General features: G+C 39.9%; 8 protein-coding genes across 20 annotated transcripts in view; 2 read left to right on the forward strand and 6 right to left on the reverse strand.

The window, feature by feature from the left end:
- The window catches only part of ube2h (ubiquitin-conjugating enzyme E2H (UBC8 homolog, yeast)), a 26,185-nt gene extending 25,469 nt beyond the window's left edge, over positions 1-716 (reverse strand). The window contains exon 1 of the mRNA XM_031313315.2: positions 434-716. Within this exon, the coding sequence (XP_031169175.1) occupies positions 434-486 (53 nt within the window). The 5' untranslated portion in view covers positions 487-716. The remainder of the gene's footprint in view (positions 1-433) is intronic.
- A 1,089-nt stretch (positions 717-1,805) lies between these two features.
- On the reverse strand, positions 1,806-7,130 carry zc3hc1 (zinc finger, C3HC-type containing 1). The gene is made up of 10 exons (XM_031313590.2): positions 6,886-7,130; positions 5,990-6,092; positions 5,592-5,742; positions 5,381-5,464; positions 5,128-5,255; positions 4,765-4,904; positions 4,234-4,504; positions 3,880-4,083; positions 3,050-3,262; positions 1,806-2,749 (listed from the first exon to the last, which is right to left on the reverse strand). Exons 1-10 carry the CDS (start codon positions 7,017-7,019, stop codon positions 2,675-2,677), a joined length of 1,503 nt encoding a protein of 500 aa, XP_031169450.1. The 5' UTR covers positions 7,020-7,130; the 3' UTR covers positions 1,806-2,674.
- A 2,341-nt stretch (positions 7,131-9,471) lies between these two features.
- Positions 9,472-15,134, forward strand: klhdc10 (kelch domain containing 10). The gene is made up of 9 exons (XM_031313581.2): positions 9,472-9,738; positions 10,721-10,942; positions 11,049-11,203; positions 11,338-11,486; positions 11,590-11,674; positions 11,833-11,899; positions 11,981-12,028; positions 12,224-12,363; positions 12,844-15,134. The coding sequence occupies exons 1-9, from the start codon at positions 9,648-9,650 to the stop codon at positions 13,051-13,053; spliced, it is 1,167 nt and encodes a 388-aa protein (XP_031169441.1). The 5' UTR covers positions 9,472-9,647; the 3' UTR covers positions 13,054-15,134.
- Positions 15,135-15,505: 371 nt separating this feature from the next.
- On the reverse strand, positions 15,506-24,334 carry cax1 (cation/H+ exchanger protein 1). Of its 4 annotated transcripts, none has more exons than XM_031313694.2 (20): positions 24,126-24,334; positions 22,916-23,092; positions 22,584-22,711; positions 22,303-22,411; positions 22,068-22,184; positions 21,923-21,984; positions 21,652-21,816; positions 21,274-21,459; positions 20,536-20,638; positions 20,002-20,143; positions 19,466-19,649; positions 19,253-19,352; positions 19,035-19,153; positions 18,730-18,767; positions 18,355-18,608; positions 17,821-17,957; positions 17,481-17,575; positions 16,314-16,392; positions 16,124-16,232; positions 15,506-15,901 (listed from the first exon to the last, which is right to left on the reverse strand). In XM_031313694.2, the coding sequence occupies exons 1-20, from the start codon at positions 24,196-24,198 to the stop codon at positions 15,828-15,830; spliced, it is 2,451 nt and encodes an 816-aa protein (XP_031169554.1). In that variant the 5' UTR covers positions 24,199-24,334; the 3' UTR covers positions 15,506-15,827. The 4 variants fall into 4 exon arrangements, with proteins under 4 accessions (XP_031169554.1, XP_035852204.1, XP_031169559.1 ...); XM_035996311.1 differs by having other exon boundaries at positions 18,478-18,608; positions 20,536-20,635; positions 24,126-24,332; XM_031313699.2 differs by having other exon boundaries at positions 17,821-17,954; positions 18,478-18,608; positions 24,126-24,332.
- A 666-nt stretch (positions 24,335-25,000) lies between these two features.
- Positions 25,001-34,489, reverse strand: smo (smoothened, frizzled class receptor). The gene is made up of 12 exons (XM_031313563.2): positions 33,594-34,489; positions 32,415-32,614; positions 32,035-32,244; positions 31,756-31,928; positions 31,434-31,653; positions 31,187-31,310; positions 30,957-31,049; positions 30,500-30,608; positions 29,939-30,124; positions 29,139-29,287; positions 27,976-28,110; positions 25,001-27,856 (listed from the first exon to the last, which is right to left on the reverse strand). The coding sequence occupies exons 1-12, from the start codon at positions 33,853-33,855 to the stop codon at positions 27,258-27,260; spliced, it is 2,460 nt and encodes an 819-aa protein (XP_031169423.1). The 5' UTR covers positions 33,856-34,489; the 3' UTR covers positions 25,001-27,257.
- A 2,806-nt stretch (positions 34,490-37,295) lies between these two features.
- On the reverse strand, positions 37,296-43,503 carry tspan33a (tetraspanin 33a). Its single transcript, XM_031313307.2, has 8 exons — positions 43,133-43,503; positions 40,925-40,982; positions 40,507-40,634; positions 40,068-40,142; positions 39,346-39,441; positions 39,069-39,197; positions 38,811-38,972; positions 37,296-38,684 (listed from the first exon to the last, which is right to left on the reverse strand). The coding sequence occupies exons 1-8, from the start codon at positions 43,232-43,234 to the stop codon at positions 38,583-38,585; spliced, it is 852 nt and encodes a 283-aa protein (XP_031169167.1). The 5' UTR covers positions 43,235-43,503; the 3' UTR covers positions 37,296-38,582.
- Positions 43,504-45,382: 1,879 nt separating this feature from the next.
- Positions 45,383-48,922, forward strand: LOC116059996 (zinc finger protein 2 homolog). Of its 2 annotated transcripts, none has more exons than XM_031313306.2 (8): positions 45,383-45,515; positions 45,734-45,936; positions 46,081-46,191; positions 46,376-46,471; positions 46,646-46,756; positions 46,897-47,017; positions 47,262-47,465; positions 47,556-48,922. In XM_031313306.2, the coding sequence occupies exons 1-8, from the start codon at positions 45,497-45,499 to the stop codon at positions 48,581-48,583; spliced, it is 1,893 nt and encodes a 630-aa protein (XP_031169166.1). In that variant the 5' UTR covers positions 45,383-45,496; the 3' UTR covers positions 48,584-48,922. The 2 variants fall into 2 exon arrangements, with proteins under 2 accessions (XP_031169166.1, XP_031169165.1); XM_031313305.2 differs by having other exon boundaries at positions 45,497-45,521.
- Positions 48,923-49,174: 252 nt separating this feature from the next.
- cacna1c (calcium channel, voltage-dependent, L type, alpha 1C subunit) overlaps positions 49,175-69,436 on the reverse strand; it is a 231,715-nt gene continuing 211,453 nt past the window's right edge. For 6 of the 9 annotated variants that reach the window (XM_035996126.1, XM_035996128.1, XM_035996124.1 and 3 more), the window contains 15 exons: positions 69,410-69,436; positions 68,830-68,932; positions 68,120-68,221; positions 67,778-67,905; positions 67,333-67,473; positions 65,999-66,363; positions 65,678-65,704; positions 63,646-63,774; positions 63,422-63,549; positions 63,204-63,301; positions 62,948-63,044; positions 61,960-62,068; positions 61,675-61,837; positions 56,141-60,745; positions 49,175-55,710 (listed from right to left, as the gene is read on the reverse strand). The exon at positions 69,410-69,436 is cut by the window's right edge and continues 70 nt beyond it. In XM_035996126.1, the coding sequence (XP_035852019.1) occupies positions 60,266-60,745; positions 61,675-61,837; positions 61,960-62,068; positions 62,948-63,044; positions 63,204-63,301; positions 63,422-63,549; positions 63,646-63,774; positions 65,678-65,704; positions 65,999-66,363; positions 67,333-67,473; positions 67,778-67,905; positions 68,120-68,221; positions 68,830-68,932; positions 69,410-69,436 (2,097 nt within the window). In that variant the 3' untranslated portion in view covers positions 49,175-55,710; positions 56,141-60,265. The remainder of the gene's footprint in view (positions 55,711-56,140; positions 60,746-61,674; positions 61,838-61,959; positions 62,069-62,947; positions 63,045-63,203; positions 63,302-63,421; positions 63,550-63,645; positions 63,775-65,677; positions 65,705-65,998; positions 66,364-67,332; positions 67,474-67,777; positions 67,906-68,119; positions 68,222-68,829; positions 68,933-69,409) is intronic. The other 3 variants (XM_035996127.1, XM_035996125.1, XM_035996121.1) reach the window with 2 other exon arrangements.

Genomic DNA, 69,436 nt, shown 5'->3' on the forward strand with positions numbered 1-69,436 from the left:
GTCAGGTCTATTGGTGGTGCAACAAGATGACAGACCTTCCTGGAAAATGAGAAGGACGTTAGTTAGTCTGTTCGGCTGTTGCAGTAATTTTCAAATATAGACAGCAAGCTAGACAGCTAACGTTACAAATATACAGAGTTGGAAAAATGCTAAAAAGGACATGGGAATTATGTGATTATCTAACACAGCTGTCCCGATAAGCAACTGAAGGTTCGCATGACATAAATAGCTAACACTTGGCTTTGCTAGCAAAATGTTGTTTACACAAAAACACCAGTCATTCACAATGAAAGCTCTTTCTGCTTTGGGTTACCAAGACAAACAAACACCAACAAAATAGGGTCTGCTAATGTCACATTTCCACATAACTACATCAGGAAATAGCTGACTAGACAGCGAATGAGCGACTGTTGTTTATGTTCAGAAAGGATACAGTTTCACCACGTCGGTATCCATTCGCCTTTTACCCGGACTTGGAGACGACATTTTTCCTATTTCCACCGCAGAACACCAGTAAGTAAACTGAAAGCTAGCCCCCGAAACGCTAGACAGTCCAGCCAACGGTACTATCCGAAAGTTAACATTTGCTTTCAGAAATGTTCACAGCAAACGTCTTCTCAGTTCTATGTCTCTGTCCTAATGAGTAGCCGAGGCTGAGCTAACGTTAGACTTCTGCTGTTCACTGGCTCTCAGCGTTCTGACTATGGTTCTGACAAGATAGGATCCCTCCGCGGCTACGTCATATATCTGCGACCAAACGTCAACATAAATGGCTCATCTTTGTAGTTTATTTAGAACACCTTTGGTTTTGGTTTTATATCTTAAATTGCATGCTAAAGTACATTTTGATACCAATTACATTGTTATTTTCTATTTGGGGATTTAGAAACGATAGAAAAATATCAAGACATAGAAGAAATCTAACTATAAAGACATTCTTCAGGGTTTTACAAATAAATAAGTCATTGCTGTGGCACTGGTTCTGCCTTGGTTTTGCCTGTCTTCCACTTCTTCACAAGATGTTAAGGGACACACCCAGGTGCTGAATAGCAAGATACATAACTCAAAATGTCTGGCCACAGCTAACAATCCTTGGAAGAAAACCTTTTTCCAACGAAACAAACAGTGGGGGAAAGGTTGCTGCACATAGATCTTTGAATCTTTTTAGGGAAACAAAACTTAAATCAGCTCATTTCTGTTTTTTTCTGTTAAATGGCCAAATTGAGGTTGAAATATAAATCATTACAGGATATACATGAAACCCAATAAAGAGACTGGTTTTAATAGCACAACCATGGCTAAAAATATACCATTGCTCTAAAGACAGCCTCATCAAAGCCAATGTTTTTTCTTGGGTCCCCACAACTGCAGTGAAAAGACTGCCATAGAAATTGTCATTTGCATAAAACTGAGAATTCTAAGGAACATAGTCTTTGTATAACTTTCATCCTAAAATGTTTTCAGGCAACAAAATGGCTGCCAGTGATTGCTGAAAGGTAACATATAGCAGCAACTGGAATAGATTAGCTAATCCCAAATCACAACTATGTGAAATCACAGAAACATTTTTTCAGAAGTCAGTTTAGATTAGCTAATCCCAAATCACAACTATGTGAAATCACAGAGTTTTTTTTTCAGAAGTCTGTCCCTGTGCAAGCTGCAACAATGGGTACTAAAATATTTGCAAAAGGCATATCTGAATGTACTTAATGTATTTTCCTTGTATTAACAATATCATTTCTAATCTTATCTAATCTTTTCTTTGGTTGAAATGTCAGAGGTTCAACATGCAAAGTAAAACAAACTTTCAGAAGAGCATTTTATTAAACCCTTTTAGGAAACTACGAAGATAAAAGCACATGCAAGAAAAAGCGGACTGCATTAGCAATGAGATGTCACGGGAAGGCAAAAATGCAGTACAGGTATCCTGAATTTGAATCAAAACAGGTTTGAAATTCATGGCACATGGTTCTTCCTGCCTGCAGTAATCAGGATTGACGAAATTAAAACAAAAAAAAACAAACATTTCACTACTCCAAAAAGGATTGTTCTTTTCAAAAGAGAATTCATATTCGTATACATGTTAGCTTCAAGCACAACAGTACACACACAAAAATGACTTCCTCACAGTTTTTTTTGCTAATCTAAGGTTAAAAATTGACCATTCCCGAAATGACTCACCATACATTGAAGGTAAACATTGCCTTTCCAGTGTCAAGCCATTTGGCCCTTTCTCACGATAATGGATTTCTTGTCTCGTGTCCCACAGAAATCCAGACTACCACAATGTCATGAAGGACTATCCAAGCAATCCTCATGTGATGTAAATAGTAATAGTAAGCCTTGTTTGTGGCCAATTAACAACACTGAGATGTGTTCTATTACTCGATGACTACTTATGCCCCAATATCTGCACATCCCAATTTTGATGAAAATGAATTCAAAGGTTTTAAAACCACACAGGCATCCTTCACATATTTCACTGTTCACAGAGAAGATACTTATTTGCCTATAGACACAATCAACTTCCTTTCCCTCCAGAAACAGTGACTGTAAACACAATGGCAAACATTGATATGATATTACACTCCTGTCATTGGTACTACGGACTCCGTACCACAAAAAAAGAGGGCAGGTCTGTTCATCAATTCAGTGTTGTTTGGATGGAAACAGTCTACTGAGACGGAGAGGAGGATACCTGCCACTGACGGAATATAGCAAAAACCCTTTTAGACTTGTCCCTAGGGCCCTGGGAGGAAAGAGAGAATAGACAAATGTCACATATTGTTTAAATTAACACTACAAAGCCAAGTGGTAACAGTAATAACAAAAAAACTGAAATTAGCATGTCCATGCATGTATTGCTATGCATCTTTTTCCAGAGGATGTGATGTGGTCATTTCTGTTTTAAAATGCAACGTTTCTTTGCCCTTAACTCTTTTTACTTGACTCAAAAGAGCCTGCACAATAATTCCTATGTGCCTGGACTGTTTGGTGTATGCACAAATGGCAAATAAAAATCCTGAATCTTTCATAAGTCTTGACTTGCCTGTCCTGGACTGCCTCCTGCTGTACTGGAGTTCTTCTTCATGGGCATGAGGAGGTCAAGAGCAGCCTTCCAGCCCTGCTGATTAAGCTCCGAGACTCCATCCAAAAAGGGGTTTGCCCCTGGATCCACATTCTCCTTTCCCGCAGAGATCCAGGGACACCAGTCTCTGTGCTGAGCGAGGGGGTCAAATGCATTCTTGTGCAGAAGCCCATCCTGAAATACCATTAGGATATTAGTTATACAGCCTTGCCTTGAATTAGGTGTGTCAAATACTAGATAAAGTGAGAATTCAGATTTTTTTTTTTCACTCAAACTTGAGTTTAGAAATGCTTCTCTCATGATTCTTGGGGAAACTATGTCTGGATCAAGATATAGCATCTGTGATCTCTGTAGGCCTTTGAGAGCTTGTCAGGTATGTTGATATTATTATTTTATGACATTTCAGGTGTTTGCACAAATGTATAGTGCTAACCTCTTGTGCTATGATTATGACAAAACACTGCTTGCAAACTAGGTGCTTTCATCATCATCATCATCATTTGCTGACGCTACTTATAAAGAAACTAGGAGCACTGACTTTGATGAACCAATCTCTTTGCTAATGTAAATGTGGCAAAATTTGTCATGCAAGAATGAGATTGCATAGAGATAAGAATCAAAATGTGATGAGTGCAGCCCTAGCTTGACTACAAGTGTTACAATCATTGATATTACTCTCAAAACATTGACTTAATGACCATGCAGCACTGTATTAAAAGTTATGGAGCCCTGTGCCATAATAAAACTGTAAAAAAACAAGGTGTGAAATCAGCAGTAATGTTAGTTCTTACTGGATCACCAACTGATGACAGGCACAGGCGTTTAGGAGGGTGCTGCAGGCTCACAGCACCATCAGCCCCAGAGGTGTCCCCCTGTCCTCTACTGCGAGTTGCAGACCTTTTTCCCCTGGGCAAAAGACTTGGCAGCTCTTCACTGGGGCTTGGTGAGTCTCTGCTTCGCGCACGCAAAGACACAGGGGAAGAGGTTCCCTCACTCTGTAACACACACCAGAGCAAGGTTAAAAAAAAGCAACCCGGTACACTTGCCATTGTTATACATAGAGTAAAGTAATTCTGCTTAATATTAACATATGCATATAAGCCTAGCTTATTTAGCTGGTCACCCTTCATTTGCTTAAAGCTTGCCTGGTCAGAGCGGGTGGAGTCCTGGCTCCTCAGCTTCATGCGACATGGAGTTGTAGCAGAGGAGGCTGAGGCAGAAGCAGACTGGTCCCCTTGGGCCTCATGCATAGCTGCAGGGGCAGGACCTGTTGCTTGAGCAGAGGGGCCTTCAGTATTTGGTGAGGCATCTCCATCGCCTCCATTTCCCTCCATCTGGTGGAAGTTCCACAAACCCACCTTGCGCATACAGTACGAGCAGGTGAGGATGGGCAGGTTCATGGCATGCAGAGCTGGGCTAAGATAGAGAAATCCATGGCTCAGACATCTTAATCAGGTGGAGGAGTGTTAAAAATGTTTCTCTCAGTTTCCTAAATTACTTCCCCTGTACTTTACAGCTAGTACATCATTGACAATTTATTCAACATTGGAAATTATCTTCTGTGTTTGCTTACTCTAGTTTATGGCAATATCAAGTTGTGTGTACTAGAAAATGTACTGAGCAAGTGTAAAGTGTATTGAAGAGTCAAGCACAGCAAAAGGGTAGTTTCATCTCACCTTGCAGCCCAGCCACAGAGAGAAACAATGCATGCAGCCACCTGGACAGCCAAAGGTTCAGAACATGGAGAACGTCCCGTTCTCTTTTGTTCGTCCTCGATCAGCTGCAGTATAACACTGATTACATCCTCAGTCAAAGACTGCAATGAAACAGTGGACATTAGTAACATGTGAACAACTGAAAATGCTATGTTTTCTAATTGTTGAATACATCCACACATAAAGTTCAATGTTTTCTAGAATGAATCTGACTGTCCTTAACATGATCTCCTGGAAGCATTCTTCAAAGGCCTTTCTGTAATATGAAAAATTTTCATAATGCTTCAGAGTGCATTTTTGTCAGTATCCAAGACTCGGCCTCACCATAGACTTTAGCTGCTCCGGCTTCATGGCAGGCAGCTGCTGTGCAATGAGACAAGTGCTCTGGAAGCGCTCTAAGAAGGCAGTGAGAAGTGCCGATGGTTCACAGGCTGGAACCTGCCAGAAACGCTCTGAAATGACAACGTTTATCTTAACCATCAAGTGGATCCTCAGGGTTAATTCAGCTGAAATGACATGGTCATGGTATAGATCATTTTGTTGGTGTATGCATGCAATACAAAATGCTTGCTTCTACCTGGGCATGGAAAGTCAGGCCAGGGGCAAAACTTCTCATGCTGCGTCTGAAGCTGCCTCGATATCTCTGCAATGCGGGATCCATCTATTAAAGAAACAAGGTGAGTTGTTTGACCTTTCATTTTTGGCAGACTGGCATCATCTGCCCTACCTTGCCAAAATAAAAAATAAAGTGTGCCCTTGTATTTTTCTGTTACTTAAGTTTTGCTCACATTTTTCAAAGTCTAAAGTTGGTTGTAGTGATGCACAAAGGAAAGCCTGGCAGCTGGAGCACTTGAGCATATCACAGCCAACGTTGATCCAGCCATATCTGGCGCACATCAGAGGGGACAGTGTGCGGGGTTTGCCTGCCCATTTCAAACAGTGCTATGCTAAGGAAAATTTCACTCAGACACAAAACAAGTAGCCTATCGTCACATTTATTATTACTCTAAATGAGAGAGAGAGTAGATATCTATACATTTCCCACATGGATCATCTAAGTCTCTTCATATGTGAAATATCAACAAAAAAAAATATCAAAATTATAGATCAACAAGTGCTGTCTTTATAATGTAAAAACCTGGATGTCTTTAACTGGGTCAAAAGGTCAAAATAAGTGAAAGGATATTGAATAGGATTCCACTCTTGAGAAAAAGGCTTCTTTGTTTGTTGCCTCGCAGGGTGCTTGAGTGTTGCTTTTTACTTCCAGAACTTTCACATTTCCTTGTCCACTGAAATCCACATAAAGGAAAAAAAACATCTTCAGTTTCCACACACTTACTTATTATTTGAATGGTAAAAAAAAAAAAAACACATTAATTAGCAATTGATTAACTTATGTGTGTGTACTGTAAATTTCTCCTAACTCACTCAACACTTGCACCACTATACAGGAATGCTTGCTGTAGACCTACCAATTTCAATTAAACAAGTAGTAAGGGGTTAGTAAGGGGTTAGTTAGTTAGTTAGTTAGTTAGTTAACTGGTGGTAATAAGAATTAAAAAGAAATTGCAGTAACATGCAGTTAAACATTTCACCTGAATGGAACTTGTGAATCGAGATAAAACAATGAATAGCAGCTCCATTCTTCCAGATCTGTCTGCTAAATTAATGCATGGTAAGAAGTCAAACCAAATGTATTGGCTTTGATGGCTGGGCAGCAAGTGGACAATACTCCGGAAATTAATAGCAGACTACTAGAGTACACCGCGTTATATTAAAACGTTGGTCCCCAACCCCCCTTATCTTTAACGACAGTGCACGGGAGCGATAGCATAATGACTACCATACCAACATGTCCGTTAGATAGACTAATAACAAGCCAGAATAGCAAAGGTGTGCAAACTCCCGTTCCTGGCCTACAAGCTCCCAAATCTGTAGACTCGTCCCTCTTGAAATAACGCTGAGTGAAGGCGGCTCAACTAGCAGAGCTTCCAGGCTAAGTGGCTAACCAAATTAGCTAATGTCAACATGTTCTTTGGCCACTTTAAATCAAAATAGCGTGCGATTGTTAAAAAATTGCACCTGTTGGATCCGATATCTGTTGATGACACTCCTGCATTAAGAAGTTCACGAACTTTCTCTGGAGATGCAAAAGAAGACTTTTGTTGATTAGTGTTGCCGAGACGATCCCCACGACTGCCGCCGAGAGTCGCCATGATCGGCTCTGTGGTCCCCCGGAAAATAAAACCTGAAACCAATCGTTCCGCTTTACCCCAACCACAGCACCCTACTGAGCTCACCGAGGATGCTTGACTTCTTCACTGTCAACACATTTTGTAGACGTTTCTATCATCAGAATGTTATTAATCAAGTAGGAATTATCAACGAGAGATATGAAAATATCCCAAAATGCAATTTGATGTTTGTTTTTTTCATTTTACAGAATTAACGTTACCTTATTTAAAGCAGGATTCAATGTAACCGTTTTTTTCCTTTTACACTGAAAAAGCTACCTTATTTGAATGCACATTTAGTAGTATTTTGTTAGATACTTCCTAGCAGGGAGATGAAATGCGTCACTTTTTTAAAGATGTTTTATTGCAGCAAAATAGCCATTTTTCCATAAATAGCCTACACAAGAAAAAAATCAAAGAACCCCCTACCACCCACAGCCCAGGAATGGTAAACATTTCTCCCTCGTTCACAATTTAAAAAATTAAAGAAAAAACTATCAGTCAAGTAAGGCAGAGGTTCTAATTACAACATTATGTAGACAAGAGCACAATTAGTCCACTACCTCACTGGCCAAAGAGAGTCCCATATATATATTTTTTTTCATACGTTGCTGGTTTCCTCCTCACACTAAATAAATAATTTCAGATGTACTATAGGATGTTAATTAATTTCACCTTGTCTCTGTGAAGGAGGAAGTTGAAATACCTCACTTTAAATGACTTTTATTACACTGCAGTACAATGGAGGAAATATTTGTATACTTTAGGCAAAAGTAGCACTATGTAAATACTCCATCACAAGTAGCCTAAAAGTGCTGCATTCAAAGTCTTTAAAAGAAGAACAGAAGTATTGTCATCACATCCTCATTGTCAGCGTGTTGATAACCAGCTCATGGACCATGCAGTCTCACTTCATTCTCCCCTCTCCCCTGCATGCCTCTAATGGAAGCACAGAAAAAGAAAAAAATGATCTGCAAAAAAACTGCAATTAGATATCAGTTAGGGCCTACTTGTCAGCCACAGTCTGTCTTCACACACACAATAACTTTGCAAATAATGCTTTTTAACACATTATTGAATCGTTTCTTCTTCTTTTTTAAGACTGTATTAGTTTTTTTTTTTTTTTAACTAAGTTCACAGTTTAGGACAGAGAAAAAAAAACAGTCTTCAAGATTAAAATTAATTACACAAATCAGCATAAGAAACAAAACAAAAACCGATGAAAATATTCCAATCTAATACATTCCCATGTAAATAAAGTGTTGAGCATGGAAATAATACATCAAAAATACATTTTATTTCTATGGTTCAAAGTTATTCAGTCAGTCAAAAAAGAGCCTCCTTGAGTATATGTCCCTTGGATCAAAGATCCAGTAGGCCAAGGAAGGCTCAGGTCTTTGTCCAAAAGTTTTTTCTCTTTCAAAGTTCAGTGAGCACCTGCTTGACGAACGTATCGCTGTCAACTGACTGTTTGAAGATCATGGCACGTCTGATCTATCACAGTTTTACACATACAACATTTTCCAAGTCCCTGGACTACGGTACTGGGCCGCACTTTGACAGATACAAAAACTGTTGTTGTTTGAAGACGCGCAGTCCCGGGTAAATCCTAAATCGCATCTGCTAGAATGGTCGACGTCTATTGGCGCGTTCATGCCACCTCGGAATAACAGGGACTGCCCCCGTGATTACGTTGTTTTTCAGACTACCAGTGTTCACATGGTTAGGATGGTCTGGATGCGTGTTCTTCTTCTTCTGTTGTATTGGCGTTTGGCATAACAACTTGTTGCATGACTGCCACCAAATGTTGGGCGTAGCCTTGAGCATCAGGTGTGTGAAAACCTGGTGAAAACATGGAGGCTACAATAATTTGCTGCTGTTTTCTTATGCGAGCATACAAACAGCACATCGTCAGGTGTTTGTGTTATCTGCAGGACAACGAACAGGAAAGGACACGGATAATGTGTTGTTGTTTTTTTATACATAGGCCTATTTATGAATAATTTGAAACATGTTATGTCTGTGTATGTTTCTCAGCAGAGGCATTTGTCCACAACAGTTTATTGTCATTGAAATATGTTCAGTGAACCAAAATCACCTACATCAAACGTCAGTTGTCAACAACGCGTCACCAACTGGGAAACTCGGTTAGCAAAATCTGGCCCGAGTTTCCCACCTCTGATTCCGACAGGAAGGGACGTGAATGATGACGTTTTCACTCGGAAAAACGTTTTTCCGATGTCCATGAACGCACGGTATGTCTAGGTTAGGTATAGGCATGGGGAGTGGGGATTGGTTAGGGTTAGGGTGATAATTCCAGGGTAAGCCAATCAGAGACAGAATAAGGCAGGCCACAAGGCACGTCCTTTGACGTCGACACGTCTAGCGGATCCGATCTAGCATCTACCGCAGTCCCGCCTATCTCTAATGACGCCACGTCCTAATAACAAGCCCTCTGATTGGTCAAGTGTCTCACGGCCGGGGGGGTAAAATTTGTGAATGGCTTCATACTGAGATATGAAATTATTTATAATGTTTTATCAGCACTTTAGCAGATGTTGTTTTTATTTGATGTGACGTTCTTCAGGACTGGATTGTAAAGGGGAAACGATGTCGGACGCTGAAGGTGCTCGCAGTCCAGACCAGCTGAATAGATTCGAGAAACTGACACACAGGCCGCCGCACCGTGAGACATTAGCAGGTCGGTCAACAACATTAGCAAGACATGCTAACTACAGGTTATAACTTGACGTTGGCACATGTGGCCAGGCTAATAAACACTGTGTGTCTGAGATCCGCTGCGACCGAATACAATGTCACTTTTGCATAATAAGAATTTAACTGTTGCCCCTACTGGTGTCATTGCTAACCAAAACGTCCAAGCTAGTAACATCCAGCTATTCAGCCTGTTTATCTTTTATTAGCTTGTTAGCCCCCATATCCAAGATATACGTGTTACAAAATGAGTAACGTTATAAGCTGGTTATGGTAAATGGTTATCATAGTGTTTCACTTTTTGTAAAACCCTGTCTTTAAACTGCACATAAAACTTACTAATTATATGGCATGACACAGTCATTGATTGTTAGGTTTTACAGACCTGCAAACACCCTAATGCCAATTATTTTTAGGAGATTCAGGGCCGTTTACTGGGTACCAAGTATTGATAATCGTTATCTCCAGAACATGGTACTCAATGGACATACATTATTTAGATAATCCATCATGTGTGAAAAAAGCCAGGAAGGATTGACTCCTCTTTGATCCCTAAAATTTTCATGTGGCTGTTTATTAGATTTCAATGTTGTGGTATATCTTCAGTACATATCCTGGTCCTGGTCTGTTTTCGTTTTTTTGTGTCACAGATACAGTCTTACATTTGTCAAGGCCAGTCACACATGGGGCCCAGCAAAGTATGCTTTCTGTCAAGGCATGCTGGGATATCCTTCAGCATTCTAAAGTGGATGATGAATGTGCCTATTTTCTTCAGGTTCAGTCAGATTTTGTAGTAAATACAACCAGTGATATTTACTTTACTTCACCTGACTTATTCTTGTATATTGACTTAACTTGTAGTGGACATCTGTAGCTTCTTGTGTGGATGTTGATCTTATCTGTCTAGTATCTCTGTTAGCATGCTCCCCCTCTCCTCATCCTGTGAAACTTTGTTCCTCCCTCTCCAGGTCATCGTACTCCCCCTGCCCGCAGTGGGCATCGCTGCGTTGCTGACAACACTAACCTGTATGTGTTTGGAGGGTACAACCCTGACTATGATGAGTCCGGAGGCTCAGAGAACGAAGACTATCCACTGTTCAGGGAGCTCTGGAGGTACCACTTTGCCACCGGCTGCTGGCAGCAGATTCAAACAGAGGGCTACATGCCCACAGAGCTGGCGTCTATGTCAGGTGAAACATTGTATATCTAATAGTTTTGAACATTTTGATACTTAATGTTAGTATTTTATACCAAAAATGTGTATGGAAATTGAGTTTGGTGTTGCTGTCTCTTCAGCTGTTTTGCATGGCAACAACCTCCTGGTGTTTGGCGGCACCGGGATCCCCTTTGGTGAAAATAACGGCAATGACGTACATGTTTGTAATGTGAAGTACAAGCGATGGTCACTGCTCAACTGTCGGGGGAAGAAGCCCAACAGAATCTATGGACAGGTAACCTCATAAATTACCCTGTCATGTGATTGCTCTCTTGAAGGATTTTAAAATATTGTAGAGACTAATTTTGAGTTTTTTAAATCCAGTTGATATACAAACTTTTAAACTTGCTGTTATCTTTCGTCCTTCAGGCAATGGTCATTATAAACGGCTTCTTGTACGTGTTTGGAGGGACAACGGGTTACATCTACAGCACAGACCTGCACAGGCTGGACCTGACCACCAGGGAGTGGATCCACCTCAAGCCCAACAACCCTCCTGACGACCTGCCTGAGGAACGGTATGCCTTTATGACACCTGAATGTGCTACACAGGATCAAAACAAGTGTTGAATATTTTCAGTGTAGTAAAACTCATGGCGGGCTATTGTGTGTGTGTCACAGGTACAGGCATGAAATAGCACATGACGGACAGAGGATCTACATCCTGGGAGGAGGAACTTCCTGGACATCTTACCCTCTGGACAAGGTACCAGTTATCAATAAGGGTATACTCACCAAATGCGTCACTGTGTGTCAGCCAGAATTTCAAATTTCAAAATGTTTATTACAGTTTGTTGTTTTGTACACAAGCCAAATCTATCTTAATCACTGCACGAAACACTAAATATTGTATTTTTTTAATAGATACATGCTTACAATCTGGAGACCAATTCCTGGGAGGAACTTACAACTAAACCTCATGACAAAATAGGTCTGTTTGTTGCACCTCATTATTAACTAAGCCTGTTTTGTTCTCTTTCATACCATTCTAAAATGTATGTGCTTCTGACAGGGTATCCTGCTCCTAGGAGATGCCATAGCTGTGTACAAATAAGAAATGGTGAGAACTTTTCAATAACGCCGTGCAGCTAATATCAACTGATGAACATAATCTGCTTCAAAGATAAACAGGCACTACTGTCAATTGATATCCCATCCTCCATATGTTAAACTGATTTGAGAGTAACTCCATGCCAGCTGATACATGTACAGCTACATAAACCGTATCTGACCATTCAATTTTTCTCTGCTGTAGATGTATTTATCTGTGGAGGCTACAATGGGGAATTGATTTTAGCTGATCTGTGGAAGATCAACCTGCAGACTTTCCAGTGGAGTAAACTACCAGCAATGATGCCTGAGCCGGCCTACTTCCACTGTGCTGCTGTCACGCCAGTTAGTACAAAACCCCCAGTCACTTTGCATGCATATACTGTACATTTAATAAGCTTTTCAATTAGCAATTTCAAGCAGTGTTTTTTAGGGCACGTCAGTGGTAACAATCTTTTTCATGTACACAAGTGAAATACATGTTGATGAAAGTAGTTAGTAATTTAGTCATGTAATGTAACCCATGGAATTCATTTAAATGACCTATCCCTTAGTCTAATTTCCTACTAGATAATGTTCTGTTTTATAAGTTCTGTAATCAAAGCAAAATGAGACGAAAATGTGAGTGATAGAAGAATATGTTCTTCTTTCTTTTCTCTTATTGATCTACTTTGTATCAGATGTTATTTTGGTCACACAAGTTACCAATGATGGCCCATAGGGGAGCTTAGACCCAAAAGGCCCAGGTGATTAATGTAGTAAACTCTCTCTCTATACTGAATATAATATTTACGTCTTAGTCTTTTTCCTTCACTCCGTCCCCAGGCTGGCTGCATGTACATCCATGGTGGGGTGGTGAACATCCATGAGAACAAGAGAACTGGCTCTCTGTTTAAGATCTGGCTGGGTGTACCCAGCCTGCTGGAGCTATGCTGGGAGAAGCTCCTCAAGGCCTTTCCCCACCTGACTTCAATCCCTACCATGCAGCTGCTCAACCTGGGACTCACACAGGAACTCATTGAACGTTTGAAATAGGCCGCACATGGAAGGACGGACAAATGAATGGATGGGATGGGCTGGGCTGGAATGGGAGGAGATGAGTTCTGACAGAGCACAGAATTAAATTCTTAGCAAAATTCTCGGGAAAATGTCGTTTCCCTCCCCTGCCTAACGTAGCCCCACCTTAAAACCAAAAACAATGGGATGCCTTTTTTTGTTAGTTCTTATTATTTTTCGCAGTTTCAGTGATGATAAAGAAAATAAATGTGGAATGTTTTATGGATTTTACTCAACCCCCCTGTTGCCACCACAATTCCTTACATGATGCCTTTGTGTCAAGCTAAACATGAATTCCCACTTCTCATCCTCCAAACTGTGACAGCTGGAAATACTATATTTTGCCATACCACGTTTTCAAAGATTGTCTATTCGTTCGATCGTTTTTTTTATCTGCCTCCTCCAGTACTTTTTAAGAATTCTGTGCAAAGGAAGAATGCATGTGTATTTATTTAAAAGACTAATTCAGTTTTTCTGGGGGTATTCTCATCACCTGATATTGCTGTTTGCACACTTTGTCTTGCAAATTTGTGGATATTTACTTTTTTTTTAATTAGATCATAAAAGCAGTCTATCTTCAGTATAAAAAGTGGCAGACTGTTTTTGAATAAGGACCATGCCAGTGTTTCTGCACATTTTAGCCAATTTAATTCAAGTCTCATGTATAATTTTCATTTCTGCTGACATGCTGTCGTGTTTTAGATTTGCTTTTAAAATGGTTTTGCGACCTTCCAGGTAGCCTTTTTATTTCCCTTATCTCCTTATGGTATGAAAAGACTTGAGAGACTTGAGAATTGCGACTTGCTTAACATAGTCAATCACACTGATTTGCGTTTGCTTTTATTGTTGAAGTTATGTAATCCTTGTATAACTTTGACATAAATAAGAGCAGACACGCTGGTCACTGTGAGGCCAACCAATCTTAAATTTCAAGTCTGAGTTGTTTTTATACTATATGAATGGAAACCAGTGTCTGCCTGGAGGGAAGGAAAATCATTTTTTTTAAAGTTATGGTATACTTCGAAAATGGTCATGAGTAATATGTTTTTGTGATAAGTTAGCTAAAACGTGCAGAAACACTGTATGCCCATCGTTAGTGTGTGAAGAAAAGGTTCAATGCTGGATTTGCATACTGTATGTCTGAGCTCTTGTATTTCCTGTATTTTCCATTCTACATTATGTTACAGCCTAGTCTGGAAAACAGTCTGCAAAAAGGTTTCAAGGGTGGCTATCTTTAAAATGATTAATTTTCCATCCTGTTTGCTTGCAGCTCTCATTTGTAAACCAAACCATGCAACACATCACTGTGAATTTGGTGCTCTTTAAAATTAATTCAAAAATGCTTTTATTCAAATAAAGACTTAAATCTGTTCAGACTTTTACTCCCTCTCTGTTGAGGACACAAAATGTTTTGCACAGGGAGTTGCTTTAGTAGCAGGCTTATACAAACATTTGTTTTCACTGCAGTGCCTTTTTTAAACCTTTGAGGCTGACATTTCCCAAATATAGGCAGTATACGATATTTGCATATTAGACAAAGGGTTCATGTTGAAAATTGTTTTTAAGTAAGTGAACATTTTCAATAAGCTGTAACATATAATCATTCAACATCTTGGTGACAAAAATAGCAATTGTGTATCCTGTTTCAAGGATGCAGAGGCTTTGTATTCTCTTCCTGTTAATCCAGACAGAGTAGACTTAAGGCATATTAGGAATTAACCCGAAAATCACTTAGTCAACGTGTCAAGTTATTGTGTTCCAATACAGTTCTTATGTTTAATTCATTTAACATATGCCAAATATTGTGCAACTTGAACAAAGTGATTATAATGAGAGGTTAGGTGAGGCCCAGGATGGGATGTTGCCCTATGGTTTGATCTACCTGCACTACTTTTCTCCCTTTTATTTCTGTTCTGCATGTCGTCATTCCCTGCTTTTTATATTAACTTTATCAAACCTTTAATTTGAGACCGTTTTAAAGGTGACCACTAAAATGTTGTACAGTAGGCTTGTGTGAATGTTGTTGGGAGTACTGTTAATAAAAGTGTTCTGTAAATAGCACTCAGATTCCTCGTTTCCTTTGCTCGACTAATTATTAGCATGATACATAAATCATTTTTCTATTTAAGACCATTTTTGAACTGCTGTTGCCACTTCTATTCTGAGAATAGAAACTAGATCAAGGTGATATCATGCATGTCATTTGTCATGTTGATAAGAATACTAAATGTGCCAAAATGTCAATAATTAACTTTATAGAGCCATAAAGCTAAGATATCAAAGTGTACCCAAACTTAAAACTCCAATATAATTTATAGTGGTGTACATTTTTCAAAAGAAAAGTTTAAATACAAAGTTGTGTTATGTAGGTAGTGAAGCACTGGTTAAAAAAGTGATCTTATTTCACACACAAGTTTTTTTTAAATAGATGCATTTATTATGTCCTTTATAAACCACATATTACAATATATAAGAGCCAAAAATGATTACCACAAATGTATATTTAAATGCAAGAGCAAAAAATCAAAGTCACACATTTTTGATTACAGCCAGAAATGGGAATATGTTCGAGTGCACAAAACACCATTTAATATAATATGACAAAAAGCAGACAGAAGCTACTCACTTCCAGCTTTGCTGTGAAATTTCACAACTCAATCCAAATATTTTTCCATCTTTTGTGCTACTGAACACAAACCACCTGAAGATGAAGGACTAATGCATTTTTTATAGGATTTGTCTTGGCAAACAGATCAACAAGAGCGTGGAGATGGAGCAAAGAAGTAAAGGGCCAAAAGGATGAGGTAGACCACCACTAGAGCAGTGCCTGCAAACAAAACAGAGTTGATTATAATCTACATATCAATTCAAGCTTAACCTTTACAAATAAACAGGCCATATGCACACATCCTCTTACCTGCTAATTCTTGAATCTACATGGTTTAGAAGTTAAGGTATAACCAATTGCTCATTTGCCAACATCTAATATTTTGTTGCTCTATGTGAATTGATGTCCATTATGTGGAGAAATCTCTGCATCCTGACTCACCCTGAAAGTAGTCACATTTTCCATCCATGAAGATGTAGTTGACCAGAATGACACTAAAGATGCTGGCCCACAGATGAATATCACTGAACACAAGCACAAATCCAACATCCTGGGGGAAGAGTGTTCGCTGTGTCATGAAACAATTGCATTATGTAAAGAAATCCATTAGTTACAAAAACTGAGCACTTACATAGAAGGCATTGAAGAGTACGAGCAGTGGAATCTGAATCATGCAGACCTGCACAGCAATGCAACTGCCCACTTCAAGACTGTAGACAAAGGTCATATATGTATATAAGTTAAAAAGTTTTATAACACTCCTTTTTACAATGGCTCAATATACCTTAGTATCTACGAACCAAAAAAATTGTATAACGTGTAATGCTGTTCAAACAATGTGAAAATCTTTGTGTTTATAAATGAGTAAAATTACAAATTAGACATTGAACTATCACACTACTGTTATTTAGTCATTGCTTAAAGGAACAGTTCACCCCAAAATCAATAATACATATTTTTCATCTTATTTTTTTCACAAACCTGGTTGTGAGAGCAGTTTCATGTAGAAACTATATTTTTTCTCTACCGAACTATGCCCGCCAACCATATCAGTGCACAGAAGGAAGCAGACGAGATGCTGGTGCTCATGACAGCGTAAGACGTAAACATTAATGCCATCCTCCTCAGTTGAGCTGTAATGTTAGCTAGCTCAGGTGAGCTAGCCTATTGGTTAGCTATAAATCTTCACTAGCTAGCGGTTGTAATTGTTTTATGTGGACCACAGGAAGACTAGCTGCTACATTGTTAACAGCTAATGGGGATCCGAAATAAAAGATAAAGATAACAATATTGGACCACAAGTTAGACATCCATGAGAAGCCTATGCTTCCTTCTGCGCGGTGATACAGTTGGCGGGTGTAGTTTGGTAGAAAGAAAATAGTTCCTACATGAAACTGCTCACAACCAGGTTGGTGGGTTACCTTGAGTAGCCATATCATGTTTTTCTAGAAAGTGACATTGCTGTTGAGTTTTTCAAATGTATTCTTTTGGTGCTTTGAGCACCACAAGCCGAGTGCCATCTAGTTTGAAATTATTGGAGAGAAGGCAGATATCTCTATGGCCGATATCTCCAACTCTGGGCAACTCACACCAAAACAATCTAGATTGATAAATAGCACAACAGGTAAGAGGTAAAATATGTTTTTTTTTGATTTCGGGATAAACTGCCCCTTCAAATATTGTGCTTGCTTGCCAGATCTATCATTGCTCGAAATTGAAATAGGCTATGGCCTTTATAAAGTGGAAGAAGGCGGTAACTAAAAATTATACTACAACAGCAGAGTGGACTAGGACTAACCTCAGGCTTATGTTGTTCTGCAGTGCAAATTGGATCCCATTAACAATCTCAGGAAGCTCTGGCACCATTGCCAACACTGTGACACCGATGAAGTACTGCAAAAGGGGGCAGCATCAAGTACAAAGAAACACATTGAGGTTTATAAAATGTTTATATTTTCTATTCCTAACTATTGGAGTTAGTTTATCAAAAATGTATTCCAGGTTGTGAATTTCAACTTCAATTGAAGGTTTGCATCTTCTTCTATATATTAATGTGGTCATATTAACCGAGGACCAATGACACTTGGAATCTAAGTGGCATTTCCCTTCCTCTTTAAAAGGTAAAGTATTTTGAATACCTGAGAGACGCGGGAATGGGTCAGAATAGGCTCAATGTTCTCCGTGCTGAGGTCTGCGCAGCAGGCCATCAATATTGTGGAAACAATCAGCACTCCAAGAGCCCTCCACCGGGACCAGTGGACTACATGATGACCTGCTGGTGACATACACAAAATAGGCTTACCAACGTTTAACGTTTATGACTTACCTTACTGTTGCAGGACGTTTTTCTCCCCTTTTACATCCATCCAATAGAGTTCGAAGTCTGAACTTTCTCCCATTTTTAGGTTCTTTACCCTCACATGCTGAAGGCGTTTGGCATGCACAACTTTACTGTAAGGAAAATGCTTTTCTCATATGCACAAATATAGCAGGCAACAGGCAAGTTAGTGTGTTGCAATGTTCATGTTCCTTCACCACACACACACACACACACACACACACACACACACACACACACACACACACACACACACACACACACACACACACACACACACACACACACACACACACACACACACACACACACACACACACACACACACACACACCTGTTGCATTGTGGCTGGTGGAAACAATGCTGCCATTAATACATGTGTTGGCTGCAAGGAGATGGCCCGTGGTGACCTCACCAGTGGGGTGATAGTTGCTGGTACCCTCTTGTGCATACTGACCACCGTGTGCATGGCCCCCTTGACCATCGCTGATATGAATATCATAGATGTGGGAGTGGGTTTTCAGTGTGAAGATGAGGCCGATCAAGTATGCAGAAGGCAGCAGCACAGAAATCGTGTACACCAGGGGCCTGGAAAACATTATTTCTTTAATAATTTAATAATTAATTAAAAGACTATTCAGTTTGTTACTTAAAAAGAAGAAGAAAAAAGAAAATGTGTACATGTACTGTATGTAGCACCTGGACTTACTCAATATGGGACAGGATCAATAGTGGGTCAGCTGAACTCTGTTAAAAACAAAAATATTAAGGTGACAATATGAATAAATACATTTTAAAAGCCTTTTTATATTATCAAGCTGTGGAGAACCATAAAGATTCAATCTTCATGTGTGTTCAGTGTCTGGAATATGTTGATACAAACATCAAGGCAGTGAAGCACTGCAAACAGTTCCCTCGCCATTTCCAGGTGCAGGGACAATTGGCAAATCTTGATTTAAATATAGGTTTTCAAATTTGCATGAAGTCATATAAAGGTTTAGTGAATCAGCCCACCGTGTCATAGTGACAATTCTTGCAGACGAAGGCTAAACTGGCATTGCCTGGAATATTGGTGCAGCTTTCACACATCAGATTACCAAAGGTCTTGGAGAAGAGAGTGGGAGCAAACACACCTGGGGAAAATGTTACAACATGAGGGTCAGGTTTTATGAATGCGTTAGTGGAGGACATATTGTTTAAAAAGGAGTTATACGTGCAGCTGCCATACATACCTCCTACAGATATGAAAAGCAAAGCTGAGCTCACTCCAGCTGAACGACTGTTAAAACGCTGCTCTTGGTGTTTAATGCCCCCAATGATCATACAGATACCCTGTGCAGTTGACAAACACAAACAGCAAGAAGTTCATAATCATGTCAGAGTATCATAATGCTGAATGTTAACTGATATGTACACATGTTCATCTGTCTCTCTCAGGCACTCACAGGTACGAACAATATACACCCAAGCAAGGTCCCAGTGAGCGCTGATTTAACCACCTCTTCATAACATTTGGTCTTAGCATTGTGTCCCTGCAGCAGTGCTGTGATGTAGAAGGTCATCTCCGTGATGGAGCCGAATGTCGCGTTCACAACCGCTCCCACTGCAAAGTTACTCTGTGCAGAAATGCTGTGGGAATATGCACAGTTACCAATAAGCAACCATTAAATATATTGTGCATCTGAATTCATGAGGAAAATGACACCCCAAGTCTGTACTGTCTCCTTTCATTAACATTCATCTACTGGCCAGAGACAGAAATGCAAAATAATGGCCGGGTTGGCTCAGTGGGTAGAGCAGGCTCACATACAGTATACTGAGAGGTTTATGCCTCGACGCAGAGATCCAGCGTTCGAATCCGACCTGTGACGATTTCTTGCATGTCTTCTCCCTCTCTCAACTAGCTGTCCTGTCAAATTAAAAAGGCAGGAAAAGCCCAAAAAAAATAATCTTAAAAGAAATGCAAAATAAAAAACCTTACCTGGCAATACCCATACCAATATAGTAGGATAGAGGAATGATGGAAGCGATCGCTGTGGTAAATTTAGCCTCCGCACTGCAGACATTGTGTTCACGGTCAGTATAACCAATAATGAGAGTGAATAATACCAGGGGAAGCATGTCTGCAAGGAACATAGACTTAAAGAGAACAAATGAATGGACAGTGGACAAACCACTACTGTACTGACCTTGTACATCTGCAGTACAAAAACCCTTTTTGAAATAAAATCAGGATTGGGGATGGCAAACATATATTACTTAAGAATGGATAGATGTCCACAACTCTTATCTTCTACTACTACGACCAGAGATGACATTGAGACTACTACAGTTTTCCCGTCTCCTGCTCTTAACTGCGCACACAACTCCACCACAACACTTTTTGAGTATACAGGAGACCAGTATATTGAAATGCAATCCAATGGTGCCATAGCTGAACTCTTACAAGCAAACTAACTTTTCTTACAGGTCCCTTACTTTCATCAAGTTAGATCCAGTGAACCAAAAAGGATACTGAGAGCAAAAATGTTGATTCCTTGGACAGTGTATTTGTAATAATACACGTTGAAAGCTTGATAACAGCATAAGATGACTCTGGTCTCATACTCAAGTGTCTGCTAAAGAGAACATAAAACACTTACTTCAAGTTATAAATGAATTTATTAGATGTAAACAGTCAATTAACAGATAAGGGCCAGTTTATACAAAACTAAAAACAAAAAAATATTTTCTCTGCTTCCCTCTAGTGGTAACATTTCTTTCCTTGAATAACATCTAATCCACCAATGGCAATTCTAACAGTGAGCTATTTTCCAAGAAGTCAATTCCCAACATTTCACAGTGTTAGTGGCAGATGTCTGCAAACTATGTACAGTACATGTTATACACCACTTGTTGGTAAATGAAAAGTATGTTCTTTGTGATTTGGTTAAACTGACCCTTTAAGTATAAAAAAAAAAAAAAAAAAAAAAAAAAAAAAGTCATGAAAGTCATAGAGGACACTAATTAGATTGGCCATTTACACACTGCAACAGTGCCATTTTCAAATAAGAATTTCTAGCACTTCAGTTAGCATAGCAAATAAGGCTATAAAAAGGTCTAGTACTATCTATCCATCTATCATGAAACTCTTGCAGTTGGTGTTTTGATAAGCATGACCAGTGCAGCAAAAGGAGGAAAATACTGCACACATTCCTTGCCTCGACACCTTTCTCTCAACTAACCACTGACATTTTAGAAAATGAACGTGCACCTTTTCCAGCCTGTGAATCTGAATGTCCTCTGGCGCCATGAGGAGGACTATGGTCAGTGTGCGAGCATTCATCTTGGCTACAGGTATAGGGAAGACCAGCAGCCAGGAGAGCACACAGGCCAGGGAGTGAACCACAGCCAAGACAGGGTAACCCAACAACAACCAAACAAAAGTGCTGATGCGACACTGCAGAGAGAGAGAGAGAGAGAGAGAGAGAGAGAGAGAGAGAGAGAGAGAGAGAGAGAGAGAGAGAGAGAGAGAGAGAGAGAGAGAGAGAGAGAGAGAGAGAGAGAGAGAATAACTGAAATCATTCATAATATATAGAAACATTACTAAATGTTCATTGCGCCAAGTGATTAAGGTCATTCTGACTCTTACCCAGTGCTTTGAAGTTATTCTAGCTGGTAGTTCTGGGACAGGGATCTCAACAGGGATTGGGGAAGACATCAGAAGGGGCCTGGAGTCCTTGTCACTGTCCCTCTCTTCAGGAATGACCTCACACTTTGGAGGCTTTGCAACAGATCTCTTAACTACATCCCCGGCCTGAAAATGGCAGAGATAACAACAGGATATGGTGAATAATTACTCCTTGGTAATTTTGCAATGGCACTTAAATATTGGAATAGTATTATACTACATATCAAATTACCTTTTCTATCGACTTCCCAAATGGCCAAATAAAGTACCATGCCATCTTGAAACAAAGTTTGCCTAAACAAAGCATTTAAAAAATGGCATGATGTTTCCACATTTAAGGGGACACTAAAATACTCTCTGGTTTATGGGATACATACCATATGGGGCACCGAAGATTGTTAGAAACATTACAGGACAAATGATAAAGTAGATTAAAGATATCCACCATCCAAATAAAATTACATAAACTATGTTCCCAAAGGTGACCACTGGGCCTGAAAGAGAGAAGAAATCCCACATACAGGTTATTGGTCACATAACAATTCCATATTTGTCTATATGTCAGTCCTGTTAAACATAATTAAAGTGCAAAGAGAGAGGGGAAAAAAAGACCTTCTTGAGGCTTAACAATGCTAAGATCAGAGTAGAGCCCTTTGATGATGTCTGATCGGTCTTCAATGGGCTTCTCCGTTACGTTGCCCTTCCACTTTCTGAAGCCGAACTGAAAAAGGAGTGATTTTAAAAAGTGTCACAGAAAACAAATGTAAATAGGGGCCGACCCACATTAAATGTGCCCAGGCCTTTTTAAATTATTTATTGAATAACAGTGAAAAAGGTGATACTAATGAGGTGCAGAGGAGTGTTTAGAGTGAGCCTTAACAGTCATAGCCCACCTTGTAGTTGTTGGCTTCCCTTTGGGCCTCCACCTCATTCTCAGCTCTGATTGTGGTCTTTGTGGTGCTTTCATGCCAACCCTCTTCTCCACACCGAGATGAAGTAGATCTAGAGGTGCCGTGTCCTCCTGTGCAGATCACAACTGTGAGAAAACTCTTCCACATGGCAATACAAGAAAATATGATGATGATGATGATAATAATAATAATAATAATAATAATAATAATAATAATAATTCACAATAAACAGCAGTGATGGATGCTCTCGCACTTTCAGTTGACCTGTCCTGTCTATCTAACAATCATTTTTGTGATATCAACGTCTCATTCACCTCTGGGGACGGTGAGGAAACATTTGGGTGTGAAGTGACAGAAGTAGTGGGCAGAAGCATCTGGGGAGGGCGTCTCCACTGCGCCTAGCTCTGGATGATGGGGGCCAACACAGAGCCAATCAGTTTGGGACTGTCGTCGTGGAACATGGTGATGCTGTTCAGGATCTACAGAGTGCTCTGGATAAGGAAATATAATGGAGAACAGAGCTTTACATATACAATATTTTGACATAAATTGATTTTGTTGCCAGTTCAGCAGTGAAAAATGCATTGCATCACACACACTGGTTATTGCATTAGAGGTGTAGCGTTGATTGACATCCAGGACCAATGCCTTTCAGCCATGGAAAAGTGTGTGACTAACAAAAACCTCCTGAGAGTCATGCAGTGTCTCCTCTGCCAAGACTGATCACATTATAAATGCATTGCAACACAGAGATTAGAAAACTGTGCTATGATTTGTAATTAAAATTAGGATTAAAAATGGATAGATTCAGGAAGCAACTGGAAGTTGATGAAGCAGACTCGCACATTCAGAAATAACATATTTCAACGCCACAGAAAATTGAAATAAAATGCCCTTTTTAAAACTACTATGGTAGTGTGCTGACACCTTTAAGAATACAGCCAGAAGCTAATGAGAGAACTGTCTTTTGGCTGCATGAAAGTTAGGAACAATAAATGGTTGCACATTTGTCTGCGTAATGAGACAATCCACCAAACTAACACGATGTGAATTAGATGGATAATCTACATTATGATTGCAAAGTTGCGATCATCACAAGGCAATCACCATATAAGTACATGAAAGAAACCATGCTTCTGATTTCGGACACAATCCTCACTTCTACCTGTCCGTAGAGGTATTCCAAAAGTGACCTCAGTGACGTTTAAATACGTTTATGACTTAAAAACAATTCTTCTAGGAAAAAAGCGACTTCTATGGAGTTCGACAGTCAAACAGAAAGTCCTACAGAACGTGTTTTTAGCTCTCAAAGTTTAGTTCAGATTGGAGGGAAGTTTGGCAGCACAGGTGCCTTTGATGACTGCAAGTCAAATGTCAAAGAAGCAAAGTAATAAACACAAAACGCAAAGACAAATTATGATAGCCCGAGTTTTTAAAATCCGTTGTGAAGGAACAAACTCAGGGTGTTGGTTGAATGGAGGTCAATGCGAAAGCCCCAGCAGAAGCAGAGTAGTTTAGTCTTACCTGAATCAGCCGAGGATCTTCTACGCAGGTTCTCCACATCAACTGGCATCAGCGAAGACTTTTTGTATGACATTTTGCTAGTCTATTCCTCAAGAGTCGCTCCTGTCCTGTATCATCTGTGCGTCAAGTGTTCACTCCCTCTTTATGAAGTCTGCCGTGGGGTCATGATTGTTCACCACGGTAGTCTGACGCCCAGCAAAGACAGAGAGGGGCGGGGAGGTGGATGGAGTAGCAGCGATGACTGCAAGATTTTAAATCTTACTATTTCAGTCTTAATGTGCATATGTTTTCGATCTATCTTTCTATATATGACTTTAAATGTTCCTCTTTTATCTTTAAAGTCACTGTGTGTAGGATTTGAAAATGTGCATGCAACTTTAGCGTCCCCAAGCGGAATTATTAAAGACACTGTGTGACAGAAAGTGTGACACTGCAGACAGCATCAGATTGCATTGCATGCTGTTACTGCTTTTGTAAAACATAAGCAAACTATGAACACGTTATTTTGTATGAAAATAAAAGGTTTTACAAAGTAACATCAATATATACCAATGACATTTAAACTTTTTGGTTAAACTAATTAAACAAATTGAGTGAAACAATATGTCATGTCATCTTTGTAATCATTAAGAAAAAGGCACAACTTGGAAAACAGCCAAAACAAATCATTTAGCTGACAGAATGTTTTTTCATTTAGATGGTGAGACAAGTTTTTGCGGATTCTAGAAAATACCTTCTGAAAAGTGGTAAGCTTAGGTAAATGAGCTTCTAAATTTTTGAAAAATTATTATATGACTGGAATTCATAGGCTATAGTAAAACATGAGAGGTGCAAACTGGGGCTAATGCAACTGGCCACACAATCACACAGAAAAGTGAAAGTGTAGGGTTACTTTTATTTACATAATAAAACAAAAAAAGTACAGCTGCAAAGTGACAGTAAACCTTTTTTTTACACAGTTGGGAGACTAAACCGAGAAAGCAACACGAGGCCTGCAGGTAGGCCTAAATCTTTTTGACTGCTTACCAAAACAGAAATTATTACTTTTCAAAGCATAAAAAGTCAAATACAATTTTCAAAGTAATCTTTTAGACTCTTTATAGTCTTTGAAAATAATCTTTTTGGTGGTTATCAGCTATGCTTTATTTTGTTGCCAAACTCCCTATGTTGTTGAACCATAGCAGTGTGGAAACTACTAATAACATAAATAATTCTCTATCAGATATCTCACATGAATAACCAGACACTTACAGTAGACAAACTAATTAGCATCGGCAGAAGAAACGGCCTATCACAGTCTACTTCATCATCATTTATCCATACTGAGTGTCAAATGACAATAGGTGACATTTTGGTTACAGCACAAGTACAGTGACAACCTTTTATAGCATAGTAGCATACTCTTCCCTTTTTATTTATCATATCAGCAGAATAATCAAGTGATTTGATATATAAATCTGTACAAATAATACCCTTATTGGGAACTCTATGAACAACCTATATACAGAACACACATTTAGAGAGAGAGAGAGACGCACTGAAAAATAGAAGCATTTAGGGGGAAAAAAAAGTGACTTCTAAGATTCATACAAAGGATTTTCAACTGTACTAAAGAGAAAAAGAAATACATATGAAGCTCAGTTTAGATTGAACATGTACAACAGATCAACACAAGTAGAAATACTGCTTTAAAAAAAATCTGAAATATACAAGAATTCATTGAGAAAAAGAGGGCAATTGCATTAATTTCAGTCTTTTTCTCCAGGCAAAATATAAGCTAATGGACGGTTTATTGCACCAGGCAACAGAGCATATGCAAATAATTAGTATGTATTGTAGCTCAATAACTTTGTGTATACTCACTGATTAAGGAGTAACTTGAAACACCACTTGAACTTGTTTTTCATCATCTGTGTAAAAGTGTACTTTAGGGCTCGGTGACATCACTGTTGGGTGTGGTTATAAGTATGACGGAGCACACTTCTGACCACACCATCAGTGATGCTGGGTGAGGGCAGAGGTGAATGAGGCTTCAACCAGAGAGGGCAGCAAAACACTGCTTTTCAGCCTGGTATGAATTTATTTTTCAACAAAAGCATGTCACTATTACTTGCATATGTCAATCAAATGAAGAAAAGTAAGGACAGTATAATAATTTGGGTTATTGTGTTTGTGTCTGAAGTAAATGACCACAATGTGAAGCTGTGAGACCAAGCACCTGGTGCGTTCAAAATTAGTCATCTTACACAACTGTAATCATTTCTTTTAGTACATCCTGGCTTCTGTGTAAATCCCAGTGTGTCCAGATTCTTAAAAGAAACCTCTCGAAGTCTGGACCACTTAGCAATCACTTCTGTGATATCAGTATTACTAGGGCAAGGGAGATAATGGTTAGTACCTCAATTTAACTGTACATAAACACAAATCATTAATTGCTAAATAGTGATGGGAAGAGAGAAATGGAGTTTAACAAACATTTAAATATAACACAAAAGATGACATGGGTTAAACAGTATTTGCAAGTAGCCCGTAGCATTTTTATTTTAACCTGTATGGTCTTCTGTATGAGTCAAATTTTACTGCCCTGCTGGGGCAGTAAAAATAATAATACACAAGCGGTCACTCAAAGATTGAGAATATAATAGACTTTAAAAAAAGTTTTATCGACTGCCTTCATCTCCAAATTTCCTTACTGGTAATTTCAAAGACAAGCTGACTGTGTCAATTAGAAATTCATCCGTGATACCTTGACTCCCCCTGCAACATTAAGAGTTGAATGTTCACAAACAGGGCTAGGCTGATACTAACTGATGAATGCTTATGGCTTTCAAAATAACTGTTTCAAGCCACATAAAGTTTAGCTGCCTCATTTCTCTTGTCATCATGGAGTTGCCTTTGAAATTGTATTGGACACAGAGTATAAAAAAATATTTTTTCATTAACTTATTCACAACATTTTTTTTTTTTTTTTTTACACTTTATCCCTTTGTTTTTTCAAAATAAAAATAAAATTAACTGAACAGCTTAGTTCCATCTTGACCTCTGGGCATTGGGAATTAGGTGCACTTTAGTAAGAATTTTCAAAGCATCCAGCACTTTTTGTAGATTACTAATATATTGGAGCTATTGCTCTTAGAAGTCAGAGTCAGCATCCATAAGTTCCGCTTCCATTAAATTGGTCCGGGAGTGAACGGGTCCGTAGCCGGCCCTTCGGCCTGCCGGTACCCGAGCCATGTGGGCGAGATCCATCTCCCCGGGGTAGCGGGAAGATCCCCTGGGCTGCCAAGTGGAGGCAGAGGGGAGGCAGCGTGGGCCGAGACCAAGATCCTCTGGGCGGTCATTGAAGGTTAGAGGGTTAGAGAGCAGGCTGCGGCCATAGCTGTTCCGACTGCTCTGGTAGGGCTGGTAGGGACACCTCTCCTCACAGGACAGGGGGTGGGAGGGTTGGAAATCTGGGTAGGACCCTGGCAAGACTTCCTCCTCCAGCTTCTGCTGCTGCCTCTGCTGTTCGCGCAGATTAGCGACCAGACTGGGGTGGCATGGCAGTTTGGGCAGACGAGGCACTGAGCTGCGACCAAACTCACGCTGGCGATTAGCCTGGTGGTCCACCGCCTCATCCACTGGACGCACCTCCTTTTTCCTCTTTTTCTTCTTCTTTTTCCTCTTTATCATCTCTGGTGAAATCTCAGCCTCCACCATCCACAGCCTGTTCCTCTCCTCTGGAGGTGGCACTGAAGAAGAAGAAGAAATAACAGAAAATAAGTTGGTGATCGACAGCCCTCTGGAAAAGAAAAGGGGGGCGGAAAGGATTGATGAGTGTAATGCCAGAGTCATGGCCTCCAGCTCTCACCTGGAGTACCAGTAGGAGTAACAGAGATGTCCTGAGGCAGGATGGCACCTCGCCGGGCCACCATCTTAGTCACATGCTGCGCCCAAGCTGATGACACGTCGTTTGATGGCTCATTTAGTTCAAAATTGATTCCAGCTATGAATGAAAAAAGACAAACCACAAACTCTCCATTTAGAGACAACTGAGGGCAGCTTTAAACCCAACATACACTTAATGGCTCCCCCGCAGTGCCTCTATAGCCCCGAACTGCTCCAAGCTAAACAAGCATGGCAGCCACAGCAGCCTCACAGCTTACATGAGCAAAATAATGTGTCATGCAGTTCTTAGCTACAGACATAACAGCCTACTATGCCACAAAAAAGCAAATGGAAAATCTTTTAAGGCCAAATTCGAAAGAAAATAACACATTGTGGATTTTTACATCAGCACACATGGTGCCATTTTTGACATATTACACACCAAAGCCAAGTGATGTGGTTCCCCCAAATTTTATATTTATTTATATATATATATATATATATATATATATATATATATATATATATATATATATATATATATATAATATTTATTTTTTTATCACTTACCAAGTGGTATCTATCCATGTACATAGTTGGTTTTATGTGCCGAAGTTCAGCCAAACTATATCACAATATAATGGACATGAGTGGCATTTTGTTTGTGGTGCTCCCAGCATTGAAAAACTAGATTTAAAAATGTATCTATTAGAAACAATGCCCTAGTTAGAACTGCTTTGTACCAAAGAAATAGTCCTGACTTGGAAACCTATGATATCTGCATGGCTAGATACTTCTTGGGATAAGTGAGAAGCTGTCTTTTTGTATTTTGGGTGAAGAAACCCTTTACTATAGGGGGTGAAACAGGGAGCATCCTATGAATAATATGCATATAATAACTATACTAACATGAGGTATGATCTACACTAAAAAAATAATCCAAATAAGACTCCTTGCCGTTTCAGTGATTTACCACAAGGTGAAAGTATGCAAACATCACCAGACATGGCTTCCACTGTTTCAATCTTCACCCCAAATAGTGGACAATATAGCAAACCTTCATTCGAACTTAAGTCAATCTAATGTATCCTAAAATATCAGTTTAAGCATACTCAGAATGGATCCACTGATATACTGAATACTCACCCACTGGTCCATCGTGGGACACGGTGTGCATGCTGAAGGACAGCTCCTTTTCTGGGTCCTTGTGAAGCTCCTTCCTCAGTGCAAATGCCTTGGCAATCATCTTGCTCTTCTTGATCCTCTTGGGTTCATTGTCACTACGACCAATAATCCTGACACAGGAACAGAAGTACCGTTCAGAAAGAAAGTCACTGACACTGTCTGATAGTTAGAAAGACCCAACTGAGGATCCCATGTTTAATGCCATCAGCAGCCATGTGATCTTGGGCAAGATGCCAATATCTTACACATTCTCTCATTTTACGTCACTCTGGATGATGTCTTAAGCCCACACTGAAAACAATAATTCCAAGCAGCGCAATTACTGTTGTTTTTCAAAGCTGGAAGGAAACAAATTCCTGCGAGTAAAATCCAAATCACAGTGAGCCCTTGTGAGCGCTGTTACAAAACCAAGGATTAACACTGCAAACCTAAACGCACACACTGGGGACACACTGCAAGATTTATCTAAATATATGCCGCCATTCTTTTAAATGATCAGGGTGAAAATCCCCCATTTTCAAAGATGTTTGGCACGGAAAGTCTACTTGGTTAGTACATGTCTGAGTGCATAGAGATTAGACTGTTCCCACACTGTTATCATATCTTTAAAACCATATATGGACATTGATAGTCATGTAGCCATCATGTGAACACAAGCAATGAGAAGAGACTGATATGAGAGATATGAGAGATTGGAAAAGAGTATTTGAAAGACAGAAATATAATGATTAATGTTATATTTCACATTGATGTTTGCTTACTTGCACCAGGTCCGTTTCCAGATGAGGATGGTGGCCTTGGTCCACACCCAGGTACTCATAGCGATTCCCGTCCCAAACATGGAGAACAGGTTGATTTTCTCCACCATCAGGCTGGGCCGGTTCTTAATGATGCATTCTGGGATTGGCTTGTTGGTCTGAGAGGCAATTGTCACGTTGGCTTCACACCTGTTGAAAACATCACAGCGCTGTTCAGTCTATGACTCGACCATGCTACATGTGCCTCCCTCACCTTCGAGCCATATGACTGAGGCACACTCAAATGCTGGATCTGCTAAATAAGAAAGTCTTTTAAATGTCAGGGCAGGAGAGAGCGGTTTACATTTTTGAGGCGAAATTAATTCCAGTACAGCCAGTGTCAACACTGTGGGGAAATGGGGTTGCATTCACCACTGTAAGCTGAGCGGTTGCACAGCGGTTTGGAGTCTCAGCAGCATCAATTTGTGGATTTCTTTGTGTAAGGTTTGCAGGTGTGCAGCAACAAACATGCAGCAAATCACAGGATTGCTGCCACTTAAAGAAGAAAGACAATGAAAAACCTACAGCACATATTCTCTGAAGCTCCTCTCCCATTCGGCCTGGTTGAAGAAGTCGTAGAAGTGGCAGCCGAAGGTGATGAAAACAAAGCCAAAAGCAAGGAATCCAAATATACCTGACAAGGAGACACAGAAATCAGAGGTTAGATACTAGGCACTTGACTCTTAATATTATGGGACAATGCGAAACAAGAATAATCTATAAAATCATTTAAAAACAGATAGAAATTATTCTTTCTTTGATCATTTTCCTCATTTCAAAAACATGGCCTGGGGATATAAACTGAGAATAAATATCCATTGATTGTGTTTTGTTTGCCCAATGACATGCTGCTAGACTCCTAAACATTTCTTCATCTAACACCCAGGTCTCAACTCTGATCATAACTACGATGGTTTTTACCCTCATACTATTTCTCAGGTCACCAGTGTGGTGTGAAATGGCACCAGATGAGAGAACATACCAAGTCTCAGCATCGTCTCGTTGATTTTGCTGGCAGCTTTTTCACTCAGAAGTCCTGGGTGGTTACTCTTAATGGAAAACAAAGTCATGACACCTAAAAAAAGAAATAAACAGAATCAGTCGGTGCTGTGATGCGGGGATGAATTTGAGGAGCACTTCTGGGGTGTCACATAGCTTGAAAGATTTCCAAGTATGTTTACTGAGCTATTTTACTTGTAAAACATTACTTACCCCGAATGAGGAAGTAGCCGCCGACAACAAGCACCACTCCAATGGGGGCCAGCACAAACCCAGCACGGTATCTGTAGTTTTTGTAGCCTACAAAACAGATCCCACTCACTGAGTCTCCATCCACCTGTGGAGCACAACAGAGCCACAACGAATGAGAAAAATAAGCTCATATTTTCTCATAATTGGAAACCATGTTTTCAGTCTCAGAGTGCGAGATTGTAAGAGGTGAATCAGACTCCCTACACACCTCAGCGATAGCCAGGATGGCCACAGTGAGGACGAAGGGGACGGACCAGGTCACCATGTGGAAGTAGGAGGTTCTGCCAGACAGCGGCTGGTGGGTGGTGCCCAGGGCTTTGAAGGACGTGTGCCAGGCATAGGTCAGCATGACGAACCAAATCACGCCCGACATCAGGGAGTAGTACACGATGATGAAGATGGTGACGCATGACAGTGTCTCTGAAGACCTGTGGAGAACAGCCAAGCATGAATGTGACTTTAAGGGTTACATTTTCTAGTTGGGAATAATCTCTAATCTCATGATTGATCAGGTCAAGACATTCGCTTACGAGGGTTCCCCGAGTCGCATGGTGTTGTCGCTCTTGCACACAATCTCGTCGCGCGCTCCATCCAGGAACTGGGCCAGCCAGCCAATACTGCCCACAAAGAAACAGGCGTTGATGTAGAAGAGAATGACAGCTGGGTAGCGATTGGAGTTCTTCCAGTCAGCAAGAAACGTGGCCTGAAACAGAGGACATTAAACATAAAATTTGACATTAAAAAGTCAGAAGATGATGCAGAAAAAAAGCAAAACACACAGAATTATGGGTACTGTACTTATGTCTCACCAGGGTGAAGAAGGTACAGAGGAGGGTGATGGTGCCGAAGTAAGCGATGTAGGCGTGCATGTCACTGTGCTCCTCCTCAGTGAATAGAGGGTTGTCACACTGGATACCGCAGCCCTCCACGTCCTTGTACCAACTGGACTGAATGTCTGTCTTCACCAGGGGAGCTTCACACTGGCCTGACATGTTGAACTTCAGCTTCTGCACCTCATTCTGCACACAGAGAACGCAAGGGGAAAGGTGAGCTTCTAATTAGCTAGTCTGGATAAAATACATTAATATCTGTGTTTGTGTAGCCTGACATCTGACCTGCAGTGAAAAGAGACTTTTCCCTTTGGGGATCAATAATGTATCACACGGAATTACATAACAATGAAGCATACCGAACAGCCCACAGGGAATTTGTCACATTTGAGGAAGCTGGGCCAGCCTCTCTCCTGGTCCACGATGCTACATGGTCGACGTGTAGCCAAACACAGGCTCTGGCTGGGCAGCTCGACTCGACCGTTCTCACATTTGGGCATGTAGACGGCACAGAGCAAAGGCTGGATGACCGACCAACAGCGAGGAGCGTTCCGCAGACCTAGAACAGAAAAACACTCTTAAAACATCCTGAAACAGCAAGACATGAGAGATGTACAACAAGACACATGCCTTATTTATGAAACTGATGGCGGTGACGGTGATCATCATGAGGGACGAGAAACTACATAAATCAGTCAGTTTGATTATAACTAACTGACAGAATGCAAAGATTAATTTGAGAATAGTCCTGATGAAGTATGATTTTGTGAAATATTTGGAATATGATATATGAATCACTTAAATTCATCTCTGAGGTTTCCTGGACATATCTGCTGTTACACAGGAGCCAGAATAAACCATATCCAAAAATACAAATGAGGCTCCTCATCAGAATGGGCTGTGAAGCTGTGACCTGTGGGTCTGACAGGTCATTAGTGAGTGCTTATGAAAGTGAAGCAGAATATCTAAAAGCCTTTTATTAGTGAAACTCTCCTTTTGTTCACTTGCTAACACCTATGAGTGATTCCTTTTGTTGCCCTAACGGCTTTTAACCCTTCATTTCCTGTTGAGGCTCTCTTCCCGTCTCCAGACTCCTCATCACAGCTCATTGTCATTCCAATTAACATTATTATCATATAAACAACGCAAACAATACTGACTTTCTGTGTAGTGAAACTGATCTCACTGCTTATATATAGCCTACTTATACATGTATTTATTATTTAATTGATACACATTAAAAGCTTTTTAGTTTTTTGCTATTTGATGTCAAGGTTTACAGGGTATTTGTAGTCAATAATGGATTCATAGTGAAATTATAGTTATTTATCATCACTTTCAAAATAAGTAAGTCATGTTAATATTCATAATGAGCATATATTTACAGTAGCCTACTATATTTGTGCCATTTACGGTAGTGTTACAACAGTTTTTTTTAATTGGCTTACATAATGAATACCACTCTTCTTCTACGAGCTATAAACTATACCATGAGATGGAGCATATTTCAAACTTTGCTTGGACTCATTAAATCTCACCGGACCACATGGTCAGCTTCTCAAAAGCTTCTTCTTGGGTGCTGGAGTCCTCCGCCAGGATCAGAGAAGTATGCGTGTACGGTAAAGGCGATCCCAGACATGTGTTGTATTTAAGTGCCTCGCAAGTTGAGGTTTTCTTGCAGTTATCCTCAAATATCGTCCCGTTTGGAGACAACACCGCCCTGGAGCCTGAAAGCCAGGCAGCCCAGACGCAAAGCATCCCGTAAAATCCAACAATGGGGCCCCGACCCTGGGAAGACATCTTGGGAGTAGAGATTCAACTGTGCAAAAACGAGATCACTTTGAATTCTAGTGCTTTAGCTATTCTGTTTCCCAAAACACCCAAAGATGAAGTATTCGTCATTAGATTTGGAATAGGTTTCCAAACGCGGCATGGTGAGGGAAATCTGCGGGGCGCTTCAAAGTTTTCTCGTAGTCCTCCCAAACTTTTTTATTCTGCACTTCTCGTCCGATCCCTGCTGGATCCTCCTGAATTCCTTCATTATCCAAATTCCAACAGCTCCAAAAAAGTGTCCACAACTCTAGAAAAAACACATCGCCTAAACTCAAAACCATAAAAAGAATTAATTTGAAGCATTTAGGCTGGGTATGAAAAAGACATTAAGGCCGAGAAAGTTGCAGATTCGCCCTCCCCCCACTTCCACAAAACTTGCCATGAAAAAGTCTGGATCTCTGTAATAGGAGCTCGAGCTCAGTTGCACCACCCACTTCTCCGTAGCCCCCCTTTTTATGCTGGCACAAAAATAAGATGATAAATTATCCTACATCTCTCTCTCCCAATAAGTGATTTTCTGCCGGTGAAGTGTCTGATGAGAGGTTTCTGTGGCTGTGTTGTGTTCCTGAGTTGCAGCTCTGTGTCTGGTTGTTGTTTTTTTTGTCTCTGGTATGCACATGGTGGGGGAGAGCCAGAGCAACAAAACCTCTCCTCCCATCCCCCTCTGCAAGTGGAAGAATGTGCCTTATGGCAGCATCTCAAGGACCCCCAGAACAACACAGACCCCCATCTGACAGGGTTCCTCTTGTAGTTTGTGCAGAAGCATACACCAGTAGGATCATACATGTCACCTGTGTCAACTTCAAGGGAGTGAATCTGAAAATGTCCTAATTTTTATGAAACCCCAGGAGGTCCTCTGACCTTCTACCACTTATCTACCAAATCATGATACAGGGGCTATAATCAGTGTTCAAAGAATTATCCAGATCCTTTACTTAAGTAAAAGTACTAATACCACACTATAAAAATACCTTGTTACAAGTAAAAGTCCTGCATTGAAAATGTTACTTCCGTAAAAGTATGTAAGTATCATCAGGAAAATGTACTTAAAGTATTAAAAGTAAAAGTACTCAATGCAGAGACATCTGGAAACTCTCCAAACTCCAAACAGTTCTGTTTTATGTCGAATCATTTCAGCTGTGCTTGTAGGCTGTTATATTGTTGGGTAGTTTAATTTATAATAAAACATCATATTTTATAAACTACGTGTTTTGTGTGCAAATATTTTAATTTGTAAAGTAACTAAATCTGTCAGAGTAATGTAGAGTAAAAAGTACAATATTTCCCTCTGAGATGTAGTGGAGTAGAAGTAGAAAATGGCATGAAAAGAAAAGACTCAAAGTACAAGTACCTCAAATTTGTACTTAAGTACAGTACTTGAGTAAATGAACTTAGTTACATTCCACCATTGGCTTAAATACAGCAGTCATTAACATAATAGGATATTTAAAATGTATGTATGTACACTCAAAATTGTGTTTCTGATGCTGTACATTTTCTTAAGGCGGTAAACAGCCCTTTATAATCTATTATGAGCTTTTTATATCTTTAAGATATGGATTCACATTCTACAGCTGCATAAGAGACAGACGTAAGCAAGCACACATAAATAAATACAAATTAAAGCCAAAATAAAAGAGATAACATTAAAGAGCAATATACATTATATACAATACCTCAGACTATATAAATGAATTGTATTTGTGCAAAAGAAATCAAGAAATATATAATATAAATATAGGTATAAGTATGAATAATACATACAATATATACATATGTATATCATATTATGTGCAGTACATGTATTATACACACATTTCACAAAATGAATACAATATTATGAAAAAAACACTGATATAGCCATACAACATACTAATACTGTACATGTGGCCTAATCTGCACTGATGATACAGACTAGATCGTTTAGGGATTACATAGATACTATTAAACAGATGTAAGATGAGTTTTCCTTTACATTTATACATGTTTTTTTATACTATATATTGGTGGCTCTTTGCCTTAACAAGACAGTCAGAATGTCTCAGACATTTTTTTAATAATTATGTATTATGAATTACATCGTTTTGAACAGTTTTCACATGTTTATATGACAGTAGTGTGCATCTGAGTATCTGTGTGTGGGAGGGAGTGGAGGGACACAGTTAATAACTCAAAACTACATTAAGTCAGTTTCCTTTGGGACATTCATAATAGACTGGACTTCCTGTTGTGGTTAAGGTGGCTGCAGGAATCTTCCAAAACTGCTAAACATGAAAAATAATTTACATAAAACCCCAAACTCAAAAACAGTCTCACTATTTTATGCTAATTTAATTGATTTGTTTATTTTACTGTGCTTGAATATGCCAGGATACCACTAAAAACTAATTTCAAACTGGTCCAACCTCAACCCATGGTGCTGTTGTTATCGCATTAATTGGACAGTGCACTTGTGGTATTTGCATGACTGACGATGCTTTGTTTCTCTCCTCGTGTTCTGAGAGTAAAAACTGGGTGAACTCTCCTCCCTCCTCTGTGTGTGTGTGAGTTGTGAGTGCCTGGGCTCCAGTGCTCTGTGTGTGGTCCCTGGTTTTTGCCTCTGACTCACCCAGGCAGCCATGTTGCTGTGGGTTTCAAGGAGACACACACACACACACACACACACACACACACACACACACACACACACACACACACACACACACACACACACACACACACACACACACAGTTGCTTTTACTAAATTAATTACCAAATGCTTTTTCTCTCCTTTGTGGCAGTAGATTGGTGATTTCACAGTAAGAGAAGTTACTACAGCTTTTAACTAACAGACATGTCATGTTTACATTGTGGACTTAAGTCAAAGGCTATTAAACATGCAGGGCTGTTTCTGCTCCCAAAGACTACAGGCATCAGGTTTCAGGCCGGGAATGCCTTACAACTCAGGTTTTCATTTGCCAGGCAGAGAAATGGGGTAGAGAGGTTGTGTTGGTTTATGCTTCTTCACAGTTACAGTATACTTTTTGCCAGAGCTTCCCTAGGTGAAGAAGAAAAATGTAGAGAACCTCAAAGATTTGCCTCTAATTATCACATAAAAACATTAAATACTGAAATTTACAGCTGTTTGATGATTTTCACTGAAACCAAATCAAACAAAAACAGTAAAATACAGCTACACCTTCCTTTGCTGTCAGTGCAAACCAAGCTTTAATTGGTACTTTATCAAGACAACAAAAGAGGGTAAAATGTTTTTTCGTTTTTTAGTTTCAAATAAATCTTTTTTTTCCTCAGTCAGAGAACCGTAACCACTGTCTGCTCACTGATTGGTCATAAAATAAAAACTTGGCCCGTTCTAGTGACCACATCGACAAAATAACACGACAGTACCTCAGGCAATCAAACAACAGTTTTCTTTAGTGGGAATTCCCCACTTCTTTTGTATTTTAGTTGAACATTTTTACAAAAGAAAAAAAGATAAGGAATAGGTGAGAACAGGATTAAAATATATATACAGCCACAACACATGTCCAGAATATGGACTTTGTACAAAGCCTATGTCGTTTGGCAAACATTTACTTATAATGGCAGCATATTGAGACAAATGCAGGCTGTCAGCTGGCTAAAATGTAAGGAGGAAATGACATCAAGTGTAGTGTCAGGTCTCGGCAAGAAAACCAAGTAGCCTAACATGGCCATTTTATTATGGAGAGTGTTAATGGACAGTTAATTGTCAATTGAAACCTTTAAAATCATTATGTAAAACGGGTTATTATACTGTACTGTTATAATATTCCTTTTTGTAACAAGGGTACAAGGCATTTCTGGGGCCCAGAGGTAAATACTTTTTAAAAACGCATTCATAGGCTTGTGAAAGTTTACATAACTACATACGATCTAACATATGTGCATTGCTTATGCTTTGTCTTAAAAAAAATGTATCAAGTATGTTGACCTTTCTATTTGACACATATTTTAACTACAAATGGAAAACCTACTTATATTTCAGGTACACATTGCTAATACATTAATAAAAACCTCAACCAAATGTAAGATGCATCTCATAGATAAGCAACATTACTGAGAATGCATAAGACATTCTGTCTGTCGCTCTTTTATTTTGAAAAAAGTCTACTAAATCAATATATGTTCATAAATGCAATTCCCTTTGCAGTTAGTTAACATTTGCAGCATTATGGATACAGTGGAAAAAACAACACAGATATGCATTAACGCCCACTCCTATTTGGTGTCTTTGACAGAAAAAAAAGACGTGTAATAGATTATACTGATTGCAGTTCTTAAGTTAAGGTCAATGATCCCATCAATATGACCCTGAAAGCCAAATGCCCTTCCTGCTTTTGCTTGTACTAACTACCGTATAAAGTTTGGTAAATACAAACATTGTCTATGTCCAGTAGGTGGTGACAGAGTCCTGTTTCTCCACCTGTTTCCTTTACGTGTAATGACCGTCACTTCCATGCCAAGTGCTTGAAAGCACATTAATGGTTTGTCCACATGCTGGCTCTTGACTAGTCTTGTTTTTTTATAAGTCTAAGGCCAATGATACCAATTGCTCAATCCAGCCAGAGATGACAGATGTTTTTCAGGCATTTGTGGTTCTCCCCCCGCCCATCTGCTGGTGTCACCGGGTTTCTGGTGCTGTTCATCATAATCTGGTCTGATCCGACCTGGGTTAGCTCCACGGGTCTGAGCGGTGCTTGAGGTTGTAGTTCTGAAGCTCAATCTGGTCCTTGATCTGGTTGATCAAAATCTGAGACAAGAGGATGCCAACCAGCTGCAGAAGTGAAAATACAAACAGAGGGCTCAGCAGCTGGCTACGACGGTTAGTCTCTACTCTTAGAGGGGTTAGGGTTATTGAGTTGTGTGTGTATTGGTATGTATGCTGTGCACCATATCCTACCTGTGGTATGGCCAGTCCCAGGGCGATGCCTCCCAGTAAGAACAGGTTACTGTGGATCCAATTCACCATTTTGTCTATGCAGCCATTGGTGTGGATGTGGTCTCCAGCTTCAATGTACTCTAACTCCTGCATGCCCTGGCCACACATTGTGTTGATAACCTCCTGCTCAAGTAAGTAAGTAAGTAAGATAAATACATTTAAAAGCATTCACACAAAAAAAACACAAAAAGATATCAGCAGTCTTGTAAAGACGGTGACCTTGTCTTTGGATATGATACAACAGGAGAAGGGGACAGAACAGCGTTCTCTGCTGGGGTTGTCCTGCTTACAGTTGAAGTAAATGTTCTGGGACCAGTCAGTGTACGTCACACCACCACAGCAGCCAAACTGAGGACACATACAAACATTTGAGATAGAAGAGATTAGAAGACATGTTAATGATGTGTGTATACATTATTGCTCTGGTATGTATGACAAAATGATGATGACGTACAGTGTTTATAGTATGAAGTCTGTATTTGGAATAAATCCTTACCTCTTTCTGACCAAAGTCAATGAGATTTTGCAGATCAATGTCCTCTCTGTAGTGGACGATAGCATTGTTGATCATGTCAGTCACTCTAGTCCGGGCCTTGGCAGAGTATAAAAAAAATGTGTGCATGCACAAAAATATGCATGATGAAGACACAGAATGGTTATATAACAGTTTGATAACAAATATGATAAAGCCAGCTTCTTGTTCATTTCTAATGAACCAAAACCACATTTGACAACCCTACAGCAGTTACAGGTGAAGCCCAGGAGAGGACAGTGTTACACCATTCTTCACAATCACAAAGGACAGTAAATAAACAGTAACACCCCAAAAAAAAAGTCTACCCAAAGAAAGACTATATAAAACAAATTTTGTACATTTTTCAAGGTGCATCAGTCTTATTGTAAAGTTTTGTTGCTCACAAATGACTAGATTTTAAGGATATTATAATAATATATATTATATAATGCATCTAGACCTTGTGTGGGATTTAGTTCAAAAACAACAAAACACTTAATATCAAAAAACAGTTATAACAGAAACCTCCATGTGTCCATGGCGGGTTTGACCATTTCATGGTTCAGTCAACCAATCAATTACCAGGAGTAATTTAAAAAAGAGAATTAAGCATGGCAGGTACAGTTTTTGCAATAATTATTATGTTAAAAAAGCAAATACATGCATTGTTCGGACAGAGAAAATCCTCCATGTTGTTTCATTACCTTATCAGAGAAGATGAAGCCCAGGATCCCAGCAGCCAGCTGGAGCAGGAAGATCACTGTCAGACAGATACAGAACTGGGAGGGAGGAGGAAAGAGACAGGGATGTTTACAGCTATGTAAAATTAATCTGTTTCTGTTTAATTCCTTAGAGGACAGATTTCATTTACCTCCCCTACTCTTAAAAAAAAAAAAAAAAAACATGCAGAAAAAAATCCTAAGAGTAAGAGCTTACGATAGAAAGACATTGTAAAAAAAGAAAAAGAAAAAAAGAAAGTCACCCACAAAAATACTGTTGAGATGATCTGGCAGCTCACGTTGGCAGAGCTTGAATCTGACTCCATGTCATACACTATGTATCTCTCTGCACTGTTATACTGTAAGGAAAAATCATCTATGCAGAATACACTGAAGCCTGGCAGTAGAACAAATCCTGGCTTACTGTGTTCAGAAGGCAGATGTTTTCTCGCAGGGAGCCCACACAGCCACAGAAGGTGATGATGAACATCAGGACCCCCACGACCATCAGCATTACAGCGGGGTCCACTGACAGACACGCCAGAGCTGCCTCTGAGAAGAAGAAAAGAGGGGTTCAAAGACTGAAGAGAGTAACTTGGTTTGTTTTTTTAAACAACTGAATTATTTCCTTTCAAACAGTAACAGGAAACATTTATGGAAGTGTGCTTTCAAGCGTCTTTGTCTAGCTCTGTTAGTATTCTTGAACAACACAGATTTAGAGGCAGTTTTCCCACTGTGTTGTTTGGTGAAGGCAGTGGAAGCATGCCCTGACACTCAATACTCCCACTGTTTCACACTCAACATGAAGAAAGACTGTGCGCTATCATTGAAGGATCGTTTACCTGCATGTTTCATCATGCGGGCGTACACACCGATTGCCACCATCACCAGAGAGATTATCTGAGGAGAACATAGAGAAAAAATATTTATTTATACATAGTGAAGAAATAGGCAGGAAACCACACAGCACAGGAAGTGAAGAACCATTTTTATGTTCATACTTCTCCAGGGAGGGGCCCCACTCACCAGAACACTTAATCAGACATATATGACTCAGACAAGGCTGTACTGATAGAATAAAAACTAATTTCCCCAAAATAGGAGAGTCTATGCTTTTTTTAGCCTCAGTGCTTTAAGTGGAATCAGTAGAATCAACTAGAGGACCACAACATTTTCATTAGACATGTAGATAAGGCGATTCTGCCATCTATTTGACTAAATTGATCTGGCAGCAGTCTTTACCTTTCCCTAAAAAATAAAGAGCCTTTCACTCAGCGCTCCTCTCTCAGTCTCAATTGAATAATAGAGAGCCCTCAGAAACCCTCCTCCTACCCCGAGTGAAATGGATCCAGTTACCACAGACACTGCACCTTCTTGGGGTTGGAGGGCAAAGCTAGATTTTCTGGCCCTTTTGTAAAGGTTTAGTTTCACTGTGGATAAGCCAGAACTGAAGAAAACAGGCTGTTTTTTGCAATAATGTATGTTGTTGTACAATTCTAATGAAACGCAACAGTTTTGTGAAATGATGTGCTAAAACTAAGTGGTCACCAAATACCATTCTTGTGTTGGTTACATAACTGATTCACTTATTTGATTAATCGCCATTGTACCAGCTCACCAAACAGCTAATTACCACGATTATAACAAACATCCCATGACATTTCTAAACTAGAAGACAACCATGCATTTGCAGTTATCATCGGTATGTCATATACAGAGCCCATTGTAGCCAGAGGCAACAGAAATGACAACAACACATTCCATGTCGAGGAGCTTCAAGTTTTTACACAGCCTTATCCTGTTTGTACATGGCCTGAAGTCATGAACATGGCTGAAACACTCATATAGGTGTGTAGAAGGAAATGGATAAAGGAAAAGTTCTACACACTTTATGATTTCTCAGATAGATTTAGTATATAAAGAATAACTCCAAAAAACTTCAAACCTTTTGTCTGTGTATGTTCTCAATAGATTCAAATATGTTTAAACTATATTAGTTCTCTTTTTAAGTCATTTTCTACAGCATTTTTTGCTCGACCAGCAACAAAAAAGTCTCCACTAAACCTCAACAAGTTTAATCTGCAACAACTGTTGCAAGTCAGAAATCTCCTTACATTACAATGCCTAAGCACCTGACACTGAAACCCACTCATATGAACTTTGGTTTGTTTACAACCTACTGCCGAGCTCAGCTGTTACTTTCAACTAAATTCTTTACTTTTAAAAGGATAACGTTTTGCAATTAGTAACATTGTGGGTGACAAAATGCCATAGTCAGAAATAGCTAATGATAAAATCAATGCAATAACATGCTGTGGTCACCAAAACGTGTTTAAAATCTGCTACACAGAAATCTTCCCCCTGTTTCCCTCAGTCAACAGACAAGATTTGTGTGAGAAGTGGGGACCCACTTGTGCACAGCCCCATCAGCATATGAATCAATAAAAGTTTGTTTCCTGGCAACCGAGTATGTCATGAAAGGAACTATAGCCTGAAATGAAACCACAGCAGTTGTGTTGACTGAGTACAGTTGTTTTAAATATTGTTGTTGAGATGACAACGATATGTTTGGGTCAAACAGGTTCTGAGCTCTAAATCCCCTCTGACAAAATCAGATGATACATTTCTGATTTGCATTATAATAAAACTTAGTCTCTGACCAATGGCTGAGCAGCAAACACCTAGTGTGTGTCTTCCTCTTTCCTGGGACTGTTTCACTTTTTGTAAAACACCAAAGTTAATGAACAACAAACTTAAATAAAGCAGTGGATGTTCCAGCTGTCAGCAGACTAAATGTAGATCTCACAAGTTTGGGTTTTAAACAAAAGTAGTAAACACAGTAGGTCTGACATAGTTGGAAGCTGAAATCCTGAGAAATGTCCTTTAACTCTTATCTTGTTAAAAACAAACAGTTTAACCTAAGCTCCCAGGGAGCAAATTTGGTTTGCCAAGATACGCAATGATTAACCTGCGCACAGAGTAAATAAATGTTACCATACACTTTGAGATCTTTGTGACCCATTGTTTTCAATGGTATGAGAAACACTCACCCAAAAAATGAAATTAAACAAGAACAGTAGGTATTTGACAACTGGACTGACAAAGGAGTAGTCCTCGTCAGATCCAGGTGCGTCTCTGCGTCTTCCTCCCATAGTGACAAGTATCCAAGCGTGCGTTATCCAACTTTGCGCACAAATTAACTATTAACTGTATGCTATGAAAAAACGAGTTTCCGTAAGTAAAACCAAAGAGTCCACAGCCAAATGATGATGACGAGCTGCTGATATTCTTCTGATACTTGAGCCGACACGTACAGTTACAATGAGTAACGTTAGCAAGCTGCCGAGGCGCTGTCTGGCCAGCACTGATTGGGCGTGCGTGTAAAAACTGGGTGTGTTAATGTGTCTCACGCCCTTACCGGTGATCATATGATAGGCTACCTGGAGCAGCAGGGGATCCTAATTTCTTTCTTTAAAGGGTCCAATGATTGAACCCGTGGACCCTAAGGAAAATCAGGAACAATTTGCTACTTTGTGTGCATAATTAAGTGAACGATTTGCGTATTTTTTTATTTGTATGTGTTGGTTACTGTATAGGCTACATTAGAATACTATCATGTTTTTTTGTTGTAAGTACTTTTGCTTTAATACTATGTTCTTTTGCCATTAAAGAGTAATACAAAAACTTGTATTTACTTCAAGGTGGATGGATGTAGTTAAGTAGGCTAGACTATTTATTATTATAAGTATGAATGTTATTGAATTTAAAATTAGCTCATTAACTAAAGTGTAATATTACCACTGATTTATAGGCCTACATTCTAATGTTTTATTACATAGTCTGTTACTTCCACTATGACATTTGAACCTACATACTCTGACTGGATGATTGTCAGTCTATTACATGCAGCATTAACGGTTTTAAAAAGTGGGCACAGATTTTTTTTACCAGTTAGGCCTATTGATACATAACTACAGTAAAGCTATTTTAACAACTCCCCCATAGCTTAACAAAGATAGGAATTTATTTTAGGGCTGCAGTATTCGGTTCCGTTGGATTTATTTTTTGACTGTTGAAATTAATCAACTAAAGGGTAAAAGGTCCAGGATACCACAAAAAGTGACACGTGCACCATCTACTGGCAGAAAGTGTTTCCCAGTATGCACTACACAACCACCGCTAGCCTATATGTTGTGTTATTTTTACAGTCTGTAGGCAGTTGTTCTCAAACCTTTTACACCACGTAGGCTACCACGTTAGAAAATATTAGTCTCCACCATTATGGCCCACGTTAAATAGAGTAGCATAGGCCTACCCTATTCAGCTGCAGACAGTTCACGCAGGAGGCTGTTTATTCCTAAAACATTGTTGACAGCCACAGGCACGCTGTACTTCCTCAGTCCCTCCAGCTTGTAAATAACTATCGATGTATGGGCACTCCATTCATGAACGTGACTACTAGCAGGCTGATATCGAAACAAAGCTATTTACACCTAAGGAAACACTTAGCCTATTTTAAATTACCTTTAACTGATCATAGTTTACCGTCGCGACCCGACCCCGGATAAGCGGACGAAGATGGATGGATGGATGGATGATCATAGTTTATGTTTTATTATTAGAAATGTTAAATTAATTTATTTCAATTTATTTTTTAAATATCTCGAGATTCCATCCGCGTACCGCTAGAGGAAGCTCACGTAACACCAGTGGTACTTGTACCACAGTTTGAGAACTGTGGTCTATGGTGTAGGCCTATGTGTGTATGTATGTATGTATGTATGTATGTATGTATGTATATGTGTATGTATGTATATGTATGTATGTGTGTATGTAGCCTATGTATGTATGTATGTAGGCTACTGTATGTAAACACTGTATGTTTGTATGTATGTATGACACATGGATATTTGTCTCCTACCCGATTATGATTGAAAAGGTTATGTTAAAACCATAGAACATGAGTCCATCCACACGTGCAAATGTTTTAATTAATGGCACTTTTATTTAATTGAAATGCACTTGAGTTGTCTTTGCCTCTTTTGTGTTTGTTTTGTGATTGTAAATTGTTTTATATGTAACTAATTTGTTCTGCTATCTTGGCCAGGTCTCTGTTGAAAAAGAGATTGTATATCCCAATGAGACTAACCTGGTTAAATAAAGGTTAAATAAATAAAATAAAAAAATCATTTTCTATATTTTCGCATATGTCTGCGTCACATCGACATCTTCGCTTTGAATATCTAAGCCTTATTGAACATTCCATCTTTTATTTTGAAGGAAATCGCATACGGGACGACAGTTTTCATAACATCCGTTTTACCCGGAAGTTAGGAGTATTTCCTTAGCTAGCTACTCATTCAGATGAATGCAAAAGTGGTATTTTGTTTATTTTCTAGTCGTGTTACTAAGAGATGGCGTGGAAAAGCAAAGGTTTGTGTAATTATTTATTTAGTTATCGGCTAGTATTCGCAGCTAGTCATTTTTACCAAATAATGCAGTTACTAATACATTTATTAACTAAGCTAACGTTAGCTTATCCTCGGATGGAGTTGTGGACAAATCGCTTGCAAATGGTCATTTGAGCCTCTGTAGATACAATTTACCTTATTCATTAATTCCATTACGCCTTTCTCAATTGTGCTTTGCAGGTTCCCCTCTTCCTCCGGCCTCCTTACACCTCCTCGTCCCGCCAGTCAGACTAATGTCTGCTTTCATATGGCAAATAGTACAGCAGCACAGTGTGATGCAGTACGACAAGCTGGTGGACTTCATCTGTTTGGCGACAGAGATCGTCCCAGAGCTTCTGAGTCCCAGCCAGAGAGCTCAGCTCATCCTGGGCCTGAGAGCAAGGGTGAGGAATTAGCTACTCGGAACTGTAATCCTTCTCTTTGTCAACAGTATTAAATTAAATTAATAAAAATAAAAAAATAAATCTTAATGCCAGTGATGCCAAAATGTTGCGTTCATTGGCCCTCGCTGTACCTGTTTCCCGCAGCTGGTTCTGGAGCTGTGTCGTGGTGATGGCGTCGCCAACCTGCAGACCATCCAGAGTCACCTGGATAAGATTCACACCTGCAGCGCTGAACTGAGCTCCACTGATCAGATGGTGGGTTTTAAAAAGAAAAAGAGCTACTCCACACACTAAACATGGACAGCACACATTTAGAAATCCAGGGCGCTCTCATAGTCCTCAAAAATATGGAGTTCCAAAATGATTAATCTGTAACACCATTACTGTTAATTATATAATTATTATTTTTTCAACTATATTGTTGTCAATTTCTTGACAGGCCAATGGTGATATACTGAAGACCTCTTATACCAACTTTGCCAGCCTGGTTCAGAACCTTTTGAATGTTCCTTTTGAAAAGGAGTTCTTCTTCCAAGTGAGTCTATTTGTGAGAAATGAATATCTCTTAAAGGTCAAGGGGATGGAAGGGATACAGAGCTCATTTATTTTGACAAAAGACATTAAAAGATTCAATGTTGATCTCATAAAATCCAGAGATTCACCAACCATTTAATGCGGTGATGTGTTGATAATTTGGCTGTTTCTGTAGGAGGTGTTTCCTACAAACTATGGCTCTAACTATGACCAAAGACTGCAGCAGCTGGTGACTGAGTTCCTGTCCAGGCTGGAGCATCTGCTGCCCGTACCAGACCTGCAACAAGTACTCTTGTTTTTCAGTGTGAAATGTGTCTGGATGTCACTGGATTTTCTTTTTTTGTGCTTTTGCTTGGAGGTCTGTAAATATACAGTATTGTTTCTCTTGCCAACCTGCATCTCTGTGGTCTTCTCTCTGTGCCTCAGACAGCAGCATGGCTCACAGAAACAACATCTGTGTCAGAAGAATTAGGACAGCATCTGTCTGAACCCTTTGCCCTGAAGACTCTGCTGCTTCATCACAGACAGTCAGGGACTCTCAGCTCTGGTACGTTTTAACAGAAAAGGCAAGAGGAACAGAGTTCCATCTGTGCAAAAGATCAAGGTTCGAAAAGACAGTTTTTTTTGTTTCCTTCCTTCCTTGCTGTTTTGCTTTCTTTTTTACATTGTCTTGTTTTTGTTCTTTGACAACAAATGCAACTTTGTTCAGAGTTTTACCAGGAATTCATGCTCCCATCACTATAACAAGTGACTCTAATGTGTAAATGTTAAATGCCTTCCTCTACCAACAGCTCCTTCCAGCAGCGAGGGCGATATTGTTTTGTCCACTCTTGCCCTCCCTGCTCGATCTGGAGTGGAACGGTTTACTGAGTCTTACAGTGAGGACGATGATTATGACAATGAGGAAGAGACCCTGGCATCGGAAGATTTAGAAGAAGACTCGAGTCGAAGCTCAGACGCCACTGCAGATGATTTGTTGCCAATTAGGGAATCAGGTTAGAAACAATCAGTTGCAGTAGCAGACCAGATTTAGTCCAAAATCTTATTTGACTAACTTGCTGTTTTTCTTGCTTTCATGTTTTCAGGTCCTCTGTCGCGTTTGTTCATCTGCCCTCAGTGTTCATTCGCTCACCTCCTAAAGAGAAAAGTCCAAGAGCACATCCAGAGTGAGCACCACGTAAGAGCTCCCATTCAGAAAAACCTATCTGTGAAGAAAGCCAGAGCAAAGACCCAGCAGAAAAGTAAAGACATGACCGGTGAAAAGAACGTAGAAGGCAACTCCGGGATAAAGAGGAAACATAAACCAAAAAGTGGTGTTAGAAAAAAGCGGGAACGTAAGCAGAAGAAGGACAACTTAGAAAATAAGGAACGACGTAGACGGAAAGAGCCTGCGGGGGATGACAAAAGGTTTCTGAGCACACGACCTGTCAACAAAAACTTCACAGAGGAAGAAACCAAATGCCTGAAGTGTGAAAAGGTTTTTGAACTTCCAAATCAACTTAAGACTCACATGAAGCTTCACAGCTTCGCCTACAGCTGCACCCAATGCGAGAAGGGATTCACCAGCTCGTCAGGTTATTATCAGCACCAGAGACTCCACAAGAGAGGACGGATATTCGTCTGCAGCCAGTGCAACAAGGGATTCCTGTGCAACTATTCGCTCAAGCAACATGAACGCCTGCATGAAGGCCCCAGCAACCTGTGTACGATCTGTGGGAAAGGGTTCAGCAAAGCAGGGATCACAAGACACATGCAGATGCACAAAGGGGAGAAGAATTACTTGTGCACCACATGTGGGAAGTCCTTTTTGTCTTCCGGGGAGCTGCTGCTGCACACTCGGTCCCACACGGGCGAGATGCCGTATACCTGCACACACTGCGGGAAGGGTTTCTCCAGCAAGAGTCACCTGATTGTGCACACACGCTCTCACACAGGGGAGCGTCCGTACCTGTGCTCGGAGTGCCCGAAGCGTTTCCTTACACTGAACTGCCTGAAAAGACACACACTCAGCCACAATGGGGTGAAACCATTTAAGTGTCCAAACTGTGAGAAAGAATTTTCCCAGAAGGGGAACCTGAAAAGACATTTGGCAACTCATAAACTTGACACGTAATGTGAGGTTGTTAGAAAGGAGAATGTAGTCATAAATAATGCCTTGTCTAGTTTTTTGAAAACCCCAAATGAAGTATTATTGTGTAATCAGTAGTAACAATTGGAAAGTAAAGTATTTGAATTATTGAATTATTTAAATTCCTCTTATCTGCTTAGGTTTCTTCATTACATCCAGTTACCAAACTTGTGCATTTTAGCAGCTGGTTACAATCACCAATACTGATGTCATTGTTTTGTTTTAGGATCCTGCTTTGCATCACCTTTTTTTTGCCTTTTTCTCCAAATTCTGCACCCAACTTCGCCTGACAGTCGTAAGTCATATTAAACTGTGAGCAAAATACCCTCACGCACGGCTGAATATGTACATTAGAAAAGCTGTGTGGGTGAACAAGACAATTATTTGATGCACGATTTATCTTTCAGTTTTTAAATCCTGTGTGGGTCACAGCTATTTGAAAAATAATAATTTAGTATAAATGTAATGACAGGTTATAGTACCTTGTTAGCTGGGTACCAGCCTTGGTCTACCAAGACACAGGTATATGTGGAAATACAAGGAATATGACCTGAAATACAAACGTAAAAACAGAGCTGTAGGAAATGCAATTTATTTGCAATTTTTTAATAACATCATTCCTCAGATAAAAATGCAATGTTACAGGAATATACATCAGATATTAATTTAAAACTTGCTTTCAAGGGACCATACAGTCTAAATATACTTTTTCCTTTTTTTTATTTACTGGTAGCGTGCGTTATAAGCAAGACAGACTCTGTCACCAATGACAGACTGACAAGTTACAGATACAAACTGTACATTACTTATTTACAAATCAACTTTTTGTTTGGTTTTTCGTTTCACTTTTTATTGAAAATAGGAGTAGAAAAAGTGATTGAATTAATATTCAGATTTATTTCATTTGCATTCTTTCCCTTTCTAAAATGTAAAATTAAGTGAATGAACAAAAATGAAATCAAGAACTCTCCATTAGAAGAAAAAAAAGAAGAAGAAAAAAAGGGAGTGTCAACTGTGAGACCATGCAGTTGTCACCGAAGAGACAAATGGTGACTGAGGAAACCAAATGATGTTGGGCCAGTGTCACTTAGCAACCTCAGAACCAATGATATCCCTCGCAGTCGAGGGGGAGTGGCTTATGTTTTTAAGATCAGTTACAAAATGACCACCTGCCTCCAAAGCTACCGCAAGTACAATTACACACTCTAGTTCATTTTTTTGACCATAAATAGTGCTGTTATTAAATACTACATTTAACAGTAGCGTCACGTACTAATATTACAACAAATTGGTCTCTGTGTGAAAACCTCTCTCCATACAAAATAATAACAGACAAACAAACAGCTCAATCCTGTCAAAGGCCCTTTAACACTTTGCATGAGTAGTGAACTAAGACTACGAACAAGATCTTAAGACACTACTGACCAGTGGAGCACAGAGCCACATAGCCATGGCATTTACCCAGTAAATAAGGAACAGGAAAGCCTTTGCCGAACACTACTGTATATGGAGCTGTGGACCACCTGCCATTGAATCATCAGGCTGGCAAAAGGCCAAAAATTAGTTAACGCCTGCATGCTGTTAAAGAGGCGTTTCCACACCAGCAAGAAATAACTCACGGAAGAAAACACTGATAATGTACATGACACTGCTCTCAGATGGGCCAACTCATTCATTACACACACAGGCATACAAGACCTGTTTGTTTCTAACTCTTTGTGGTCAAGTGTGGCTTTCTTAGCGAGACAAACCCACTTGGAATCAAAGTTTGTAGAGATCCTATGTGTCAGCTAAGAGTTAAAATCTGATTCTTTATGAATGTGGTGGTCAAAACTGAGATGCCAGTTTCTTCCATTAAGGGATGCTAAATATCCAAACATAAACTAGTAGTCTAACTCTCAAATACTTTAATTTTCCAGATATGTATGAGCATCGCTGCACATTCAAGGGATGAAATCAACATTCATGTGTGCAATGTTAAGTATCATTAAAATTAGACAGTAGTAGATGAAGGGAGGCACAGACATTTGTGGTTCTACTGAGGAGCTGTTTTACCACCAGAAACACTGACAGAAAGTCTGCATCGTAAAGCTGCTGCCACACCTCAGGAGCTCAGAGTTGTTAGCTGAAGTTATATCCTGAAGAAAGTCAATGCTGGTACACAAAACTCCTTTCCTCAATCCACAAGCTGTGGGTGCAGCTTTCTCCATCAAAGTAAACACAAAGAGCAATCTATGTGGCAGACTCAGATATTCTAACGTGCAAACAGGTATCTCCTTTATGAGTTATTATTGATTTAAGTGTATGAATGATAAAAGAAGGAATTAGTGATAAACACAAGGCTTTCAAGGTCCTTCCAATACTAACAGTTGTCCTAAATGTTTACATATGGGTGCTGATGTAGGTGTTGCTACACAATGGGTGGGTTATATATCTAACAATCCTTTATGCTATTTCTAAATCTATCAGGCAAGTCAATATCATCTATTTGGTTCATTTAAAAAGGAAGTAAATTAATCATATTTTTGTTCCTCACCACCATCTCGAGTGAACAAATCAAATTTTTCCCAAGACTGATCTGTGAAGACTTGTCAAAGACATGTCTAGGAGCGTTTGAGTGTTAAACAGTGCTGAGCCAGTGCAGCACAGTATGCAGAGGGTTGGTTAAGATTTTTTCAATACTGATCAAAGTTTAAACACTGCAATCAATTTGTCTCCAAAACCCATCCAATAACTTTGAATCATTTATATTTAGCAGGCTGTGAATTGAATGTGATTTTTCACATGGTTTCTTTTGATCCTCCGCAAAGTAAACTATCATTTACCATCATATAATTTAGATATAGTTTGATTCTCTCTCTATATATTTATATATATAAAATAGAAGACACTTGCAATATGAATGTGTATTTTATAGTATATTCCCTTTCGCGTTCTGCTCTATTCCCCAAAGCGTCCATCAGCATTGATGTCAAGACATCTGTACAAGAGAAAAACAAAGAGACGATCCTCTCTTGTTTCTCCAGAACAGGGAAGTTTGAATTAGATTTAATTTGATTCCTACAACAGGCTATGCAGATTTTTTTTTTTACTTAGGAAAAAAGTAAAATAAAATCTATATTCAAAATAGTCCTCTTAAAATATGTCAGGATCGAACAATGATCAACAACACTTTGGTTTACAAGAAAATATAACATATATATATATATATATATATATAAGGGAATCTGAGTGACTAAGACAGGAAGAATAACACAACTCCTGCTTTCCAGCCTTACACTCTCTGTTAAATTGAGCACATATCTGTGTATAGTTTAGGATAAACACAGAACTCTAATACTAAAATGGCACGTGGAAAATAAAAAGCATGTTCGATGACATCTTTTTTTTTGTCATGTACAGCAGCTCTTCCACACAAACATAACATGGTTTCTTAACACCCTTACTGTCAAGATGCAGAATAAATTATAAATAAATTCAGCATTAACCCACAAAATCATTGAGCTAGTCAGCTGCTGAATACTCCTCTTCCTGCATTTAATAAGAATGTATCTACACTTATATAGTTCAAGTCCTCTAATTCCTTTCTTGGAAGAAAAAAATAGAAGCTACATGATTTTCATGGCTCAAACCATAAAGAGAGCTAGTCCTTGATAGGTGGATTCTTTTGGTTTGATGTCTTTAATAGCTTTGATAATGCATTTGAAAAAGTGTACAGTGTATATGTGTGTGTATCGATTAGTGAAAGAGAGACAGGTCTCTCAGTGCTACAGTAGGAAAATGTCCAGACTTTGACCTACGCTGACAGGTTGCTGGTAGGTTACTGTCTTTCAGCTCACTTCACGAAAAAAAAAAAAAAAAACTAAAGCAAACACGTTAGATTTCAGATCTCGCTGTTGCCTAAAATTTAAAATAAAATTGGGAAATGTGGCAAGTGAACCACATTCATTTCTGTACCCTAGTGTATTTAAAAGTTGAACAAAGAGCCTGTCTACTTCTGGAGCCACAGCACTGGTAATGGATAGATTTCGAGGGGGCTTAGCTGTGGTTAATTATATCATCTGAATCATCCAAGGCGGTGGTGAAACGACCTTAAAGCCCATTGTGTATATGCCTTCAGCTGAAACATACAATGTTTCTTCTTCTTTTGTAAATATAACTAGGCTACATGATTCCCTGCTGGTTCCCTATTGGTCAAAAATACAGTCAGTAAAGTGGGACTAAATTCTTACTGACCCTCAGTCAGTAGGCTTATATAACACATTTTCATAACCAACATTTCACTAACTACATTCCCAAATAAGTGTCCTGCCTTTTCCTTATTATAACATTCTGGTGATTAAATATTATATATTCATATATTTCTTCCTATAATATGGTATGTGGTGTATAAAAAATATACAATCATTGGCTAGTGGTGAGATACAGATATTATCATTCACATAGGGCCAATACTTTATATCCCTAGAGAGAGAACTCATGCACATACATTACTTGAATATATAATTCACCATGTAAGAACTTAGACCACCCTGAAATTCAAACATGATGAAATAAAATCTTCAACGATCCCCAAAAGATACTCTACATCCAACATTCTTACGCAGACCAAACACCCACTGCTTCCCACTGTCATCAACAGATTGTCTTCCGTCTACTTTATTCTCTCTCTTTCTTTGCTTTCACTTGAGGAAATTACTTGAATTTGACCTGCACCCTTTATGACAGAGGGGTGTGGCTGTAGTTTAACTAGCTGTGGACACAGCTGCAGCTTATCAGCCTGATAAACTGGCTACTAACTATCTACATTGAGCCAGAGACCACAGCTACATAAACACACACAACAGACTTGCAAAACACATGTGTAACTAATATTATTAATAATGGCGACTTCCCATTTAGTGGTTCCAGCTCCACAGCTGAGGTTTGATGCACACCGGTTTACTGGCACACCAAAATGGAAGTAAGCCATGTTTAAGGTTATAAATTCCACCTGTGCTTTTACTGCTGATTAGTCAAAATGTCAGCTGTTAAGGGACTATTACTGGCAGGGTGGACAAAAACACTGCTGTGTTCCAATTCCATACTACACACTTATTGTATATAATATAACTACATACATATATATATATATATATATATATATATATATATATATATAGTATGTTTTGCTGTTGGTTTATGAGAAATCAGCATACCTAACCATGTTATACTACACTGTCCAATGTCGATTAAACTGACTTTAAAATTACACTATCATTTGAATGATACTGATATTGATAATCTGTAATTCATTTAAGAAACCATGAAGTTTAAAAGATGTGGGCAGGGAGGGTCTATAGAAAAGCCTATTTAGGTCTAAACGTCAGGATATCTCGGACTCTGCTCTATCGATTTCTACCATTCTTCTTTTAATCTTGCGAGTCCCCCTTATATTTTTACTTACAGTATATATCTGAACACACTAAATACTTAAAAACTGCTCAGAATTAGTGTCTGGTATGGAATTGGGACACAGCTTCAGTTTAACCTGTGGATTTTAAGTTGACGTTTTCATGTATACTGTTTACTTTGTGCTTGAACATAGCAAGTAAGCAATCGAGTGTGTACGTGCTATGTAGCTCCTGCCTCTGTGTTTGTCTGCCCTGAGCCTTGATTTCAATTCACAAATATGTTTCGTAAAAAACAAAACTACTAATTATGGGTAATTTGGTCCATTTCATAAAAATGATTCCCACTGGTCCATCTTCCAAATGTCAAACAAGGAAAAGATACAAGTTGAAAACAGAGACTATGGCAACACATAGGCAAAGAAGTAGTGACACCTGTCTAAACTGTGGAGTAAAAATACTGTAGTTTGCTTTCTCTCTCAACGTTCGACAATCATATAAACATGAGCTCTGTCCTTCTTGAGGTTAGGAATCAGAACATGGACTAAGAGCCCGGAGGACACAAGATATGCAAAATCACCTTCCGAACACCCCTCCTGCTGTCCACACTCAGATGTTTATCTAGAGAAAAAATACTGACTTTAATCATATGTACACTAAATAGAAATAGCTACTGTCATAATGAGATATGATACTTAACCTGATCAAAACAAAAAGACTGCAAAACCTGGCACGCTCAATGTCAACATGTGAACCTCATGCAATACTGATGGCACACCCTTGTAGCTTAATCCATTTAAAACTGGAAATAAACAGGAGAAAGAGATGCAGTCAAACACATATTGAGTCAGGGAGGTGAAGTTGGTTGTTTTTGCTGCTGAGTCATCAAAATAAACAATCAGATTTTCATCCTGGGGCTACACTGGCTGGAAGCTAAACCGCAAGCAAAAAACACCAATTTCATGTTGATGTCTCAATACACATTTTAGACTGCAGATACAGATCCAACACCATGGCACGAGAAAGATAAATAAATACTCTTTACTATACTGCACTGCAATGTACCTGATTTCAAGTATGTTAGGTTTCTCTGGCATGTAAACCACTGAGTTTACGTCAAAATGTAAAAATAAAAAAAAAACTATACATCGTCATATTTTTTTTTCCACTTTCACAAATATATTTACTTCGGGAAACCTTGTATACAGTCAAAGTTATTGCATTGTTTTTGCATATCTTGTGGGATGCAGGATTACACTCACTCATACCATATACAACTCATAGTTCAACCTATATGTAACATAAAAACTGCAATGCTGCTCCACTCCACACAGGGGCACCACATGCCTCTATATCTCTCTCACCAGCATTTGAAATCAAAGAACTTTTTAACAGAAACAACAAAGCCCGGGTTTGCACTTCTGATATGCAGGGTTACTCCAAATGTGTGTGTCTATAATATGTAAGTGGACATTTATTAGGAACACAAAGGTAAAGGATTTGAACTGTAGTTTCTGAGGTGCATGTATGCATTATCTATGTTCTTTTATCCTCAAAGCTGGAGATGATACTGAACATTTATGAATATGACTATTGATCAGTGATTGTGGAGATCTTCCCATCCTTTTTCTTAACTTGGTCAAGTCTGAGAATGGTTCTGTTTTGGATAATTAGAAAGCCAGATAGCTTGCTGGCTTTTCTGTAGCAGCTTAGATACAAAAACTAGGGATGTCCCGATCAGGTTTTTTTGCCCTCGAGTCCGAGTCATTTGATTTTGAGTATCTACCGATACCGAGTCCCGATCCGATACTTCAATAATAATTCAACTTTATAATACCTCCAGACCGCAGACATACTCGCGCTTTCCGCTTCAAGCTGCTTCCGTGTTCTACTTTGCCGGCATTTAACCAATAGCGTCTCTGCAACAAAGTGATGTCATGCTGCACGCGTTGCTGTTTCTGTGTGGAGTCAAAAGGGTCTAACTCTGTGCCACCGCATAACTATAGATGTGTTAAAAAATAATGAGAATATATATACATATATATCCGAGTCCTGATCGGGAGGTAACGTCCGATTCTGATCGAGTCTGAAACCATGTGATCGGGCCCGATTTCCGATCACGTGATTGGATCTGGACATCCCTAACAAAAACTACTACTTTACAATTCAGGTGCCTGCTGGTTACATTTATTATTGAGGATTTAGTCCTATAGTCATTAGGTGTATTGAGTAAACCAGCATTAATAACCAGGAGGAGGAGGACTCATTATATCTTTTAAATTTGTTCAGGGTTAAATCAACTTTACCAGGGCTGATCCGACAGAGTGTGGAAACAAAAACCAAAGCACAAAGTGAGATTGTGCAGAAAAACACTGAACCCAACTGCTTCGCTGCACACACATCAACATGTTTGACCACACCTTAAATCTGCTTTCCTAACTTTTAGACTTAAAGTTTGACTAAAATACTGAAACTGATGTGAGCCACTAGCCAAAAAGTAGTCTATTAACATATGGTACCAAGTCGTTTAAATATAAATACTATTTTTATGAGTTGCTTTTAAAATAACTGAAAGAAAAAAAATAAACGCTGAAGATGTTTTATGAGGCCATAGGAAGAAAAGAAAAGAACAGACTACATGTCAGGGAGGGTATTCCTTTGACAACACAGACTTCTTCAGGCCTTGCAGTATGATAATTACCACAAAACAACAATAGCACTGCCACTAAAACACGTTCAACATTCACATTTAGTTTGCATAATAATGTCAGAAGTCTGTTACTGGCACAGGATGCAGTGTATGGCAGTGTGTTCATGCATACCCTTCCCTGCCACAAACCTGCTCTGCTTAACATGATAACATGTAGGAATGAGAGCTCAGCAGTTAGTCCGGAATGGTAAATTAAAGTGAAAACTAATGGCTGTAAGTTTACATGTGAAAGTGTCTCTGGGTGGGAATTCAATATATTTAAAAGTGAGATCTTTAGAGATAAACATCTGTTGCAAAATATTAGAATTTTCTTTAGAGCTAATAAGAGAGTGTAAGTTAAAAAGTACGGTTTTTAATGCTCTAACCTGAACATGAAATTGACCATAGAAAATCTTTTTGCCTAGATCCACTGAGATGTACCTGCATGTGAGCACTGGTCTGGTAAGATACAGGCTTTTAATACTAGCCTAGTGTACAGTTGACTTTGCATCTGGATTGTGGTGGCAACGACAATTATGTTTTAACGCTTTAGAGAGCTGAACTGAATCATTTCAGTTTTAAATACTATAAAGTTGTTCAATAAATGCAACAATTGGCACCAAGGATGTGATACTGACATTAGGAATGTTTTTTTTTGGAGAAGATACAACACCAAGGGGAGACCTGTGCCCTGTGTAATGTACCAAGGTGCCTGAGGTCCATAATTGGCCATGGCATCATGTGGTCATACCTTATCTCAGGTGAATCCAAACTATAAAAGAGAAAGGTCAGTAAACGTTTGTGAGCATGCTACCTAAAAGCCATTAGAAGAAAATGAAAAGACAAAAATCACACCACTGGGGAATCATCCAGGACAACTTCCCTCCAAGCTGACAGTTTACTGATCTGTATTCAATTCTTTTTCATGTTAACCAAACAATTATCACATCTTATCAACTGACAGTAAATGACCTGTTTGTAGTATAATTTATTTCAGTAATTAGTTTTACCAGTAAATGATATTACAGACAGGGAGCTGTTTTATTTCTAACAATGACAATAAATCATAATGTTTTGTGATATGAGCAGACCTCAGACAAAGAGATGTGATTCAGAAGTCTTGCAGCATCTGTACACCAGCCCTAATAGTTCATTTGGAGTTTAAACTACGATTAAATTATGAAATTGTGTGATTATGGTGTGTTAAAGCCGAGCAATCAGTGCGTCACCCCCCAGTTCATTCACGAGGCGTCACTGTGGCAGTGCGAATTTGGTGCTTCTACCACTCAGAGCAACAATCCACCATAAAGAAGAAAAGCAGCAATTGCCAAAAGGCTTGTTCCCTTCTGGCCAAGCTGCAATGCCAAAACGCATCACCACTGTAAACTTTACCGTCACTCTGACCTCGCTGGAGACCTTACGCCTAATTACATCTAAACAGAGAAATAAAGAAAAATTATACGATGATGAAATTTCAAAGATAGAATGGCTTCTGACTCTGCAGCTTGGCTAAAAAGTAAAAACCGTGCTAAAGAAATCCCAAAGCTTTGGAAGCATGCCTGTCCATGGTAACCCTGTGTTAAGGAGGCCCATTATCACATACACACACACACACACACACCCTTGCGCACACGCACAAAATACCATACTTGTAATGCTACCTTAATTTACTGTCTAGGCTTAAAATCAGCTGTTTAGAATACATAAGTAACCACTCGGACACAGGCACGCACACATACAAATGCACATTCTCACACACATTTTTCTCTTCTGGGAAAAATAAATAAATAAATAGATACAATCTGTAAAAGGTGCATACTGATAGAGAGAAAGACCCCCTTTTAGATACACACACTATCTCACACATTCGTGCATACATACATTCTGTACTAAAACGCAGACACACACCCGCACACACCAATATAGTTATACACTCGAACGCAAACACTACGCCCTGCTTCAATACTTAAAACCTCTTAAAATTCTCCTAAAATAAACCGAGCAAAAATACATTTATAAGACCAGCACCCCGATTGTGCAAACAAATCAAGGATAAATTAAACCAATAACATCATGAATATAAAACAAATTAGTCATGGCTAGCCAGTTTTGCACAATATTGAACTGTTAAATACATAGTGGGCGTGGTCTGTAGAGAGAGTGTGTGGCAGCAAATCCAATAGGATTCTACGCTGAGAGGAAGAGGAGGGTCTTGGAGAAGGAAGTGAGGTTGATTGACTGACAGATCCTCTGTAGATCCATGCCCCGAGTTTGTTTTCTTTTCAATCGGTCACTCCCGTTCTCTCCTCCACCCTCCGTCTCTGTTGCCCCATTTGACACACTCACCTCCCGAGGGCTAAAAAAGCAAAAAACCCAGCGATGGAGGAAGAGGGGTCGTGGAATAACCAAATAAGAGGGAGGAAGGAGAGAGGGGGGAGTGAGGAACGGCGAGGTATGAGGCAGAAAAAGGGGCTTGCTGTCTTTGCTTAGCCACCAAATGCTCCTCCCATTTCCTGTTTGGGGCAGGTGGTGGGCATGGTCAAACAAGGAAAAGCGGTAGAGGAAGCGATGCCAGATCAAGGTGACGGACGAGGTGAGTTTGTCTCTCGCTGAACAGCGGACAAAAGAGCTGGCCAGCCTCCTGTTGGCCAGAGAGTGTCTCTCTCTGCCCGTGGCCCCCTACAGAAGCCCTGTTGTGGCTGTTGGGCCATCCTTAAAATCTTGGGGATTTTTGGCAGGGGGTGGTGTGTCACCTTAATACCACCCCCAGGCTGGCAGGGCTGTGCTCCAAGGTTCCTTAGCTTTGGAAGAGGAAGAGATTTCAAACAGGGTTTTTCCTCGCCCCGTTTACTCAATACAGCGCTTCATCATCAGTGAACCAAGAAGGTGTTGACCTTTGACCACAAGTGGGTGTGGTCAGATTTAAATCCTTAACTGACCCCACCCCCCCAAGCTGGTCTGCTGTCCCCTACCTGGCTTCATGGCGGCCAGACAAACAACACTAACACAACACCTAAGTAGGCATAGGAAATGAAAACAATAAACACACTATGTTGACTGCAGGAAATCCATAAAAGGACTTCCTGCTTCTGTTGTTTCCTTTCTACCTTTCCTTCATTTCTACTTTCTCCTCGCTTTTTTGCTTCTCTCTACTTTTCTGCTCTTCACACTTTGAGGACATGATAAAACTGTGAGGCACTTTAGAGACACACTCAGACACGTGTAGAACACACGCACTCACGCACACGTACAAATCATAGGTCACATACAAGCATACACTCAGATAGTATAGAGTATAGTGTGGTATACTTGACTACAAACATTCACACACATACAAAGTCATATTAACCAACAAAGTCATAACCAGGTGTTTAAGGTTGCGTCACTGGCCGCCATTGTCCAGAGCGGTTACGTCAGAGAGGCAGACACTGTGTGTGTGTGTGTGTGTGTGTGTGTGTGTGTGTGTGTGTGTGAGTGGGGCGGGGACAGACAGAGCTAGCCGCGGCGCTGTTACCCAGCACTGACAAGCGTCAGTCTCTGATGATGTCAGAGGGGCCAGTTGGCCAATCGAACCCGTCAATCTAACTCCTACAAACTCGTCACACACTCCATATCCTCGTCCTCCAACAGCCCGCTGTTCCTGTGCTGCGCTCCTCCAATCACAACCGAGCTTCTGTGTTGCTCCTCCTCCCGCCCTACTGCCTCTTCCTCCTCCTCTTCTCGTCCCCTCCCCCCTGCTAGCAGCTCCTGCCGCTCCTCCACCGAGGACGGCTCATGGACAGAGCCTCTGCTTCCTCTGGCTTCTTCCCCGCCCTCGCTGACCACTTGGTCCCTGTGCGTTGCTGCTGCTGCTGTGTGGAAGGGGAGGAGGTTGCCGTTGGGGCTGTGCTGGGAGGTGGAGGAGGTGCAGGATGTGGCGGTGGTGGCGGTGTTGCCGTTGAGAATGTTGTTGGCGGCGTGCTCCATCTCTTCAATGGTCATATCACATGCATCGGCCAACTCGGCTTTGGTCGCCTCGATGAACGACGGGTCCTGGGCGAAATGACCCAAACCCTCTGATATTAGCACCTGGGGAGGGAAATGGGAAAGAAAGGAATGGATGGAGATGAAGGGAGGAAGATAGAGAGAAATTGCGGGATGGAATGGGAGAGAAAAATATACTTTAATGTAGTAGGAAAAAGATGCAACTATTACAGCTGCAACTAATGATTATTTTTATCAAACTATAAATCGAGGACCCTGTGTGTGTGTGTGTGTGTGTGTGTGTGTGTGTACGAGGCTCTGTGCAGCAGTGGGGGCGAGGTTGCTACATCCGTAGTGGGCTCATTGGTTGCGGTTCACCGGCTCTGACTTTTCTTCACTTCGTCTTTTTCGTCCTGCCATTCCGTTGGACTGTGACTGTGTTAACATTGACTACATTTGTAGCTGAAATAAAGCCTGAAATAAAGCCACTGAATGCACGTTTTGAACGGGCACTGTACTAGTTCATTTAAATTAAATTTTTATTTTCTTGATAAATTGTTTTGTCTATAAAATAATGGAAAATGCCAATGGTAATTTCTTAAAGCCAAAGGTCATCAAATTGCTTGTTTTAAATTAAATATAAAGCAGTGTCTACTTGCGACCCCTCATCACAGGTGTCAGAATTCTATAAATTATAAGTTGTAAGGCCTAAAGAGGTAAAACTACCCAATATTTCACTAAAAAGCAAACATACAAATTAAACATTGTGTAGCAGAACATATCATGAACCCCTCAAATTTATCATGTGACCCACTGCAGAGGTCTTAACCCCCAGGCTGGGAATCACTGACATAAGACAAAGAAAAGCAGCAAATCCTCAAAACTGAGGACTGTTTTAGCTCCAGACAAATGTGTAACCTTGTCAAACATGTACACACACACACACACACACACACGCACACACGCACACACACACACACACACACACACACACACACACACACACACACACACACACACATATACATACTCACCGCCTCCACCAGACTGCCTGCGCTGCCATGACACAGTGAGCTGGAGTCTTTGCCCAGTAGCGAGGGCACTGTGAGCGACACCGGCCGTTGTGGTCTTTGATTGGACACTGACACGCTGGGGCTAGGACTGGGCACCCGGCTGTTCCCATTACTGTCGTTGTACCTAGGAGCAATACATTAGTTTATTATTATTATTGTTCCTACAGTATCATGAGTATCATCATAATTGCTTCTTGGACAATTGTACTGTGACTTAACAGCTCTTTCCAATGTACTTAGTCTTACCAGGGCCCACAGTTGACAGAGGGCAAGCTGGTATTGAGCTTTTCATGGGAGGAGGAGCCCTCTAGCCTCAGAGAGGGCACTCGTTGGTACGAGGCATCACTGCCATGGGCTAGAAAAAAAGACAAGAGAAGCAACCATTAGGAGAACAAACCTATCTCAACAGTAGAGTTGGGTACCGTAACGCGGTGCCAATAGGGCACCGGTTCCAACATAAACGGTAGTAACGAGACCGAATAAGAACGAAAATTTCGGTGCCTCATTTCGGTGACTGACTTTTTTTTTTTTTTCAGAAGGGGGCGCTACGTTACCGATTAAACACAATGGTTAAAATGCTGACAGCTTACGTTAAGCGGTGTAAAGTGTGACTGTATTTCTCTGTAGAGGATTCCAACACCGGGACGTAACAGTCTGCCGTTGTCGGAAAAACAACACAGACGGTGCGTTTACTTGAAACTCGCCAGCCTTGTGGTGCATTTTAAGTTATTGTAAAATACCCTTTTCCCATCTGGTGCTTGTTTTTGTCATTTACCAGCAATTTACTGGTGAAATAAGTCATTGTTATAAGTTATTGTTATTACATTATTAATCAATCATTTAATTTTGGCCATATGGCCTTAGCAATAAACAAGCCGTTCTTTAATGTCGCCAACTGTCGTTTTGTGCTCCTTTTTTATATTTTATATTATATACATTATAAATATATTATATATATTTCGGTTCAGGCACTGGTTCAGGCATCGTTTAGGCACCGGCACCATTTTAAAAGTATCGTTTTAGCACCGGTATCGGAAAAAACCCAAACGATACCCAACCCTACACAACAAGTACAACAACAAAGCTGCAACATGACAAGAACAATATGCACTTCAAAATCCACTATTCTGGATTCTTTGCTTTTCCCCTCATTAAATAAAGGTATAACTCTGCTTGCAGAAGAAATTGAATGCAACATGTTTTGCCTTTGATGTGTGTACAGGGTGTAGTATACCTAAGGGACTGGCTGGAGGCGTGGAGCACAGTTGGCTGAAGAGGGTAGGGGAGTGACTCCTTCTTAGCAGAGGACTCAACCCTGCGACTGCCAGAGCCTGGAGGAGGATAGAGCAGAGGGACAGTGTAAGAGAGGAGCAGGAAGGGGGGGGACACAGCATGGACGAGAGTTCAACTTCACATACTGTATTTACAACTTGTTGATGTGCATCCAAATGTGAGAGTATGTTTGTGTTTATTTTGTGGGCATCTTCTACCTGATGATGTACAAGATGTAGCGGGACACTCGTCTTCTGGGAGATGTCTGGCTTTGACTGTCTCCTGAGACACTCCAGATGGAAGGACGATCTCCGCCCTGACACACACACAATATGCAAACACAAAAATATTAGTCATATATAGAAAAAATAGGCATCGTAGCAATACTTTTGAACAATTTTTAGTAAAAGGTGTCTATCTGCACACGTCTATTCACCCAGAGAAGTGGGGCAGAGGAAGACTCTCCTGGGAGACTGCCACCCTCCTCCTCCTCTTCTGTCTTCTACCTCCTCTACTTCCTCCATGGGAGTCAACTGCTTAAATGTCTCATCATGATACACCAGCCTAATAAGTTCACACAGACACACAAAGAGGAGTTAATGAAAGACACACCTCGAAACCAATAACATTTAGAGATGAAATGGTGTGTTTCAGCAGTACATGTCAGAGGAGAGCGAGTGGTCGGCCTCGTGGTACTCCCTGTCGTCGCCGTAGCTCTCATCATACGTCTCCTCCGTTGACCCCTCGCCTCTTCGGATGATTGGCAGACGGCTGTCACTTAAGTCCGAGCTACCGACAAACAAACAAGCACACAACCAAAACAAACAAACAAACAAACAAACAAAATGAACAAAACACCGACCACAGATGGAAAAACAATTGGACAAATGCGAACAGATGTAAACATAAACAGAAAAAAGAAGCAGCTGATTAGCAAAAATCTCGGAGAGAAGCTTAGGAGGAGAGACTGAGAAACCCACTGAGGCATGTAGGAAAAAGAAAGAGGAGGAAGGAGATGAAGAAAAAGCTAGAGGAAAAGAAGGAGAAGCCGGTGGGAATGAACTATTTTGTAAATTTTGTAACGGTAAAAAGCATCGAAAGCAACACCTGGAATATGACAAACTGATAGCACGACTGAGGTGCAGACATCTTTAAAAAACAAAAATTAGGACACACAAGATAATGGCTCGTAACAGCTAATGTTGTTAGCTAGACCAGTATTTTATTGTAGGCATACTGGGGAATTAAACAGGTACTTTTTATGCTGTTCTCATTTACAATAATAGTAAATCAAGTCCTGGAATTAGATGCTGTCTTTGTTGCTCATCTCTCAAGAAGTGGACGGAATGCCTACATTAACCTGGATACAATTTTGTTAGCAGAAAACACAAGAAAGTCTTAACACTGAAATCTTGTTTGTGTGTGTTTTCTTTTCTTGAGAGAATCTTAATCTAATCTCTGCATATAATCTGTATTCAATTGTATTCTCTTTTCTATTCCAAAGATGTCTTGTCACCCTATCTGTACATATCTGTTTCATACTCTAGACTTAAGCTTTAAGGAGACATCCTGACATTTCAAGTTTCAAAAAAAATATTTAATGGTTGTGTTTCAAATAAAAACCAAGAGTCATAACAATCTACTTAGCTTGCAATTAGCACTACCCATTTTCTTTAATGACGGACACTAACAAATACAAATAATTATTAGTTTTTTTAGGCACCAGCACATATACTTCTACTAAGAACTGCCTGGTGAAGAAAAACTAAATTGGAAAAAAACGAAAATCCTGTACTCTGCTCTTACTATAGCATCCCATTATAGCATCAATGTTTCGGTTAGTTTTTTTTAAATTATAAATGGTGAAGCTATAGAAAGAGCAGAGTGCAGATTTTCCTTTTTTTCCAAGTTTGTGATATTTTCCAACACACCTGCACAGAAGAATTGTTGGATGTGTGAATTGTTTCTTCAAGAAGAAAAACTAAATAAATGTCAAGATGTCCCTTTAATCCACAGCTATTTAAGCTGCTCCACAGCAAACTGTGGGTTAGAACAGCATTCGATTAAATCCTGACTGTTCTTGATGAGTTTTGATCAAGCTGGGTCAAGATTACTCTGTCGCTAAATCAAGCAAAGAGATGCATCGGAAAGCTTATACTGTACTCTGCTTTGCACTGGAGCACTTATTTCTAGAGCACTTACTGTCTATACACAGGGAAGGTGAGTGAGTTTAACTCTCCTCTCTAATTAACTATGACTGAGCTGTCTCACAGGCTGACCTTCTAGGATCAAAACATTTTGTAAACAAAAATTCTAAACAAAGAAGTCTAAAGCGCTACTAGACTATGACTATCCAGAGCAAAAGTTCAGAGCACAAAGAGCAGAAGATAAGATAAAGAGCAGACATTGTGTCTAACCCAGACAGCAGCAATAAGAGCCTTTGATAGGAAAGGTTTGGTCATGTTGCACCAAACAGTCTATCCATGGCTTTGGCGGCAGATTTTATAGTAACAGCATAGAGCCGGGCTTTTGCTATAGCAACTAAAGCATTATGTGCATAGCAAGTCTCACTATAGCACTCTGACAGCGATGCCATTCTATGTAGCATTATGAAACCTTTAGCACGCAGTTAGGGGACTAAGACAACACAACACACACACACACTTTCTCTCTCTGTCCCCTGGCAACATACCGCATGAGGGTGTCATAAAAACACGTCCTGCTTGCCACCAGAGACAAGAGACAGGGAAAGAGAGGAGGAAGGGAAAAGAAAGTGAAGGAAATAGAAGAACATTTATGTCCGCAATGAAATGTCATGTTGTTTATTATGTTTACCAAATATCTGTGATGATGGTCAGGAAATGAAAGAGACAGACTAATAATTCTTGCCTCAGTTCAAGAGCACATTAAATAGGAAAGGATAAAAGACTCCAAAACACCAAGTCAATAAAAGAAAAAAATGTTAAACACTTGATAAAATGCAGATGTAACCTGCTGTCCGGCCTGCACTCACCTCTTTGGAGGAAAGCACCATGCGGATCTTGGCAGCAGGATGGGGGTGAGTGGCTGTCCTGTGTGCCCGTCCACAGTGCTTATGGACGGGCTTGGGAATCGACTGATGCCCTGGGTCGTCACCCCGACCATGCTAGTGTTGTTGGCATTGTTGATGTTTGCGTTGGAGCCTGATGAAGAGTAAGAGGAAGGGGTGAAAGTGGTCGAGTCCATAAGCTTCTCGTGGGACGGGCTCTCGCCTTCACAAGGGGAGCCCTTCTGGCTGATGTGTAAGGGACGCTGGGTAGTGAAGGACTGTGGGAAGGAACTGTGGCCATCGCTCTGGTTGTAGTAGTTGACGTGGTTGCTGAACAACCCACCAGTACGCTGGGTGGTGAGAAGAGAGAGGGTGAAAGAGAAGGAAGAGAGAGAGAGAGAGAGAGAGAGAGAGAGAGAGAGAGAGAGAGAGAGAGAGAGAGCGCGAGAGAGAGAGAGAGAGAGCGTAAAGGAACGATGACAACGAAGATGAATTGTGGAAAAAGACAGGGAATCCAAATAATGTTTTAAGTCAAAATATCTTTATATCTTACTACACTCAGTCTACAGTCACATTCACCAGCAACAAAACTTTACTCAGCCAAGATGTAAATGCAAAGCAAAGGCCTTGTGTAACAAACTAAGAAGAGGTTATATTTGTGATGTATTCTCAAAAACTAGAAATGTATTTTTAACATATGATATCTTTGACATGGGAACAGAATGATTGAGACTGAATACACCAGGCATTAAATATTGGTCAAAAATCTAAAAAACACGTATTTCAGTCCATCTGTGTCACATATTGTACATAAAAGTAATGAAATACAGCAGTAAACAAAACAAAGTGCATGCATGTGGCAATGACAATGACAATGGAGGCTGATAACTAGCATAACTCACCCTTGACCGAAGAAGTATGTATGTCTGTATGTTTGTGTGTGTGTGTGTGTGTGTGTGTGTGTGTGTGTGTGTGTGTGTGTGAGTGTGTATGTGTATGTGTGTGTATATGAGGTTTCTGTAAGAGGCTTACAGTTACAGTGCTCAACTGTTCTTATTTTGCAGCCACTGGATGTGCTTCTAAAATGCATAGACCAATTATTAAAATTTTGTTCAGTATCGACAATAATTGGTAGCCAAGCTATGTGGTGGAGAATGAGGCCTTTTAAATGTATTTTTGAACCTCTGAGCACATGCAAGCATGTCTGTGTCTGTGCATGGAGCAATAATATGGCTTCAAGCTGGACGCCGATCATCCATCTCTCTCTCTCTCTCGCTCTCTCTCTCTCTGGAGAGTGAGTGAGGGTGTGTGTATCCAACCTTTACCCTGAAGATATCGTCCTCGGATGCAGCCGACACAGGCTCCTTCAGGCCTTTATCCAGCTCCTCCTCCACGGTCAGGTCTCCAGAGATGGCCCTCCGAATCTCTGGACCGATGTCATGCAAAGTCCGCAGGCCCGCCTACACACAGAGCAAACACACTGAAGTGTTGCACTTTCATTGAATAACACAGTGATCAGCATGTTTATTTTGCGGTCAAAACTCTGAAACAAGGCATCTGTACTTAAAGAAAAGATTTTTTTTTTAAATTAATAATAAAAAAGCCTACTATATGCTGTGCACTATATCCCCCCTCACATTTCTTTAATCATTTTGGGATCCCTCAAAGTCACAATTTGAAACATCTATTGCTGTCTTCTGAATTTCCTGACGAATATATACAGATTTATGTTCAAGGGGAAACATTCTCTGTATGTTTGTGTACCTGCAGAGAAAGGGCAGTTTTGGGGGCCACCTTGGCCACCAGCCCCTGTTCTTTCCTCTTCTTAAACTTGCGGAAATATTCCTGGATGAGGAAGGTAGCGTAGAACTTCCCGACTGTTACCTCATCATCTGCAGGAAATAAAAAATATATAACAATAGTGCTTAAAATATAATATGATATAATAATGCTTAAAATAAGTAATTAAAATTAAAAAATTGAAAAATGAAATCGCAGCGTAATGATTATTAAGTGTTAAGTGTACATTTTATAGATTTATGTTTATTGTTAGATATGGATGAGCTAAATTCCAGAGTATGAAACTGTGGTGCAGAGTACACCAACCTCCAGCAGGGGGCACTACTTGGTCCAAGAGCTTCATACTGGTTCTCTTCCAGATCTTCTTCACTATTGACCTCAGTTCCTCATTGGCCTGCTCTAGGTTACCTGCACACACACGAACAGCATACATACTGTAAGGTTTAAAGTATTTTAATAGTTTCACACTACATTACTACACAACCTTATCAGTGTGACAGCCTCAACACAAGTGTGTCTGTATTTGTATTTATGGGACAGTATATTGTTTGTGCTTTTAACACTGGAGTCTAAGGATTCCCAGGATTGTTATGTGCCAGGAGCGATGTTACATTGTGTGGTTGGGATTAGTAGAGTGTATAAATCAGGGTGGCAAAAGTAAAAAATCAGCACTTCCCTCATCACCCTTGACACCAACTGCTCTAGTGTAGCTGCTCAGTAGTCATTAGATCAGACTGGGGTTGTACTGGGCAGCTTCCAGATGTGAATGTGTGTAACTATGTAACTTCCCTCAGTAAATAAAAAATAAAAAAGAAGAAAAACAATGAAACTGGGCAAGACGGTAATAAATTGAATTCCCTATTCCCTAATTCCTTATGTGCTACACTATGTATATGTGCTGATGTGTCATGTGTCTGCCATTGTGTGTGTGTGTGTGTGTGTGTGTGTGTGTGTGTGTGTGTGTCTGTCTTGTGCCTGTACAACTGCATTAGAGTGTTTGGTTGTGTGTCTTTTACCATCTGTCTTGATCCTGAGTGCTGTTCTGACCAGGGCAAACAGCGTGGCGTTGAACATCACTGTTCCATCACTGTTCAAAGGCATGTTCATCGACACCAGACGCTACATAAGAGAGAACATTTTCTTTGATCATGGAACATTTTTTTTTTAATAAAACAGGTACATTTCCTGTGCAAACTGTCAGCTGCCAGTATCTATTGGCAGCTGACAGTCTGACAGTTTGTTGAAAATGAGCAGACAGTGGTTTGACACTATGGTCACTATTATTATTTACCTATGAAAGGACTTCACTGTCTAAATATCTAAAATATTTTCTGTGCACTATCTGTTTGTCAATGTGCCATTTGAGTCACTATGGAAGGTGTTGATGAGCTGTCAATATGTCATCACGTTGACATCAAGAATGACAAATTTCTGTATATTTACAGCTGGCAAATAGAGAGGGTTTCAATTATGCCCTCAAATAGTAGCAGAATTAATTCTGAATTTGAAATCCTAATCAAATATTTTGTATATTTTCTGCAGCCTTCACACAATGTTCAGACATTTGTGGCACCATGTGTGTGCGTGTTTGTTTACCTTGCAGGCCACCCTGTGTGGACAGAG

This window comes from Sander lucioperca, chromosome 20 (assembly GCF_008315115.2).
Source record: "Sander lucioperca isolate FBNREF2018 chromosome 20, SLUC_FBN_1.2, whole genome shotgun sequence".
Taxonomy (NCBI): domain Eukaryota; kingdom Metazoa; phylum Chordata; class Actinopteri; order Perciformes; family Percidae; genus Sander; species Sander lucioperca.

Bases quoted from the DNA above. Each gene is read 5' to 3' on its own strand.
- tspan33a (XM_031313307.2), bottom strand. From the start codon at position 43,234: ATGGGAGGAAGACGCAGAGACGCACCTGGATCTGACGAGGACTACTCC. The intron at 40,635-40,924 runs GTAAACGATCCT...TCTTCTTCTCAG, and splicing joins CCGCATGATGAAACATGCAG to AGGCAGCTCTGGCGTGTCTG. The intron at 38,973-39,068 runs GTCACCGTCTTT...TTACTTGAGCAG, and splicing joins GTATCATATCCAAAGACAAG to GAGGTTATCAACACAATGTG.
- cax1 (XM_031313694.2), bottom strand. From the start codon at position 24,198: ATGTCATACAAAAAGTCTTCGCTGATGCCAGTTGATGTGGAGAACCTG. The intron at 16,393-17,480 runs GTTAGTCCTAGT...CTTTGTCTACAG, and splicing joins CAGAACAACATAAGCCTGAG to TCTTGAAGTGGGCAGTTGCA. The intron at 16,233-16,313 runs GTAAGTGCTCAG...CTCTTCCCCCAG, and splicing joins TACTCTTCAATGCCTTCTAT to GATGTTGGATTTGTGCTTGT.
- zc3hc1 (XM_031313590.2), bottom strand. From the start codon at position 7,019: ATGGCGACTCTCGGCGGCAGTCGTGGGGATCGTCTCGGCAACACTAAT. The intron at 4,505-4,764 runs GTGAGATGAAAC...TCTCTATCTTAG, and splicing joins CTCTGTGGCTGGGCTGCAAG to CCCAGCTCTGCATGCCATGA. The intron at 2,750-3,049 runs GCAAGTCAAGAC...CTTTCCTCCCAG, and splicing joins CAGGAGGCAGTCCAGGACAG to GGCCCTAGGGACAAGTCTAA.
- LOC116059996 (XM_031313305.2), top strand. From the start codon at position 45,497: ATGGCGTGGAAAAGCAAAGGTTTGT. The intron at 46,472-46,645 runs GTGAGTCTATTT...CTGTTTCTGTAG, and splicing joins AAAAGGAGTTCTTCTTCCAA to GAGGTGTTTCCTACAAACTA. The intron at 46,757-46,896 runs GTACTCTTGTTT...TCTGTGCCTCAG, and splicing joins CCGTACCAGACCTGCAACAA to ACAGCAGCATGGCTCACAGA.
- klhdc10 (XM_031313581.2), top strand. From the start codon at position 9,648: ATGTCGGACGCTGAAGGTGCTCGCAGTCCAGACCAGCTGAATAGATTC. The intron at 9,739-10,720 runs GTCGGTCAACAA...CTCCCTCTCCAG, and splicing joins GCACCGTGAGACATTAGCAG to GTCATCGTACTCCCCCTGCC. The intron at 11,900-11,980 runs GTCTGTTTGTTG...TGCTTCTGACAG, and splicing joins TAAACCTCATGACAAAATAG to GGTATCCTGCTCCTAGGAGA.
- smo (XM_031313563.2), bottom strand. From the start codon at position 33,855: ATGTCTTCCCAGGGTCGGGGCCCCATTGTTGGATTTTACGGGATGCTT. The intron at 31,311-31,433 runs GTGTGTAGGGAG...TGTGCTCCACAG, and splicing joins CCATCCTGGCTATCGCTGAG to GTGGATGGAGACTCAGTGAG. The intron at 30,609-30,956 runs GTATGTTCTCTC...TCTCCTTGTCAG, and splicing joins CGAGACGATGCTGAGACTTG to GTATATTTGGATTCCTTGCT.